The 70,673-nt window shown below is 57.5% G+C and overlaps 1 protein-coding gene across 2 annotated transcripts; it reads left to right on the top strand.

Annotated features, from left to right (window-relative positions):
- The first annotated feature begins 15,086 nt into the window (after positions 1-15,086).
- LOC119096306 (rho guanine nucleotide exchange factor 10) lies at positions 15,087-59,776 on the top strand. Of its 2 annotated transcripts, XM_037219143.1 has the most exons (13): positions 15,087-15,586; positions 21,133-21,246; positions 37,465-37,657; positions 50,940-51,183; positions 51,944-52,117; positions 52,519-52,908; positions 53,193-53,315; positions 53,812-54,285; positions 54,543-54,756; positions 55,031-55,278; positions 55,757-55,887; positions 57,407-57,701; positions 58,273-59,776. In XM_037219143.1, the coding sequence occupies exons 1-13, from the start codon at positions 15,544-15,546 to the stop codon at positions 59,365-59,367; spliced, it is 3,738 nt and encodes a 1,245-aa protein (XP_037075038.1). In that variant the 5' UTR covers positions 15,087-15,543; the 3' UTR covers positions 59,368-59,776. The 2 variants fall into 2 exon arrangements, with proteins under 2 accessions (XP_037075038.1, XP_037075039.1); XM_037219144.1 differs by lacking the exons at positions 15,087-15,586; positions 21,133-21,246 and adding an exon at positions 32,535-32,718.
- Positions 59,777-70,673: the final 10,897 nt, after the last annotated feature.

The raw sequence follows: 70,673 nt of genomic DNA, 5'->3' as shown, positions 1-70,673 counted from the left end.
AGGATGGGGAGGGGCCGCCGGAAGGGAACAATCCGAGCTAATCAGAGGCCCCCTGCTGAACTCGAGCCCCGGCGCGGGTCCGAACCGGAAGAGGGGGAGGGGCCGAAAAGGACGGGGTGTTACACATCGATAGCTTGCCAGCGCGTCGTGTTTTCTTCGACGGGGGTGTGCGTAGGCAGGTCACCCGCCTGTTCTGTGGAGCAAGTCACACAATGATCATACCAGGGCGGCTAATACGATCAAACATTTGCTGCCTAGTTCCAATGGGATAGCAGGCCATGCGCTGCTGCTGTCAAGTTGAGATCTTTATGACAGTGAGCAGACTAACTCATCTGCACCATCGACGGTGAACACACGTAACCAATGGTCATATTTTGTTATGCTATCTTTCATGTTTTGAGTGACACCAGTATTTTCGTTGCCAGTGACCATAGGGTGCGCTTCGTGCGGGCACTGCGACCTTATTGATAATGCTATATTGGTCCTCGACCCTGAACAGAGTCTTTGGTTCGAGCATGGTCACTGGGTCTCTGATTAAAGGCACACCTCATGTACACAATACTTGCTCCTTTCTGGCCACTTTGCAGCCCCTCTCCCGCTGGTTACGCACCGATTACGACGGGAGAAAGCCCCTCCCCCACTCCCACCTTGTTACGCTATTTTGAGGGTAGTGTCCCGAAAAGATAATGTATCCGGTTGGCACATACTTGAGTCAAAAATGCAAAAAGAGAACGGGCGTGCTACACGTCAGAAGAAGCCAGGAGCATTCCAGAAGGGAAAAAGCCAGAAGCAAGTGAGAAGCCAAAAGCACAAGCCAAGAAACATTCGGTTAAAAGGAGTTGACAGGCTTGTTAGAGATTTTATCATGTTTGGAAACCACACCTCAGCATAACTGTTCAAGCCCCACAGCACGCTCCCCTTCTAACGATTTGTTTACGCGCCATCACTCCCTCTGGCCCTCTATTTGCAACGTAATTTATGGGCGGTTTCTATGACACGACGAAAGTAGCATGTATTAGTCGTCATCACCTGGCTCTGCTGACAGATTTGCCGCTTACGTGCTCAGATTGTTCCGGGTTATCAATAAAGTAGTTCATATTGTACTGGCGGCTCGTTTTTGGGTAGACCTGCAGGGAGCTTAAGGTACGATCTTGTACACTTTAAGCTGTCATAATTTTGCGATAGCATGGCATCATTTTCCCCGATTTTGCAAATGCCTCGCTCCGAAGCCTCTGTTTCGTTCCATAGCCTGTCTGTACCTGCTTCACTACGCCCCATGTGGCCAAACACTGGTCCATTGGTCCAAACACTGGCCCCACCGCGATGCAAGTCGGTGTACGCAACACTTGCAGCAGTTGTCAAAGGGAGCCCCATGCGAGGTCAAACCGGTTCACAATCGTGACGCTGGATTCCTGTTATTAACATGTTTTTGGTGAGCCTATGCTCTGTAGCAAAAAAAAAAAAACGCCACTGCGGCTCCTTCCTGCTGCAGACAGAGAAACGAGGCCTGAGCTGGAAAACACGAGCCGGCGGTCACACTTGCGAGCGAACGTGTCTCCGCGGTCTGCACGCAGCTGGTGGCCTCGGCGGCTCAGCTGCTGCAGCGGCCCGTTGGCATTTCCGCCTGGCCGTTCGGCAGGCTCGGCCCCATGTCTGCATGCGGTGCTCCTGAAGTCAGAGGATGTCATGCCGTCAGGGCTGAGCGTATCTGACCTTCGGCGAGGTCATGCCCCACATTTGAGAGGCGATCTGACGAACTGTGCGTCTTCAGATGTCGATGGGCGGCCAGAGGTGTTCCTGGGCGTCCGATCAGCAGGCTAGAAAGTTTGTAGTCCGGTACTTGACAAGTGAACGAAGAGCGTTTGGCAAAGGTCTGACCGCTAATGCGATGTACATCTGTTTCCGGTCCACCAGCGGCCCGTTTCCATCGACAAAATCTTCATTCTGTCAGCGAAACGCCACGTCACAGAAGCTATGTCACGCCTCAACGACCGTGAGTCCTACGCGCAGAACCTGCTGTGATGTAGATACCGGTGCCATCAGAAGCGATGCACTCAAGAGGGCATCGTGGAGAGCTGGTCTCAGACGCAGTACGCTTCGGAGAATGCCGCCCCATCGGACGTCGCGGAGCGTGTGGTCCGCGTGGCGAGTCCTGTGATAGAGGATCCTACCGGCTTGGTCGCTCCTGAGCTCTCACTTTGTGACGCACGACCGGTCTGCCTGTGCAGGCGAGGGTCAAGGCAGCCTCCGCGTGCGGTACCGGCGATGATTGCTGCCGCTCCAATTACTGGTCACCAAATAATGGCGCCGGAATTAATGGAGGCGGGGGCGCTGCGGGGCGCCACTGGCAATCCGTCACATTTTCCCGCTCCACAAGTTGCGGGAGCCCACAACAGGCTTGGAACAAAGCCTACCATTCTGTTCAGTGGTGCGCTCTCTCTCCCTTCCTTACTCTATCCCCTCTCTCTCCCTTCCACCCTCTCTCTCTCTCTCTCTCTCTCTCCCTCTCTCTCTCCCTCTTTCTCTCTCTCCCTCTCCCTCTCTTTCTCTCTCTTTCTTTATTTATTTATCTCTCGCACTCTCTCTCTCTCTCTCACTCTCTCTTTCCCTCGTACATTTATTCCTTCTCTGTCAATGGCATCCTCCTCTTTCGGTTATTATCGCCTGCACCGCCTATCTACGACTCTGTATATGTCGTATCTGATGCGATTAGATTGCGTATTAGTACAACGAATAAGCACACAATTATTTTACTTTTTGTCAGCCTGTCGTCTCTCCAGTCCCAGCGCACATCGGCCAGAAGATGAATGGAATCGAAGACGGCTGAGCAAGTCAGCTCCCTTCATTCTTCGGCATTGTGTCGGCTCTTTCCAATGATCTGCTGTCGCAGACCGCAATCAAAGTTATTAGAATGCCCGATCGTCCAGGGAGACATACATCAAAATATGACGGCAAGATTTCCACGCGCAGCGTTCCCACGCATACGAGTAACACTTGTGCACTGATGGTTGATATCTTTCTAATGTTTCGAGACCGTCGGGAACGCGTAATGCTAGGCTAGGGACCTTTGATGGCACCGACAGCAAATTACGCCCGACGGCGCTTGCGTCCGAGTTAATTGCACCCTGAGCTCCGGGCTTAATAGCCCAAGCATCCGGTGATCTGGGCAGGGATGACCTACGACCTTATGTCATTGTCTGGAGACCCGAGAGGTTACTATATGGCGGTGGATTGCCCATCTCTCAGCACCAAGACTGGGTCAATCTCGCTATCTTGGGCGCGCCGTCCTCAACACATCCGCTTCGATAGGCGGCTTCGATTTCCGAGCAGAATAATGATGGCCGTGAGCGGGTAATAGGGGTCCTTTAGGGAGGCTGCGAACATGAAGCAATGCAACAGCCCAGATACAGCATGAGAAAACACAACTGCAGTGTGAAGGACGGGAAGGCAGGTGCTGTGCGAGGACGTATGCCGACTGATGTACATGAGGGACACATGAAAGGCAACTGTTGCTTAGAAGACGGACAGGACAAAAGTCGTTGGGGTGCAGCCGGGACTGCTGTTGCTCCAACGGCAAAGGAGGCCCTGTGTAAGGGAGGGTAGTGGACCGTTGCCGCGCCGCCGCCGCCGCCGCCGCCGCCCGTCAAGTGGCCGGTCGGCCTGCCGGGGCCGTTGTCCGCTCTCCGCAGCCGTGTAACCCGGCGGTGTCGCCGCTCCCCGGACCCTCCATGGCGAGGGGCTGTTTTTGTTTGATGTAATCCCCTGTTTATTGACTGAGTCTGTTGGCTCTGGCGGGCCGGGCCCTCTCGGTTCGCCTAGTCAAACCGTGCACCGGTGCAGGCAGGCACCGTCCCGTCACAAAGGGAGGGCGCCCACACAGTGACCCTCTCCCAGCGCGTGTGGAGCCACGTGGTGCAGCAAAACCATCGACTGTTCTCCACTGGGTACATCAATTACTGCAGTATGGATGGTACACCAGTCACCGCAATGTGGTACATCACCACAGCATGGTACATCAATTACCGCAATGTGGTGCACCCGTTATCCCAATGTGACGCCCTGGGAGGGGCGTCAACATTTCACTTGCGCATCTTTACGGTGAGGCATCTGAAAGACGGCAGCGTGGTGCGAAGCGCGGTAGGCCGGGGCACACCAGCTGGCACCGACTTCGCATTCACAGAAGCCTTTTGGAGCTCTCTCCCCCATTACAACCGTCAACGCTCGGCAGCCTGCTCACTTTCTCACGTGAAACTGCGGCGGACAGACCGATGTCGCGGGTAGTGACTCTGAAACTGCGGCGGACAGACCGATGTCGCGGGTAGTGACTCTGAAACTGCGGCGGACAGACCGATGGCGCGGGTAGTGACTCTGAAACTTCGGCGGACAGACCGATGGCGCGGGTAGTGACTCTGAAGCTGCGGCGGACAGACCGATGGCGCGGGGTAGTGACTCTGAAACTGCGGCGGACAGACCGATGGCGCGGGTAGTGACTCTGAAGCTGCGGCGGACAGACCGATGGCGCGGTAGTGACTCTGAAACAGCGGCGGACAGACCGATGGCGCGGGTAGTGACTCTGAAGCTGCGGCGGACAGACCGATGGCGCGGGTAGTGACTCTGAAGCTGCGGCGGACAGACCGATGGCGCGGGTAGTGACTCTGAAACTGCGGCGGACAAACCGATGGCGCGGGTAGTGACTCTGAAACTGCGGCGGACAAACCGATGGCGCGGGTAGTGACTCTGAAACAGCGGCGGACAGACCGATGGCGCGGGTAGTGACTCTGAAGCTGCGGCGGACAGCAGACCGATGGCGCGGTAGTGACTCTGAAAACTGCGGCGGACAGACCGATGGCGCGGGTAGTGACTCTGAAACTGCGGCGGACAGACCGATGGCGCGGGTAGTGACTCTGAAGCCAAGTCACGTGACTCCCTGCCTGGAGGCTGCAGTCCATCGGTAAACCAAATTGTGCGCAATGAATTTATGACGGAAAGGCCCGTGACGGGGTCAAAGGTCAAGCGCAAGGTCATGCCAGCACGAGACAGATGACAGTCGCCCGAGCACCTGCCGGCCCAAACACGCCCGAACGACAGCCATGTTATGCACGGCGCCATTAGCGTAATTAGACACGATTACCTGTACCTAAACACTAAAAGTCAAACATTTTGGTGACGACAGTCTTGCGATTAGGGGAGGGGGAGGAGAGGGGTCAAGGACGGTGTGCATGTGTGTCGCGTTGTAGGAAACCGAGCACAGGCTCCCAAGCCACCGACTGACGGTTTGAATTGGAATAGCTTGGTAGCTCATGCCAGAACTGATGGTTATATGGGAACGGTTAGCTAGGATTCACCATTTCCATCATGCTCCACTTACACCAGCAGGTTTAAGAATATATCAATATTAATGCATTCGAATTGCATGCCTTTTGGAATAGCATTGCCCCATGCGTCATTGACTACCTAAGGAGAGTGTTCGACATTTATATGGGTTTTTTTAAGTGAAGTAATCAATTTGAAGACTTGCTATGCTGTTTACAACCCTGCCCTCCTTAAGACCTAAGCACCTTTAGCTTCTGAGCTACACACCCGCGAAAATGGGGATGTGATTTTCGAGAGAGTATTTCAAAGTCATCTTGGCGTGCATGACGTCATAATAATGTTATTCAAATCCTGCCATTCCATAAGTCATGCGTCAGTCAAGCCCAAGAAAACTATAGTTGTCAAGGCGTTTATATCTGGCGTTCGTGAGCACGATTTCCAGCTATAACGGCCGTCAATTGGCTCTCAATCAACGTTGTGCAGCGTACCATGACGCAATCAAGCCATCACACATTGAGGAGCATATTTGCTAAACAGAGAATTTGTGCTGTCTAAAGCAGTCTTTCCACGTACAAAGTGTAGCAGCAGTTAAAAAGTGAGTTTGTTTCATCATATATAATGCTTACTCCGATATCCTCAAAAGTGCAACATTCCATTTAACTGAACACAAACAAGTTTCAACCCATCATTACTCGGTCAAAATCCCCAACAACGGGCTTGAGCGGCGACTGTTGCCTGCGCGACCGAGCATTGCTGGCAGACCCTGCCGCGGGCGGGCTGCGGGCTGCCAGCCAGGCGACAGTCCTGTCGGCACAGCGGGGGCACGCACGCGGCACATCACATGCATGGCCCGGGCGGGCGGTGGTTTCGGCCAGCCAGACTCGCCTCAGCAGCAGGGGCGGCCTCTGTAAGCGGGCGGATTGATCACCACCCAGACCTCGACCGTTTCGTGCCGACGGCGGGCCAGGCTCGCGGCAGCAGCAGGAGCGGCCTCTGTAAGCGGGCGGATTGATCACTGCCCAGACCTCGACCGGCCTGTGCCGACGGCGGGCCAGACCCGCGGCAGCAGCGGGAGCGGCCTCTGTAAGCGGGCGGATTGATCACCGCCCAGACCTCAACCGTCTCGTGCCGACGGCGGGCCAGACTCGCGGCAGCAGCGGGAGCGGCCTCTGTAAGCGGGCGGATTGATCACCGCCCAGACCTCGACCGTCTCGTGCCGATGGCGGGCCAGACTCGCGGCAGCAGCGGGAGCGGCCTCTGTAAGCGGGCGGATTGATCACCGCCCAGACCTCGACCGTCTCGTGCCGATGGCGGGCCAGACTCGCGGCAGCAGCGGGAGCGGCCTCTGTAAGTGGGCGGATTGATCACGCCCAGACCTCGACCGTCTCGTGCCGATGGCGGGCCAGACTCGCGGCAGCAGCGGGGAGCGGCCTCTGTAAGCGGGCGATTGACTGCCCCCCAGACCTCGACCGTCTCGTGCCGATGGCGGGCCAGACTCGCGGCAGCAGCGGGAGCGGCCTCTGTAAGTGGGCGGATTGATCACCGCCCAGACCTCAACCGTCTCGTGCCGATGGCGGGGCCTTAGCAGGGCTGAGCTCCTGACGGACGCCGCCGCTGTCCGGATGATCATCCGTGGCTGAGGAGGAGCTGTGGAGGTGCGGGAGCGCGTCCTGCCCGTCCGCAGCGGGTGCGACGTCTGCGCTCCGCGACGGCGCGCCGAGGCGTGCTAATGCCGTCCGCTGGGAGGGAGGGGCGCCGAGGCTTGCTCATGCCGTTCGCGGGGGGGGGGGGGAGGGGGCGCCGAAGTGTGCTCATGCCGTTCGCTGGGAGGGGGACGGGCGCCGAGGCGTGCGCATGCCGCCTGCTGAGAGGGGGAGAGGCGCCGAGGCGTGCTCATGCCATCTGCTAGGTATTCGGGTCGAGAGCCAGCTGGCAGGGCCGTGAATCTCGGTTCAACGAGAACTAAATTCCGAGCCAGTTTGGAGCTGATCAGTGGGAGCCAGCCGCCAGATGAAAGGAAATAATAGTAAGGAGCGCAAGACCACCTACCCATGGATACCTGATGGTGAAAAACTTCATTGGACGCATCACGCTCTACTTGGTCACGCAACCCGAAGCTCACCGCAAGTACGGAATTTCGATCGAGCGTCGATGCATTTGAAATGCAGCCATGAAAGGCACAAGTAATTGCAATAATTGCTTGCTTTGCGTCCAAGTCCCAAGTCCAAATCAGAAGGACCACGAATAGGGTTTCAGCAGCAAGGTGCACGCGTCATACGTACGTCCGCCGACCTAGTTGCTCATCGTGCGGAAAATATAACGGCGATGGATCGATGCTTCCATGGTGACTAGGAGAGGCAGGGAATATTCTGATAAGAACGGTTTCATACATTAGGTGCCTTACTGACTTGATGGAAGAGCCGAGCGCAGGTAGGTTTGATCAGTGCATGATATCAACTGACCCCGAACGCCCTGATATTTCCCACAGCTTTATGCACTCGCTGGAAGTACTTGATGTTCCGCGGCCCGATAATCTTGTATAATGATCCGCAAGGCTTTGAACAGAAAATTTCAGTTCTTCTGGTATTCACCGTATGCCGTTTTTATCATCTTAGACAAAAAACAACGCCTTTGGCACATGCTGTACCTTTCAGTGAATGACGTGGCATGTTGCATCTTATGGGGCAACTTAATCTAGTGCAGAAAACGAAAGTGATATGTGCGGCATGTGTTTTCGGCCTGCACTGGCCGTATAATCTGTGTGTGGCATGCCTGTATCTTGCTAAAACAATTTCCTTCAGAGAAGTTTGTGCCAGTTTTTGCTTCCTTAGATGATTACCATTTTCCTGCAGCGCAAAGTACCCATCGTCCATTTCATCCATGAAAGTATTCTTGATTTGAAATCAACGCGATGGATTTAACAGCGACAACCATGGATTTATTGGAAGAATTTTCGTAGTTTTCATGTCGACGATTCTCTTTGGGTCAGTAGACGGAACTTCCGGATAAATTACTTGGTCTTGGTCTACCGAAGGAATATGTCGTTGCCATTTTTCTAACTTCAGGGATGTCTGTGTAAAACCGCTTTCACGACACTCATGCAGCAACATTTTAAGCATTTCTCACAATATTCTGCCTCGGAAATACTCGGCCGGGTGATTCGTCGCTCGCAGCACGGCATCTCCGACCAGCATCGGTGTCCAATGTCACATCGAACAGGTGGCATGGCAGTGACTCATATGCAGTTTACAGAAAGCATCTTCCCGTTGCATGCAATTGTATCGAACATGGCCTTGGTCACCACATTGGGCGCGTGGTTCCGTTAACACAACAGCAGCGGTCAAAAGCCTCATGACCCCACACCTAACGAGGAGCCTGCCTTCGGATGACAGGTTGGGTTGGCCAATTGTTTTCGCATCATGCGCCGGCATGGAAAGACCGCCGAGCATGTCAGGCACGCGGCACAACAGGCCAGAGAGCCTTGTTTTTCCGGCGCTAAAACGGCTCACCTTGAGTTCCCAGCTCCGAACGGACGTCTGCAGCCGGCCTGGTCCGTCTGACGGGCCCGCGCGGCGGTAGGCTGAGATGCGGGAGGGCGGGCGCTGCCGGCCGCCGTCGCGCGCCGCGCGCCGCGCAGTACGGCGCCCCGCGCTCGCCGGCCGACAGCGGCTGTTAGCGCCAGCGAGCCAACCCGTCCAGCCGGCTGACGCCAGTGCATGCAGTGGTTGTGAAGTGCGCAGTGAGAGAACCGCGAGTGCACCCGGCGGGTGAGCGTACAGGCGTACGTCGAGGGGTGGCGCGGTGAGACGATCCGGGCGACCAGGCGGCCCTCCTCCCAGGGCGGGGCGCGGGGCCGGCCGGTCCCTGGGTGACCCTCCTCCCAGGGTGAAGCGCGGGACGGCGGGTCCCTGCCCCCCCCCCCCCACCCGCCCTCCCAGGGCGGGGCGCGGGGCCGGCGGGCCCCTGGACGGCCCTCCTCCCAGGGTGGGGTGCGGGGCCGGCCCGGCCGCGACTCGGACGGACGCGGCCGGCGGCATCGCCAGGAGCACCATCGATCGCCAGCCGGGAGCGGCGGAGGTGACCGACCGGTGGTGACCCCGACACTTTGCGGCGCGGGCCGTTCCCGCCTCCGCCGAAACACTGACGGCGACACTCCGCGGGGTGTTCAGGCTGCTTGGACAGAGCTGTTGCCGAGTAGGCCGCGTTGTTTTTCCACTTCGTTTGCTCAGCTCGCTGTTGAACTCACTGGAACCGTGATGACTAAGCAATTGTGCGCGAGGCAATTTGCTGTCATGGTCCGGTCCCGCAACACGGGAATGTTGGCGTCTGGCAGCCTGGCACATCGATCATATCGCGCATCGTTTGTCTTCATAGTCAGTAGGCGTGAACGAGTATGATCACTACCACTACAAACTCATTTCCGGATTTTGTTTTATTTCTACGATGTCAAGCGCGACATCAAGCGAGTAAGCTCGGGAAGAAGCTTAGCGAACTCAAAACAACCGTCGTGTGCTCAGAAGACAGTGGCCACTGCTTTACTGAAAGTCAGTTAAAGTCAAGGATGTTTCCATCGTGGCGTGGCGTGCGCGGCCGCTCTGCGAGGTCGCGCTGCACTTCCGCGGCGTACTGCTGGCGGCGCGCTGCATCGCTAATTTCGGACACTCGACGTCGTTGAGCCAATGGCCGGCCAAGCGTCGGAAATGGTTCCACAGCCGTTCGGGCGCCTCAGCGGAGGCAAGCCATCGTCTGGTGCCGCTCAGTTGTCCTGCTGGGCCCCAGTCCGCTGCTCAGCCGTCCTGCTGGGCCCCAGTCCGCTGCCCAGTCCTCCCGCTGGGCCCCAGCCCGCTGCTCAGTCGTCCTGCTGGGTCCCAGCCCGCTGCTCAGTTGTCCCGCTGGGCCCCAATCGACTGCTCAGTCTTCCCGCTGGGCCTGTTTGGCAGCCTTCCACAGGGCTTGGCTGACAGTCCTCCGCGTGACCAGGCCCCCCGCAGGGCCTGGCTGGCAGTCCTCCGCTGGGCTTGGCTGACAGCCGTCGAGCCTGTCTCAGCTTCGGCACACCATGGCCGCGTGCGGCCGGGAGGAAAGTGGGCCGCGTGCACGCCGTCTGGCCACCGGAGCCGCTGCTGTGGCCGGCTCTGGGCCGCGGGCGGCCCTACACGCCACCGCTGCGTGCTTCTGCGTGTGTGGCCAAGCTGCCCGACGCGTCACGCTCAGAGCGTGACGTCACGCTCTGAGCATGACGTCACGCGCAGAGCGCCCGCGTCAGAGAGACGCTCGCCTGCACCTGCGTCTCCCCCGTCCCTGACGGTGGTCAAACGCACGAGGTGGAAATTTATGTGGGATGCTGGTGGAGTGGCAGAGTTGTCGGAGGATACAAGCTAAGGAGCATTTCGCTTCAACATGACGAACTGTGACACCTCCAGCATCGGCACTCGCTGCTGACTGGCCGCCGAAGGTCGGCAATACGTGACTCTCAGCAGGAAAGAGCGGTCAAAGTCGTGGTCGCAAGCATAAGAGAGCAGTCAAAGCTGTCATCCTCAGCAGAAGGCAGCTGTCACAGCCACGCTCGCTGCTGGAGGCGGCCGGGCGGTGATGCGCGGCATCAGCGAGCTGCTCCGTGTTGGCTTCGATCGTTATGGGATCGTGTTCAGAGGTCACCGACACGCCCAACTGGCGCGCCCTGATTGGCCTAATCGAGTTCAGAACATCCAGCATCCAACACCATCCGGGGGCAGACGGGAGCCAGCCAGGCGCGGACAGGTTACCGTTAATGGCGCGAGTGCGCAGGATACTTCCGGAAGAGAGCGGTCACACGAGTTCGTATTTGTAGTTCTCAGTAGATGACGTTTTCAAGTGCGCTGTGTTCGAGTTTGCAGCGCGGCTAGCGCGGTCGTGCCCTCTAATGTTACCGTTTGTCACGCTGAAGCGATCTGCGCGTGGGCAGGTGGCGCCGGCCTGGCAGGCGGAGCCGGCAGGCGCGCCGGGTCTCGCCGGGGCGCGACTGACGGCCAGCCGGCGCCTGGCGATGCAGCCGCGCTGCACCAGATGATTGGCTCCGAGGCGGCCAGATCGACCCAGTCCCTCCCTCCCGCGCCGCCGGCTCTCTCCCCACGGCGGCGTAACCGGGCGTGCGACCCGCTCATGGGAGTAGCACACCTGACAGAGCAGGGCAGGGCTCAGAGCGGCACACCTGGCAGAGCAAGGCAGGGCTCAGAGCGGCACACCTGACAGAGCAGGGCAGAGCTCAGAGCGGCACACCTGACAGAGCAGGGCAGGGCTCAGAGCGGCACACCTGAAACAGCAGGATAGGGCTCAGAGCAGCACACCTGACAGAGCAGGGCAGAGCTCAGAGCAGCACACCTGACAGATCAGAGCAGAGCTCAGAGCAGCACGTCTGAAAGAGCAGAGCAGAGCTCAGAGCAGCACACCTGACAGAGCAGAGCAGAGCTCAGAGCAGCACGCCTGACAGATCCCGTGCGCGACAGCTTACTGGTGCGGGTGAACGGCAGATGCTCATTCATGGCGCTATCTAGCTGATCACGGCTGCGTGCAGCCGAGGAGCGGCGCGCACAGGCACGCGGCAGCTGCGCCGCGACGGCCACAAAAACGGCGCGGCTCGCTTTTTACGGAGAGCCAGAGCTGGATCGCGAGCGGGGCCATCCGTTCGTTAGCGCTCGGTTCGGTGGTGGCCAGCCAGGCGTCGGCCGGCCGGGGTGCCGAGTAGTTCCCCTCGACGGCCGCTGTCAGGACTGCCACGCGCCATTTGCCACCTTTGTGCGGCGGCGGCTGCCTGTTTGCGCAGCCGCGCCCCGCCGCCGCCCCCGAGAGGTGCGCCCCGCCCCGCGCGCGCGGCGGCGGCGGCGGCGTTTGTTGGATCACCGCATTCCGTGACTTCCGTGCCAGGAGGACCTGCTGTCAGCCCCGTTAGCCAGGCGTGCCGTGCCGTTCGCATCCAGGCCCGTCCCACTGCCCATCAAGTCCGCCTGTCGACCGCCCGAAAGCCGGCGGCGCGCTCTCTATTTTTACCAGACGCGGTCGTCGGTCTGGCGTGGCGGCCCTCATCGCGCGGCCTGAGCGCCGCCACAAAACGCGCCCGGTGAATGGACGCCGCGGCGGCGAGGCCCCGGGTCGGAGGCGGACGACCCCTGGCGCGAGGGTCGGGCCGCGTCGTCCCGTCCGCCAGGCGGCGCCCAGCCTGCGCCCCGCCAGCCGGCCCCGCGCGCTCCGCACGCCACCGACCAATGGAAGGCGGGTGAGCAAGGCCGGCTTGTTACGGATGGGGTGAGCGAGGGCACTGCAGACCGCCAGTCCTGTAGCGCTGATAACCAGCCCAGTTAGAAGCTTTGGGACATTCTTCATGATCAGCGGCGTTGCGTGTCATAAAACCGGCTCTGCGAGAAGTGCTTAAATTTGGCGCAACGTCCTGGTTCCCGGCGGTCGGTGCTCCTCGTTGCGTTGGACTTGAATCCGCAAGGTTTGAAGCTGAAAGCAGCGTTCAGCAGTCAGATCCTCATGTGGTCACACGGCTGCAGCAAGAGCTGTAAATCTCTCACTGCAGTACACTTGTGGATCAGATGCAAGCATTTGGGCTACGCGTTTAAATCGGCCGTCACCCCCCGTGGTTTGGTACAAAGCCAATCACCCGGATGCGAGTCTGGTTCAGGCCGCCGTGTTAAGCCGCTGCGCAGACCACACATCGCCGCTACCACAAGCCTTTGTCCTGCACCCTTCCCCTCCCCTCCGGCGGTTCCATCAGCCCCTCCCCACCGCCGGCTGCTGCGCCGACCGCGCGCGACTCGTCGACTCGCCGGCCGCGGCTGGCGCTGTTTGGGCAGTGAGTCAGAGCCTTCTAGGAGGGCGCGGCGCCCTGACCTGATGGTCCCGCCCCTCCACGGGTGCGGGGTGCCGCCCGGGGTGCGGCCGGTGCGTCACGGCCAGGGGCCGGCCGCACCCCCCGCACTGAGGGTGCGCTGACCGCCAGCGATCCCGGCGCGGCTTGCCGCTCTCTGCCGCACCTGATTCCACACCCGCACCGAGCCGATGACTCCATTTCGTGGCAGCTGGCTCCGCCGCCCCCGGCGCGCTCGCCACCCCGTGCAGGCGGGCGCGTTCCCAGGCATCACATGACTCGGCACGAGCCGGGCCGGCGGCCCCGGCCGGCTCGAGGTCACGGCCCCCGTGACCCGTGACCCGGCCGGTGTCGTGTGTGTTTGCTGACGGCGCCACATTGCGCCGTGGCGCGCCTGGTATGCCGGTGCTGACTGGCCGAGGTCATCCCTTGATCATTAGAAGCAATGCAGTAGCTTCGGTCTCGCAGTCAGCCGGCTGCAGGGTGGATCCCGCACCAAAGTCAGTGGCGATTCCCAGGGGACGCAACCCCACCGCAGGTTGAGGCTTTGACCAGAGATTGCTTCGGCGAACAGGAGCTGGGTCGGTACAAACGTCACGGACGGAAGAGCAACAACAGTGCCGGTTGCTTGCTGGTAGACAACCTTGGTCTGTTCGATGTCGAGTGCACGCAAGCTGAGAGAGAGAAAGAGAGGGAGACAGAGAGAGAGGGAGAGAGAGAGGGAGAGAGAGAGAGAGAGAGAGAGAGAGAGAGAGAGAGAGAGAGAGAGAGAGAGAGAGAGAGAGAGAGAGAGAGAGAGAGAGAGAGAGAGAGAGAGAGAGACATCGGCTTCCGCGCGTCCATAGCTAGGCTATGGCTAGGCTAGATATCATCCGTAGTCAGCTAGCTTCAGAAGGCTAGGCTCTCGGAAATGCGCATGCTTGCACCCCGGGTGTACATTCGCCACGTGCATCTCAGTGTTCGAGGCGTGACAAGCACGAAACCAGTTGTTCAGCTCCATGAACTATGAGAATAGCAAGGCATTGTAAAACAAACCACAACATGATATGCGCCCAATATTTACGGTGTACCTGCGGCGGATAAAAGCGTCTAACGCCAATCGAAGCAGAGCACCAGCCCACCTTGTCACGGCTCCGCAGCTTGTTCAGCTTCTTTTTATAGCGGTCAAGTCCCCTGCAATTTCCATTTACAATACATGGGGTGCAGGTGTGCACGACGTACCCGTCCGGGCAGCGATCACCACAGGAGGCCAGAACCAACATCGGCTGGGGCAAATGGCACGTGGCCACACACGTGCCCCGAGCCTCTTCATTCCTCGTGCCGCATGGCCGGCCCCACGGAGCGGGTGGCGGGGAGGGGAGGGGGGGGGGGGGCGCCTCCCGGCTCGAGGTCCATCTCTATGGGCCGCCTGGTCGCTCATGGTCTCAGTGGGGTGTCCCCAACAGCAGCGGCACGTCTACACGGACCACACGCCATCAGACCGGCAGCGGTCGCACCACAGCACAGCCAGCGAGGGCCGGCCCGGGCGTTACACGGCCTGTCGGAGCGTCTCACCGCCCGCCGTCACAACAACAGCCGCCACCGACTTGGCCAGCGCTTGCCCGCAGCGTGAGCAGCCAGCACTGCTGCGTGCCGCCGCCGTCTCGAGCCGGCGCCAACCGCCAGCGGGCTGCGTGCCGCCACCCGGGCAGCGTCACGGCCGTGCCGGCGGCTCCCAGCGCGTCCGGCGTCGGCGGGCCGCGGTGCGTGGCGGCGCCAGGTGTGTGGGAACGGCGCGGCGGCGCGCGGCGGTGTCAGTGCCCGCCCGCCGCTGCCGCCGCCGCCGCCCGCCGTCCGCCGCCCGCCGCCGCCAGCCCGGCCCGCCAGCGGCACACGTGCGGCGCTCGCGGCCTGGTGCGGACGCGGCAGCGACGCTGCGGACGGCGCGTGGCGCGCGCTGGTGAACGGCGCCGGCGACTGGTGTGAGCGGTGGCTGAGGAGCGGCGACCTGACGCGCGAGTGACGTGTCGAGGGCAGCCCCATACGGATCTGTGACGTGACCTCTGCAGCGTGGCAGCGACGTACGAACGAGACCGTGCCTGTGCAGGGGACGTGGGCCTGCGAGTGTGACCACTGGGGTCAGAAGACAAATTGTGGGAGTGAGTGCGGATTGCCCCGCTGAAGTGAGACGGCATCGACAGGGTTCTTCCCCGTGTGAGAGGGTCCTCCGGGAGCGCCGCCTCGACTCGCATCGGTGACTCGCGCGTGTGAGCGTCGAAGTGGGACAGCGCCGCGGTGGTCCCGTCTGTCACCTCAGCGAGCGAACAACCAGCGCCAAACTGGGGAAGCTGCGCGCTGCCACGTTTGACCTGGTGGCCGGGAGTCATGGTGATGCTGGCGGCATGGACAAGAGCAAGCGGAACGACGACGTCGTCCTGTTGCTCTGTGAGTATGGACCACCTGGCGGAAGTCATAAGTACTTCGCCGGCAGGCAGAAGGCATTCAAACGTCATGATTGCAGACGGCAGTATTTACCACAGCGTTCGTCAGGAGGCGAACAGCTAACTGGTGTCGTCTTCGAGACAAATGTACGTGCATTGTCGCGCACAATGCCATAGCAACGCAGAGCAAGCAAACGATGTTATGGTTCAATGTTTGAACCTTGGATCAAATCGCATGACCTTCGGCTCGGCTTTAGCGTAGTGTATATTTTTCCAAACCCTCGGGGCCAGTCAACAGGGAGATGTTGGGGTTGTGATTATCAACGTTCCTGCTATAGTCTTACTTGGTAGCCATTGCTAATCAAACGTCGAACACACAGGGTGGCCGTTGCAGGCATACTCTGACTACGGATGACGATGTGCCGGTGGGAAGGGATCAGGGCGGGCGGTGGTGACGTGTTCCGACCGGGGACAAGCCGACCGCCGGCTTCCCCGCACCTCCCCTTCTCTCCCCTCCCTGGTGGTGGGCAGGGCCGGCTGTGCCCGCGTCATCGGCTTATCACCGGTCGACCCGTGCACATCCGGCGGCAGTGGAGAGGGGAGGGGCATCCGGGGCACACCGCGGGGATGGATCCTGTCCCAGCGCAGCGGAGGGACGTACGAGGGGCTGCCGTGCGGCGGTGATGGGTCCTGTCCCAGCGCAGCGGAGGGACGTACGAGGGGGCTGCCGTGCGGGGGTGACGGGTCCTGTCCCAGGGCAGCGGAGGGACGTACGAGGAGGCTGCCGTGCGGGGGTGACGGGTCCTGTCCCAGTGCAGCGGAGGGACGTACGAGGGGGCTGCCGTGCGGGGGTGACGGGTCCTGTTGGGCGGAGGGGCGTACGAGGGGGCTGCCGTGCGGAGGTGACGGGTCCTGTCCCAGTGCAGCAGAGGGGCGTACGAGGGGGCTGCCGTGCGGAGGTGACGGGTCCTGTCCCAGTGCAGCGGAGGGGCGTACGAGGGGGCTGCCGTGCGGGGGTGGCGGGTCCTGTCCCAGTGCAGCGGAGGGGCGTACGAGGGGCTGCCGTGCGGAGGTGATGGGTCCTGTCCCAGTGCAGCGGAGGGGCGCACGAGGGGCTGCCGTGCGGAGGTGACGGGTCCTGTCCCAGCGCAGAGGAGGGACGTACGAGGGGGCTGCCGTGCGGGGTGACGGGTCCTGTCCCAGTGCAGCGGAGGGGCGTACGAGGGGCTGCCGTGCGGAGGTGACGGGTCCTGTCCCAGTGCAGCGGAGGGGCGTACGAGGGTCTGCCGTGCGGAGGTGACGGGTCCTGCCCAAGTGCAGCGGAGGGGCGTACGAGGGGGCTGCCGTGCGGGAGTGACGGGGGCCTGCCCCTGTACCGGAGTGACGGAGACCTGCCCCCGTGCAGGGGTGACGGGGGCCTGCCTCTGCGCAAGGGCGACAGGGGGCTTTGTGCGGAAGTGACGGGTCCTGTCCCAGTGCAGCGGAGGGGCGCACGAGGGGCTGCCGTGCGGAGGTGACGGGTCCTGTCCCAGTGCAGCGGAGGGGCGCACGAGGAGCTGCCGTGCGGAGGTGACGGGTCCTGTCCCAGTGCAGCGGAGGGGCGCACGAGGGGGCTGCTGTGCGGGGTGACGGGTCCTGTCCCAGTGCAGCAGAGGGGCGTACGAGGGGGCTGCCGTGCGGGAGTGACGGGTCCTGTTGGGCGGAGGGGCGTGCGAGGGGCCTGCCGTGCGGGGTGACGGGGACCTGACGGCAGCGAGAGCCAGCCTGAGAGCCTGACGGTGCCAGCCCGCCCGGCGCCAGTGGTTCCGTCCGATGAAAACACGCGGTATGTAAACACAGGACTGCGGTCGGATGGATCGGTGGCCGTGCTGTGACAGCCAGACGACACGTCATCGGCATTAGTGGATCTGGGGTGCGGATCTGGACCAGCGGCGGGAATGTTAACCGTCGGCCAGACAACCGTCGGCGCAACAGCAAGAACGCTGTTAGCTTTGGTCCGTTCGGACAGGCGATGATAGACAGTTGGCCGTTGTAGCCTCCGTTGAAACGGTCGTTCTGAAACTCCTTGCGTGATGCCCAAGGCGCCTTAACGAACAGGAAAAAATACTTCGGCTCCAGTGACGTGAGCTCCCCGTAAAGACCAGCTCACGGCGTTCAGTTGCAGGTCCGTGGTAAAGCAGCATTATGGCGAGAGCTGCAAAAGCAGGCAGACCGTATTAAGCGTCTGCACGGCCGTGACACAACGTGGATGTGGAGACGCTACTTGTTCCTTACCGACGCGGCGTAGTTGGCGCGGAAGTTCTGACTCACGTTACCGTCTGTGGTGCTACCACTCCCGCAGGATGTGCTGTGTTCACGGTATCTGTTGTCCATCGCCGTGGCGTGCTGAGGCCGAGTGGCGTGCACAGACTGCTGTGCTTCGTCGAAATGGAAAAGAAAACAATAAGAAGGAGCGTTTCAAAATGCATTTCATTAAAGCAAGTCGTGGATGTATTGCTGCAACATGACTTTTCTGACCTGGATTAAAAGACGACCTCCCGATTCACTTGAAGCAATAGCCTTCCGTAAAAAGCTAGTTGTATTGCAACACAGCCGTCTTTGGGCTTGAGCACCACTGGCAACCGCTTCGGAGAACGCCACAGACAAGCCACGTCCTTGCCTAATCAAAACACGCACCCGCAGCATCGCGAAACGCTGCTGCGTACAAGTTACCCAACTCGCGAAATGAAAGCTTCAGAAAACGCCACAACCCAGCGACGTCCTCACGTACTGCACGTGCCGTCGACGGCAGGCGGCGGTGCCGTGCGCCGGTGGGGCCGCAGCGCGCCCGGCTTCTCACGTCGCCTGCCTCTCGCTGTGAAACCGGCGCTAGCCGCTCGACCCGGGCGCCGGGTCACAGCGACTCGCCTCTGTCGCAAGCGCGGGTCAGAGGTGTTACAACCCGCCGTCTCTGCGCAATGCTCTCAGCCCGTACGGAGCGCCCTGGCGCACGGCACGTCGGGGCGCGGGGCGCGTGTGATCAGTGACTGGAAACGGGTGGCGCTGGCACAGATCTGTCGGAACGCATCATAGTACGTGCGCGATTCGCTGCCGGCTGCGGCCCGCTGCGGGGCCGCCGTCGGCTTCGACCACCCGTCTACCCGAGCGCATACCTCGCAGCAGCTGGTGCGGGGCCCGACAATAAACAGCCGGCCGTGGGCCGTGGGAAGGTCAGGGGTCGGCGTGGGGTGCCGCCCGGTGACCGCCCCCGGCCGACGCCGAGCCGATCCCAGCTGGCCGGCTGACCGCGGTGTCCGCAGCTGACGGCACCCCGGACGCCCGACGCAGGGCACCGGGCCGGTTCGCACGCTCCAGCCGCGGCGGCCCGTCTGGTACAACTCTGATGCGTGGCTGTGATGCGCACTTATTACGGCCTGTCTTTCGCGGCCTAAGCTGCATGGCTTCTTTAACGAGTGTTCCCGGTGCGTCCTTTCATCGTTACATATCTTCCGTGATGCGACTGTTCTCCCATACGCCATTTGTTCCAACGCGTCCGATGTCTCTCTCCTATGCATTGGTCCACGTGACTACTGGCCAGTGGGGCTCGTGGTCGCGCTGAGGTCGAGCGAACAACGCGTCCAAGTGCCGCTCCCCCGTTCGCCCAGCAATGCTCCTGGTGAATGCCTTTGGTCACACTGTCACCAGTGAGCATTAAACGTGCCACGTGTCAGCTCTGATTATTTTTATAGCGGGAAGCGAGTCACCACTGAGTCGTTTGCTCGCGCTGCCGCGGACGTGCCACGAAACAAATCTTCTTACACTGACTGACGTGCCACGTGACAGTCGCTTGCAGTGGACCACGTGAATGGCGATAAGCCTGGTGCGGTCTCAGGTCCTCGGCGCGGCGCGATGCAGCTGCGGTGGCGATGGGCCACGTGACACGTGACGGCCTCGGTCACGCGGCGGCAGAAGTGCCGAGTGCAGCCTGCCCGCCCTGTCCCGACGGGCGGCATGAGTGACATATGTGGGTCTCGGCGCTGCAGCCCGGGTCACGTGACCGCCGTCCAGCTCAGGCCGGTGACGTCAGCAGTGTAAACGGACTCGGCTGTCCTGTGGTGCGCCATGGACGGCGCATGGCTGCCTGTCCGCGCTTTCTCCGCAGCTGTCCGCCGCTGTCAGGCCGCCACGTCCCGCCTCTAATGCCAAGTTATTTTACACGGCCCGATGCGGCTGACTGGCACGCTTCACACGGCCTTCCGGAGGGCGCCGACAAGTAGGTGCCTCCGACGGCGGCCGGAGACAGCCCAAACACCGCAGCAAAGCCGACAGGACCAGCCGGCGCGGCTATAGCCGCCGTTAGTCGGCCAGCGCTGTCGACCGAGGACGGACCGTTCGTCGGCCAGTGCCACGCTGACCAGCGCCGACACGGAGCGTGTCCGGAGCCAGCCTGCCGCCGCCGGCGACATCGGAACAATGGGCGGCCGCGCGCCGGGCGCGGAGCGGTCCGCCGGCGGCGCCCGGCCGTGTGAGCGGGCTGACCTCATCGCTGACCTCTGACACGCTCCCCTCGCATCGTGTCAGTCGCAGACCCCTCGTAACGGTGATCACGACGTGGGCTCACACTGGGCTCACACTCACCGGAGGAGGGCGTGACTCGCCAAACAAATTGCTCTGGATGTTACCGGGATCATATTTAGAGCCAGCTGGCGTGTACTATGGATTGCGCGATACTGTCTCGTTGACGGGTGCTTCGACCTATCCTTGAACCCATCTAGTGCAACGCATGTGTAATGAGGAATTCCCTTCCCACATTATCATAGCTAATGGCAGGCTTGTTGCGAGCTTCTATAAATGACTTTGATGCAGCTAAATTGCGCAGCAGAAAGTCGGTTGGAACAAGGCGAAGGCTGTTTTTTATACTAGATGACTCTGTCGCTCCCAATTGGTTAAAGTTCGGTGGATCGCACCTTAAAACAGCCATTCACGATTTTAAATTATCCCATATGACGCGGATTCACTCATGACCAACAAATATTCATGACTTCGTGTAAAAACATTGATGTTGTTGAAAGCTAAACTCGGTTCAGAACGTTCGGCGTTATCAGCAAACACGCCAAGGCATGCACATCACGAGTAAGACAAATCCTGCGCCGCACCCATCCGGTGTAGGCCCTATAGCTGCCCATCATGCGATGAGTGCGGCTGCAGCGGGCGTGTCACTAATCTGCGCTGGAACGACGCCTGAGGGCGCCCGGCGGACCACTGCAGCTACAGGACCAGCGTCTTGCAACGGTCCATGCGTGCGCGGTCCTGCCGCCCACGGGATGAGGCTGGCTGGACACGGGTGGCTTCAGGCTCGGGGTCGGGGAGGCGGTACGGTGTGACAAATACTGAGAAGAAGCTTATGTAACTCTGCATGCCGTGACTGCAGGCCCGGCTGTCGCATGCTCCCGGTCGCGGACTGGCGTCTGATGGCGGCGGCGTGACATGCCCAGTCCGACCGCCGGCGGGCGCCCGGACGCCCCTGCGCCGGCCGCCACATCTGACGTCGGTGGTTTGTCTCTGCTGCAGATAAGAAGTCGCCGAGTGAGCCGAGCCAGCCGGCCGCCAGCTCCCCAGCCGCCAGGCCCGTCTACATGGTGTACGACGGCGCTGACCGGCAGCCGGACGGCCCGGCACCACCAGGTGAGCACCCGCGGCCCGACAGCCCTCCCCCCAGTGGGAGGTGGACGGTCCAGCACCAGCGCTGCCAGATTTTTTTATTTTAAAAGCCTGCGCCCGCCCCGCAGGAGCATTTTGAAGCCCGCCCCGCCCCGCAGGGCTATTTTTGAGAAAGAGCCCAAACAGGCCCACACTTACTGTTTTTTCTCAGTTTTACCACAATATAAGACCCACAACTAAGAGTTGTAACAATTATATAAGGCTGTTTATTGTGTTTGTTCTGTATTTCCAATACTAGCATTAATAAATCTCAGTTTTCATTCCCGGCACACAAGCTTGCAAATTACCTCAGCATTTTATTTGACCTAAAAGAAGGAACTGTAAGAAGTATATACCGATATTTATGGCTTTAGCACTTGTTTTCAAAGCAACAGTTAATGATGTGGTTATCACGCTTCATTTACTTCAAGGTCTAAAAGTTTGGCTCATTGCAAGGAAACCTCAGGTTCTCAGAAGGGCCAAAAGACACAGTTGTCTTGTTCAAGGATATCAAATATGTTTTGTCCAGAATAACATCCTCATGACTGTTCAGAGGGCACTTCAAAGTTAGGTAAAGGCTCATACCTTGAAAGTAAGAAAGTGTGACAACAGTGTTAGTGTGGAAAACATAACTTACCTTGTAGGTACTAAAGTTACTTATTTGCTTGATTCTCATTTTTGCACTTGTTCATGTGCGTCCCCTTATGCCCTGCACGATATGCATATCCATGTATTTTGTAAAGACAGAATCGGACATCCACAGCTCCAAGGTGACTGGTATTTGAAATCATACAAGTGTCATTTTCACCAAGAAAAAATTTCGTATGCACTGCAAAACGAACACCTTTACAAATTCAGACGTATTACCGACATTATAGGACTAAAACACTGCCGAAGTGCAAAAACGCACTTCAATAACAACCTGCCCCATTCTTCATTGCATAGACATTAGTGCCTGGTGACTGGCTAAGCTTGCTCACGTACAGTAGCGAGGCTTTAAATCTTACTGAGAAGCTGTATCCAAAGCTGGATTCATTTCATACTCGAAATCAATTTCTCGCGAGTCAACTGTAATGCCATCAAATCCCAAAGGCTGTAACGCTCCAAGCCTCATTACTAGTGAAACGCGATCCGGTGCGCCATAAATGACTTCACGCTTAACGTTTGATCTGTGAATGGCTACTTAAACACGATAATTGGCTAGCAAATGTGACCTCGTTTGTAAGCCGCGTAAACGTCGTTGTTAAATGGCACCGAGTCGCAAGTAACGGAGTCTTTTGCAGTTGGAGAGTTTAAACAACTTACGCACCTTACGCGTGCTAATACAGTGAAGGCGTATTTTAACTTCAGCCAAGTTAGAGGATGCTTTCACTTAACCTGAGCTAATCATGACGTCCGGGCCATCCATTGCTTCGTTGCGCCGGTCACCCATGATTACGTCAAAAGATCTATCACCAAAACAGCCGATTTCACAGTGCTATCGTTTTACGTGCCAACCATGTCCAAATTTGCTTGGTTCTCAACTCAGAACGTACCTGACGTTAATAAAATACTGCAATTTCGCATGCAGAAGTGTTTCCATGCAGCTGTTTCACGAGGACAATGCACGATAAAATTTCACCTATGCCTTGCGTCGATGTAGGTTACATTGAAGATAAAACACGTGTCAATGTCCGCCAAATAAAAGAACCTGATCACCAAACCAGTCTTTTGTCCAGCGGAACCAAACCAGTTTGACCAAACTTGAGCATCGATGCATCGGTGCTTGAACATTTGAACACATCGATGCAGTGTCCAAACTTCGTAAACGGCGAAAAATGTCGATCAGCCTTGGTCGTGCTCTTGGCTGTGCCGAGGCCGCGCGATGTGCGCCGTAATCGTCTTTCGATGCCGCGGCATGGTGGCTGTTGTTCTGGTGGCTAAACAAACCGCGGGCGGAACTCCAAGACTTGGCATGAATTCGGCAGACATTGTTGCTTTATCCACGTTACAAAGTCTGCAGATCAGTTCTGGGTTACGAAACACTGGTTTGTTGGCAGGGTGTTCGGGATTTGGCGGGCAATGGTATGCGCTTTACTTCCAATGCCAGGCCCTTGCTTCCATTTCATCCAAGCAGGGGCTGTTGGGTACCGTTTGTTGTTTGAACATGACGTGAACATTTGAACCTTTCAGCTTTGCCAGGTATTCTGTTCTCATGATGCGTTTTTATTTTCATGGATGGTATTGAGTCTAACGGTTCCTGCTCTGTCGTTATCTGTGGGGATTTCAACCACTCACTTTTTTGCATAGCTAAATCTTATGCAATAGTAGTGCTGAAACCATGCTCTTCTACTGATAAAGATATTTAATGTGCCTTGGCAGATTTGTTTATGAAGTAGCATGCTTGGCATCTGGAAAACCTCAACACTAGATATGCTGCTTTGTTATTGTCACGCATTTTGCAAATATTCTCTTTTCACGAGAGGTTATTGTGCATAACAAATAAGTAATTTATTGTGTGTATGTGTTACAAACACACAATCTAAAATAATTTGTTTTTTGAAAGCCCACCCTTACCCGCAACTTTGTCGGAAGTACCCGCCAAATCGTCGCGGCCTTTTAAAGTCCGATTGTTACGGACCTATGCTTTAAAGTGGCAGCTCCGTCCAGTACCCACAGGTGAGCATCCGTGGCCGTGCACCCCTCCTCCGACCGGCAAGCGGATGGGTTAGTTCCTGGCAGGTGGGCTGTATGACCGCTCCTCTGCCCCAGCGGGAGACAGCAGGCCGACATCCCACAGAGCCCCCGTGACCCCCCCCCCCCTCCCCCTTCTCGGCCAGCGGGAGGCGGGGACCGGCCGGACACTCTCTTGAGTGCCCCCTCCCCCCCCCCCGACCCGGGCGTCCGGCTTGCTGCCCGCCCTGACTCCCACGCCGGGGCGGAAACCAGCTGTCGGCTCGTGGGCGTCGGAATGGAGAGCGGCACAGTCGCAGAGGGACGCGCGTGCCTGTAGGGACTGTCCCCGGCAGTGAGCTACACACCTGAGCATAGCAGGTCACAGCCTGAGCAGCCTGAGCATAGCAGGTCACAGCCTGAGCAGCCTGAGCATAGCAGGTCACAGCCTGAGCAGCCTGAGCATGGCAGGTCACAGCCTGAGCAGCCTGAGCATGGCAGGTCACAGCCTGAGCAGCCTGAGCATAGCAGGTCACATCGAAACGAGACCAAAAGGCCTGAAAGCAGGCTGAGAAGCGCGCGACTTGAACTGGGAAATTAAAAACGGTTATTTTGCCTTGATTAGAAGATGTCTACCGCTGGTGTTTTTAGGGCGGGCCCTCCGCTGTTGTCATTTTGCAGGCATAAAACCCTGGAGTGGGCTTGAAAAACTAAATACGGACATCTTCAGCACCTTCACGTTTACCAAAAGAAGTCACGCAGCGAAAACGTTAGGATGACTTTAAAAATGACCAAAGCACTTCAAGGCCACAAGAGATGGAAGCAGAAAAGGGGCAGGAGTTGACTTGGCTCCGAGAACGCAAAAAAGTCGTAAATATGCATTCAATCGCACAAGATGACTGGACTAAAATGTTTGTGAATTCATGAGCCCAATGTGTCAGCAGACACGAATAATGCGTTTTTAGCTGAGATGACAGAGCCGTTATAATACGTTGAATGAATACGTTTTGTGACGGCATTTTCCGAGTCTTGGTTGAAACGTCCGTCTTGAGAAAGGGTAACAACTCAACAAATATTTTCCGTTTAGAACCATTTTCAGTTATTGCGCAAACAATCTGTAAATTGCAGTGCACGTGAGGTGGCCACCTTGATTCATGGCTTGTTCTAGTTTCATTAACATTTGTGATCCGGAAAACTGCCACTTACGGCGGTCAGCTGTAGTGTGAGATCCGCGTTACCATTGATGGAGCGATATGGCTCTTATCCCGGATACTGCAATGTGAGAAACCGCAGCAGCTGATCGGAATTACTGATTGTCGGCAGCTCAAGGCAGCTTGGCCAGCTGGGCGTTTTGGCGCTAAGTGACCTGCCTTTCACCGAGCCGGCAGCCATTACACGCGACGGCTGCCGGCCGGCGTCATTGAGCCGGGGTCTGACCTGACCTAAGGTCGGCACGGACCCAGCAGTTAACCCCTGCCCCATCCAGCCCCTTCTCCCTTCGGGCGTGAGCAGATCTTGGCATGGCTGACGAGGGGCGTATAGCGCCCGCCGGAGCGTCACTGCTGATTCTAAAGGTCATCCCCAGATGGCAGTGGCGTCGATGCGTTACGCTCAGACCCACTGGAGACTCCGTCCCCGCCAGAGTAAGTGGTATTTCGCGACTGGTGGCGCTTGGTTACTGGTGACTTCGGCGAGCCATTTATTGCAACTTGCACCAGAAAGGTCAGTTCCTGCCCGTTAATCAACTTCACCAGCTATTTGTATATGTAGGTTTCGTAGAATGCGAGGATCCGCTGTAACGGACTGAGCGAGTTCGCGGAACGGCGGCTCATCTGTTCAATTACAGCATGTTTTGCTGAGTATGTAGCCTCCACCACTGGTTTTCCATTACATTCCAAGTAATCAGAAATGAAACTTCATGCGTCAAACTCTCCTTGCTGTTAAGCTCAGAAGTCCCTTCAGTGCCCGTCTGAGGGCGGTCCGGCGCCGAAGGTCGGCGACAGGCCGCGCCACCGTCGCCGCCGCTAGTGGCCGACCTCTGGCCGGCTTTCCCTGCGAACACGTGGCCAGACAGGCCGGCGGCCCTCTCTCTCCTTCTCCCGCCCTCGGTGGCGCCGCGTCTGGCTCGCCTAGCGGCTCCCCATCCGCGCGAGGATCATTGTGCAACTGTTGGTGGGGCAGGCGCGATCGGAGACGCTTTTCGCCATTGTACGCTGTCGTTAGCCGGTGGAGGCGGCACAATTGGCGGATCACGGCGAAACATACGGTACGCGCCGTAGAGCTGGGGCGCCCGGGGCCACCCGGCTTGGCGGAGTTTAATCTTTGCGTGCGTTGCCAGGGGGCGTGTGCCGGCCCGCGGTGGTCGGGGCGCCCGTGGCGTCCGGCGCACGCGCACTGCGTGCAACGGCCGCGTCGATCACGTGACTTCCGGCCACACCAGGCGGAGCCGGCGCGAAAACAAAACCGGGGGCCGCCCGTCGCCGGTAGAGCCGGTTTTCGGGCGGCGGCGGCCGGTGCGCTAGCCCTTAGCGGCCGACTGGGCGTGCGCTGGCCAGGTACGGCGATACGAACCGGGCGCGCTCGGCGACAGGCGAGGCGCGGTGGCGCTGGCGCCGCGCTCCAGTCGCTCGCAGGCCCGGCCGCCGGTGGAGCGGCTGCGTTTCTACCGAGCCTCAGCCAGTGCAGCGCCGCGCCGTGCCGTGTCATAATGAGTGCTGCCAGATGGGGCCCGACGGCGGCCACGGTCGGGTAGTGCCGCGTGTCCCGCGGTGAGGTGAGGGGCGCCGCGTCGCCTCCGGCGTGAATCGACGGGTGTCTGCGCCGACGCCGACGCCAGCCACGTCGCCGCAGCGCCGGACGTCGCGGCGCCGATGACGTCATCATGGCGAACAACGACGTCATCCTGCGGCAGGGCGGCGCGGCACGCAACAGGTGTGATCGGCGCTCGCTGGCCGGTGCCGAGAATAAGTTCGTGTGGGTGGCGGTCGAGGCGCTGCCTTGCTCCGAGAGCGTGCAGGTGCTCCGCGGCGACTCCTGCCCGCCCGAAGCCCGCGGGTCACCGCTGCTCGCCGACGCAGCCGGGGGACCGCCCGCCGCCGACAGGTCGGTCGGTGGGCCCGGTCAGTCGGCCCAGCCGGTTCAGCCGGACGCCCCAGCGGCGGTCGTCGCCAGCGACGCCGCCACCTACGCCAGCCCGCGGTCCGCCCCGGTCTCGGACGCGGTCTACGCCGTGCCGGCGGCGGCGCCGGACACGGAGGGGTGCGAGGGCCGGGTCACGTCGGACGCGCCACGTGCCGAGCCGCTAGAGAGCGGCGGCGGCCGACCGGCGGCGGCGGCGGCGGCGGCGGGCGGCGCCAGCTGTGGCGAGGTCAGCCGGCCGTCTCTGGACCGCCCCGCGCCCCTCCCCGCCGCCGGCGCCGCCAGCTCGGACGACGAGGACGAGGCAGCGGACGCCGCGTCGCCGTTGCCCGGCCCCTGCCGCCAGGCGGTCGACCGCTATTCCAACTGTTTCGAGGAACACCTGGCGCTGCTGGACGCGGCTGGCTACGACTCGCTGGACGGACTGCAGCTGCAGGCCGGCACCGAGCCCGAGTACGCGGTACCACATCGGGGTACGCCGCGCCGCCGTGACCCGACCCAGGGTCAGGCCGGATCGGACGGCGGGCAGACGCCACCACCGCCGCCGCCACCGCCACCTGCTTCACCCCCGCCGCCGACGCCGCCCCCACCGCCACCGCCTCCTCCTTCGATCTCGCCGCCCCCTCCTTCGTCTGCACCACCGCCACCGCCGCCACCGCCGCCACCGCCGCCGCCACCGCCGCCGCCAGCGCTGCCGCAAGGTCCGGCAAGGCATCCTATCTATGAGGATATCGAGCCAACTCCCGCGGAACGGGTGCGCTCTCTCGGAGAAGAAATATATGATGCCATTAGCGGTGAGTGGCCTGCTGTCATGTGAATGACAGGCCTGCTTCTCCACTCGGTTGGGTGCGATTCTGTACCCGTCTCTGTTCAGAAACCAATGCAGTGACTGACTTGGCTGAGGCATTGTTTAGAGGGGCTTTGTGGCGTCTTACCTCACACACGTCTGGACCAATCAGGGAAGGGTAGCATCAGTGTCTCCACCCGACCGGACTACTGACGTCGGTGGTGCGTGATGACCGCAGTGGTCATATCTGAGACAGGCCCGACGGAAGGACCAATCGTGTTCGGATGCTGGACGTTTCTAAACGTTAAGGATCTCCGCGGATAGGCCCATGTCTGGTTCCGTGCTGCCACCTATCGGTGTTTTCGGGGTCATATTTGCTAGAATATGACCCCGCAAATAGACGGCTTAAGACACGTCCAGTTAACTCCGGAAGCGAATTTTGCCTTATCCCACTTTGTCGTAACCGAACGACGTATTTCTGGAGGCCCCGCCGCTCCCTCCTCACTAGGGTTTGTCTAGGGAGGCTGGGCTCATTTGTTCGGGAGGATGCCGAGACAGGTGTGGCGGGGCAGCGCATGCCGGACGCTCCACACATACCCGGGGCGTAGCACCGACTCATCGACGTGCCTGCCCCGCAAACAACGGCGGCCCCCATCGTCCGGCCCCACGTGGGCGTCACCGGCAGTTGGGCTGCTCTAGACAGTCAAGACGGGGCAGACTGCCCCTGTGTACGTGCCGAAGGGTCATTTGTCTTTCAAAACCGTCAGCGAAGCGAGGATGCTGTTTGCCGTGTTCTTCGTCCAGTGCCAACGGAGGGCTGACGAGGCTGATGCGCGGGGCTGAGTGAGTGCCTCAACAATGAACGCGCGCGGATGATGACGAGACGGGCCTTGGTGAGACCGCGACACGCTTCAGAGCAAGTGAGAGTGGAGCCGTGGAAGAAGGTTTCGGACCACCTGACCGCGCTGGTTGGGATGTTGTGGAGACTGGGATCCCAGACTGAAAACGGGGACCGTGGCGGCAAGCTTTCAGACCACCCCCGTTGCCGTGACCGTTACGTCTGGTTGTGGTTTCCAGGCGGTTTTTTTTTGGGGGGGACAAGGGGGCCACCAGCCCTTAAGCCTTGAGAAGGAAGTGAGACAAGTTCAGGTAAAACGCGCTTGCGTATTTGGTGGGTAGGTATATTAATTTTCCCTTGTTCAGCTCTCCCCTAACTTATTTTGACACACTACACTCCTGTTGGACACATCAAACGAGGGAATGGCGTTGTACGGAGCGGAATGAGGAGAATGGGGGAAGTGCTCTCTCCAGTGTGTCTGTGGACCCCGGGCGGACACCCTGTCTGGGACGGCCGACCAGGCCCAGCTCTGGGCAGACTGCCAGCTGGTGGCAGTCTACTGGAGACGGCTGTGGACTCCTGGCGGACTGGACTCTGTCAGGGACTCCGACCAGGCCCAGCTCTGGGCAGACTGCCAGCTGGTGGCAGTCTGCTGGAGACGGCTGTGGACTCCTGGCGGACTGGACTCTGTCAGGGACTCCGACCAGGCCCAGCTCTGGGTAGACTGCCGGCTGGTGGCAGTCTACTGGAGACGGCTGTGGACTCCTGGCGGACTGGACTCTGTCAGGGACTCCGACCAGGCCCAGCTCTGGGCAGACTGCCGGCTGGCGGTAGTCAGCTGAAGACGGCTGTGGTGCGGTGCGGTAACCCCCATATGCAGCTGAAGATGGTGTGTGCGGACCTGCAGTGCTATTGGGAGAAAGTGATTGGATGACGAACTCGGATAGGAAAAAACTGTAGAGAGCTTGGCTACAAACGTCTGTGCTGTAGACCGATGACGAGTTAATTACGTGACGCAGGCAATGTGACGCAACACGATGGGCAACAAGACAATTGACATTGGCATTCCACTGAAATGGTGCTGTCACGTCTGTGTATCTTGGAAGGCGTGGACAAATGACATAGATGGGCAGTAAGTTTCATTAGCACTCTTGTCCGATCTTCGGCGCGCACAACGCTAACGTCCACGGCATCCAGTGTGGGAGGCCTGTCAGTAACCCCCATATGCTAGATGTGCCGATAGACCGTTTGACCATTTCGTGATAACCGTAAGGAAAATGTGAAAGACATTATGCTTGCGGAGTTTCCTACGCGTCGATGATATACATTTAGACACATGGACATACACATAAACATTATTACATTATTAATTATTACATATATTAAACACATAGACATTATCAGACGCATGATGAAGTCGATGATAGACATTTCCGAGCTTTGAAGTTGGCGATCCGGATCTCTGCGATGCGATTTCTTGCCGGGTCTTCCGTGAATCAGCTGGAGGCGGGAAACGCCTCATGCACTGCCAACATCACAGGACGCCCCAGGCGTGGCGGTTCTCCTTACTTATTAAATGCCTGACATGCGACGCCAATACCATTAGAGGCTAGTCAATATCACGAGCCAGTATCATCAATGCCACTAGCCAATATCATGGCGCAATCTTCGCGTTGCCGGCAGCTGCGGTATTCATAAGGCCTTATTGTCGTGCCGGCACGCGTGATATGTGCAGCCCGGCAATGGCTGCCTGACTTGCGTCGGACGCGCTAGATACGCGTCCAGGGGATTTCCGCGGTGCCCGACGAGCGGGGTGTGCCAGTTCTGAAGGGAACTGGCCGGCCGGCGTGTGACGTCATAGGACCCGTTGCTTTCCGAGCGCGCCGCTCCGTCCATACGTGCCGGCAGCGGGGTGCGGTGGTGAAAGCGGGCGGCCGGCTCTGCTTACATGCGCGCTGGGTCCGCGGGCGCGGGGCGTCAATAATCATGCCAGCGGTGGCGGGCTCAACTGACTCAATGCAGGCATTTTCGTGACGGCGCGGGTCACCCAAAAATCGCTGTGTTTGGAGGCGCAGCAGAAGCGCGATATCTTGGGGATATGACGGGCAGGACCTCTCCATGCAGTTTGCTCTAGCAGGCTCCGAAAAGCTGTCCTAACCGTGGGCGGGACGTTTGCAAAGCTTTGGACCGTCTTGTACTGTAAGTAGCGTGTGTGTTGAGATGATAATTAAGGTGAGAGTTTTTCAATTATTGGGAGAGGCACCAAGCTCCCCACAAGCCCCCCGGTTCCCACAGACATGCCTGTCCTGTTCTCAGGGCGCAGTAAATAATCAGTGAGATCATAAACAATGCGTATCATAATGACCCAATTTTCCCAGCACCGCTCAATACACCATTGAGACTGCCGTTTTCCGTATTGTCGGCCAACTTCAGCCACTCGGCGGCTGGCACCTCGTTCAGCAGGGCTCGGCGCCAGGCCGTCAGTGTTTGGTGAGTGATACGAACTGGAGACTGGTGCTTCAACAACGTGATGGATGGCAAAGGGCCAGTGACAGTCGGAAAGCTTGGAGGCACAGCAGTGGACTCTGGCACCCGTGGCTCGGCGGTGAACTCGGACGACCGGGCGAGTGGTAAACATGTAAGGCCTAAGGCATCTCGGGAACTACTGGGGCCATTCTGAAAAACCGAACGGCGTTCGACTTCTCTGGACGAGATCAACATCCCTGAAAAACATAATACAAAAATTGACGTTGGGGCAACATGGACGACCCCAGTGTAGGAGCAGTTATTTACTATTAGAGACAAAGTATGTAAGGCATTTTTGGTCTTTCACAGTTGTGACGTTAATGAACAGATTTCGATATGGCCAACAATGATGGATAGCTTATGATTTCAAAATGCGTATGCTGTGGCGGCCATCGTAATGAAGCGTAATGCAACCTTTCGCGTAACCCGCATGACCCTGCACGAGAGCCTGATAGAATGCAGCAACGCATTTATGCAACGGATTTTCCATCTCTTCAAGAAATTCATGCATATTCGAGGCAGAAAGGGACTTGATAATGGCGAGCACCGCCACCTTAAAGGTCAAGGGTTAGTTTCAGATGATCCTTGACTTCTCTTCACGGAAGCGTGCTGTGGCTGATTTCACATAGGCGAGCCTTTGGCTGCCCTCCAAGGCACGGGAACTCGCTCCACTGATACTCGATTTCCTCGGATCGCGGATGTAACGGTGCTACGAAATTGAGGCGTTCGATGCCAACCAATGTTTCCAGACAAGTCAAGCTCCATTGGTAGCCAAAAGCGCGCTCAACGAGTGGCTTGGCATCGACTAAAACGCATGAAAGAAGGACGTCTCATTTCGTGATGGTCAGTATCACACATTTAAATGTAGCGCTGGGAGACACCGGGAAATATTTGTGGGCTGTCTTGGGTGACGCTCCTGCTGGTTCCTAAACGGGTCGCTGGGGAGGGCGTCTATCAAGCTCACGAGACCTGGCCCCTTTCTCCTTAGGGCCGTGCGCGCGCGCCTGCTTGCAGTTCGGTGCTGTCCCGTGGCTCGGCGGGAGGCGTCACGTTCCACACACGGCACGTGCCACACGTCTCACACCCGCCCCTCCGCTCTCCGCATGGTCGCCGGCCCCAGCTCGATGTCAGCCGTCGTCCCCGGAGCCCGTTCTTCGCAGCCGGGGCGAGTCACATCTGGGCTCGCTCGCTGCGGCCGGCTGGGCAGCGGGTACCTTGAGCCGGTCGCTGGGGCGGGCGGGCGGCTGCCGGGAGCAGGCGGCGCGCCGGCGCCGACCGGCCGCCGCCGCCGCTGCCTCCGCCGCCGCAGCCGGCTCAGTCCGCGACCGGCCGACCGCGCGGCAGGTCCGCCGTGTCCGCGCGCTGTGTCCGCCGTGTCCGCTGTGTCCGCCGTGTCCGCTGTGTCCGCGGCCGATGCGCTCCCACCTGCCCGTGCGGCGAACGCTGAGCGCGCCAGAGGGCGTCCACCGCGCCTACCTGTCTCTGAGAGGGCGGCACGCGATGAAGCAGACCGCAGGTACGGGCGGTCCTCTGCGGCCGACGATGTCCACCGTTTTGTCCACATGTGTCTGGATGTGTCCACATGTGCTCGTATGTGTCCAGCTGTGTTCATATGTAACCCTCGGTATCCGTCTGTCCTGTCCTGTGTTGTCCTGTTTTTGCATCTCACTGCATTCACATGTGCCGATGTTGATCATCCTATGTATCCCAACGTGCTCGTCAGTATCCGCCGATGTCCAACCGTATCCAGTCGCATCCCACTGCGCCCATATGGATCCGCCTGCGTCCGCTTGTGTCCTCCCGTGTTCAGCCGTATCCTTAGTGTGCGTCTCGGTCCACCTGTACCCGAACGCATTTCTCTGTTCGCCTTCGTCTTTATACCACGTTGCTTGCATGTACCCGCCATCGCTGTAAATGTTCCGCTGCTTCAACAGCGTCTCAATGTATGTCGTCTGTGTTCTCCTGTGTCCACTTGCATCCGGTTGTACCTGGCGCGTCCGTCGGTGTACGTCGTTGTCCGCATGTGTCCTCCCGTATCTGTGTGTGGTCAGCCATGTTCGTCTGTGTCCTGTCGCTCTCGTCGTTATTCCGCTGCATTCGTCCGTGTCACCCCGTAATCTTCCCTGTCAGCCTGTGTGACGGCGTCAAACCGGGGCTTGTCGTATGTATCCTCCTGTGTCCGTGTGGGTGACGTCTGTGTCCGCCTGCATCCAACTGTGTCTCGCTATGTCCTGTCGGTGCACGGCTGTATAACGCTCTCTGCCTGTGTCCGCCCGTATGCATGCTTGGCTGTCTGAGTCCGCGTGTGTCCGTCTGTATCACACCGTGTCTGTCTGTGTCCATCTATCTCTCGTTGTTCATGCGGCTCGCACTTTGCCCGCTTGCACCCTGCTGTGCCGCTACGGTCTCAGATCTGGTCAATACCCGAGTAGTGGCTGAGATTTCCGGCCATGGCAGCACTGCAGCTCCTGCAGTCCGGGTGAACTCGCGTCGCCCTGTCTGCCCCGCTGAGCCCTCGCCCCGCTTCCCCATCGGCCAGGGAGTCCCCAGCTAATGCGCACTCCCCGCACGCCAACATTGCTTCGGTTAACTGCTTAGGCGTAAACTGCCGACCAGCGAGCGGCGCCGAACCACGAGATTGGTGGAGCGCCGCGTTACGTGCGCAGTACATTTTAGTCCGCACTGGGGTGTGGCGTGACCCAGTGGTGAGTGTCGAAAGGCCGTGTGTTCCGTATGTTCAGCATGGGTTAACATAGTCACGCTTATGGTAAGCACAGCCATCAACACGAAGGACATGACCTTTCGTTCTCAGTAAGTAATTAAGATACCAAAAAGCAGCTACAGTCGGTATGCGGGTGCCTACGTTGTTTCTTTGGTGACCTTCCAGTTGCATCATGCTACGGTTTATCCATCCTGACTGGGCAGAGACCGGTTATATGTGCGTTCTCGCTGTTCGTACTCTGTGTATCTCCGGACATTATGCATGATATGCTCATTGGGTATGCTGGGAATGGCTTGGCTGTGACGGTGGCTCGGCGGCAGCTGACGCACCGGGCGACGGCCGTGGCGTCGGGGCCCGCCCCGCCGGCGCCGGTCCAGCTTTGTGGAGGCGTCCCGGACCGGAGCCGGAGCCGGAGCCGCAGCCGTCGGCCTGTCCGACCGGTCGCCGCCACCGTTATCTCTCGCCGTCTGTGGGCGCAACAGAGATGCCCAAAGGCCAGCTGGCGTCACCCCGGGCCGGGGACCAGCCTCGAGGTGGAGATCGTGGGTGGCGCGACTCCCGGGGAGCGCGCGAACTCGCGGCACGTGGCTTTGATCCACGGTATCGGGGGGTGTATCACAGCGCGGTCCGTGGCCCCCTGACAGCGGGGCTGTTCCCGAACCACGTGGCGTAGGGCATCCCGGCGCGAATGCATCCCCGGCACTTGTCACCCGGTCCTCCCCGGCTGAGTCAATTCACGACTTGTCCGCGTGACTCCGAGCAGAGTCTATGTGACTGTCAGCACTGACAGCAGCGCGGCTGACTCAGGCGCTGCGGGGCCCTCCTGGCCTCAGGCGGGCCTCCCTCGCGCGCTGTGACCCCTCAAAATCCGCTGCGCATCGCCACGTGCTCGCCGACGTGCCGCAGCGGCGGCAGCGGCGGCACGTGTTGTGACGGCCGGCGCCCATATCGACCAGCTGGCTCTGACGTCAGGCGTCTCCGGTCGCGTCTGTGGCGCTCGGCGTCTGTGGCGCTCGGCGCGGCCGAGCCGCTCAATTGGTGTGCGACACACAAGGGCGGCGTGGCCGACGCCGTTGCGTCACGGCCCGTCAGCGGGCCGCCTGCAGCCCCGGTCCCCCACGCTCGCGCGCCGCCGCCACCTGCAACACGAGCCGGCCGCCGCTGCGCCAATTTGGCGGCCAGCTGCCGGCCGGCGGCGCCCCGACTGGCCGCCAGCGAGCGCTGGCTGCTCGGACGGGGTCACTGGAGTGCCACTGGCCTCTCGGACGGGGTTCACTGGAGTGCCGCTGGCTGCTCGGCAGGCCCCTGGAGTGCCTCTGGCCGTTTGCTTAGGCAACTGGAGTGCCGCTGGCTGCTCGGGCAAGTCACTGGAGTACCGCTTGCTGCTCGGGCAAGTCAATGGAGTACCGATGGCTGCTCAGGCAGGTCGCTGGAGTACAGCTGGCCGCTCTGTCAAGGAGTGGCTGTGGTCGCTTTGTCAGGTTACCGGAGTGGCTCGGTTCGCTGTCAGGCCGCTGAAGGGTCGCTGTCCTGTGCCTGGGGTGACGCCGTCTGCCATCCCTATGGACACTGTTTGACTGATGTCAGGACTGTACCCAGCTCTCCCGGCTAGGTCGGGGACCCGAAGCCGGACCGGAGCCGGACCGGAGCCGGACCGGAGCCGGACCGGAGCCGGACCAGAGCTGGCCGAATCGATTTGTGAATCCGGCGCCGAGCGGACGCTGTATAACTGATAGCATAACTAATATAACTAATATAGCATAGTATAACTAATGCCCCTGGCGTGCGGGAGGTCAGATCAGCGCACCGGTATTGGCGCCTCCTGTACTTTGAGAGGGATGGGGGCGGTGCCGAACTCTACTCAGAACACTTCAGCACCGACGGGTTACCCTAGTCATGACGCCGGTACCACTGGTTCTTACTCGCCCAGGGGACCGCGGCGCTAAAGCGCCGCACAATTTTTCGCGATGCGGTGCAACTGTGACTGGCCCAGTCTCAGACGAAGATGTTGTCCGAATTTGCGCGTGAAGCGAACTTTTTCTAAGCATGAGGGCCCCCCGTCGTTGAAAGCACGCGTGTTGCTGACGGAGATTTCTCGAGGGCTGTGTGTGCATGGTTGTGAAGGCTTCACTGCGGGCAATACGTTGAGCCCGAGGGCTGCGCGCTATGTTTGTGGATGACAAACACAGAAACCTTCACGAGTCACTGCGCGATGGAACATTTGTATGGGTGTTTCTTTGTGTGCCAATCACCTCGAGCCAGGTCGTAGATGCTCTTGGAGTGATGGGTGCGCTAGGGCCCACTGTTTTTTTCTGTTGGGTGGGAGTGCGGACAAACCCTTCAGTCCCAGTCTGGTAAGGTCGCAAAGTGCGCCATCCCGCAGCCCCACTGGTATTTCTCTCGTGGCGTTTTTTAACGTGTTGTTGTGCCAGCTGTGTGGCTGGATTAATGTTCAGTTTGGCTGATGTTGATGAATGGGCCCACGGACTTTGACCACAGCCGCACATGGGTGAGTGGCAACCGCACAAGAGGCTGAGCCTGCTTTGCGGCGGGCATGCAGACGGGCGTGGGGGACGGGGGCGTACTGTTGTCCACCCCAGACCAGACCAGGCCTCCGTTTCGTGACAAGACCATTCGCCTGGACTTTTATGCGGAGAACACCCCCAAAAAGGCCAGTTTTGTGGAAGGTTTGGCTGTTTGCCTTTCGTGCAGGTCCCTCGGTTGATTTAGCGCAATGATAACACAGCGGTTCCCGGCCGGCCATGCAGGAGCCAGCCATCTTTTCAAAGTTCACTGGCTTTGATCTGCTAGCTTCACCAACAACACTGAATTTGGGTTTCATTTTTTTCTGTATTAAGTATAAGGCCTGTTGTGTAAAACCACATATGACTTTGTCGGGCGTGTTTGCTGCCAGAATTTTATTTGACTTCTGTGCGCTTCCCTAGTGCGGTATGCTTGCATGTCATGTACCCACTCAAACGTTGAATGCACATGCCTTTGTCACTTCACTCCCTCCTTAAGATTTCGTCTGTTTCGTGTGAAAAAGATAGTGATAACAGGTGCGATGCTGTGCCACTTCACATGATTCCAAAATAGACCTGGTTATCCGGGTCAAGGAACAGCAATGTTTAGACGATCTCGAGACATTAAAACTCTTGTCTTTGTGTGACTCATCGTTCAGCACCGAATTACCTCATATTTAGGAACGAAGCAGCCCGGCAGGATCAGTGCCCGTCTCGCCAAGAGCTGGCAGGCACGTCGGCCTCCGATCTGGAGATCGCCTCCAGGAGTGCATGAGTGCTTCGAACCACTACACTGCAGCTTCTCACAAGGAATGCCACACTTGCCAAACTCCAAGGCCCGCTTGCAGGAAATTTGCCACGATGCCCACACGGCGGATGCTCCCACACTTGTTCGCGATCCAGTGCCGCGCCGCCGAGCGTCAACCGGCAGCGGCCCCTGACCTGACCTGACCTGATCTGATCTGACCTGACCTGACCTGATCCGACCCGATCTGACCCGTCTCGCCGGCTCTTGCAGACGCGGTGCGCCCCGTCCCCGGCGCGTGGGACGACGCCACCATCTACGAGGACATAGACGAGGTGGGCGACGACGGCACGCCATTCAGCTCCGACCGGCTGGAAGTGCGCCGCCAGCTCAGCTCCGACAGCTCATGGAGCGAGGAGTTCGAGTCGATGTCGGAGCCGGATGAGCCGCCGGCGCCCGCCGACAAGTGAGTACCCCAGCCTGTCGGCGCGCCCGCCGGCAAGTGAGCACCCCAGCCTGTCGGCGCGCCCGTTGGACGCTTCGCAACACGCCGCCGGGATTTTTGGTGGCTTCGTAGAGCTCACGAGGATATATCGGTGGCTAATAAGCTCACGCCTTACGCTGTTTCTTCTAAGCCTCATTGTTGGCGAGCCGGACGGCGGTCAGCTGGTAACAGCACCCGGCCGGTGGTTCGCTGTGGTGCTGACGTCACCCGGTGGTCAGGCCGACACTCCAACGGCGCCCGTCCCAGGGCACCGCTCAGGGCATCTTGCTCCGCCGGAATTGGACGGAGCGCTCGGAATGTGAATTGAATGCTATAGCGACCAAATGTGACATTGACACATCGCCAAGCCGCGCTCAAATCCTCCTGCGGGCTTATGACGTCACCTGTGATGTCAGAAGTACTTAAGCTCGTAAAGCTCTTAAGTCGACATGCTCCGTGCGCCTTCGTGTTATCGGTACCTGTTACTGGCGGAGGAGAATTTCTAGGAAAACCACACAGCATAGCCCGATATGGATGAACCCGTGCTGATTTGGCTCTTGGGGCATGTCAGCACTGAGGATCTGTGGGTCGCTTAGTTGTTCTCGTTGCTGCAGTCTCGGTTTAATGTAATATCAAGTATGTTAATGCCCAACCATTTGCACAAAGTGTGAATGTAATCCCCCATTTACACTCATGGCTTCGCCTTACGGCATTCGGGCTCCGTCATGGAGCACAATAGAGCTAAAATACAGTCATGGGGCAGCCGTGACCTTTCCCCGCGGTGTTGACAAGTCGTCCTAGCAGAAGGTAGGCCTTTAAGAAAACGGGTCACGTCTAGATGGCTGCTTTCAGGTATATCAGTATATCATGAATTGCCGGGAGATAAAGCTGTCAGCTGGTGCGCGTCGCTGCTGGGAACTCGTACAGCATTTATTTGGCGCACTTTCGTGGCCACATACTTGCCCAGAGGGCCCTGCTGCCCCCCCCCCCCCCCCCCCCCCCCCAGTGTGCAGTACGACGCTCGTTAGGATTCGTTCGTCCTTGCTTGGTTTCGCTGCTGATATGAAGCATATGGTTTGGTGTTTTCCTGAATTAAAAGACAAAGCGCAAAGAAAACGCAACATCTGCCTGACATTTCCGCGCAGCGAAACTACCATATAGGTCTAGGAAAATCACACGGGGATTTTTGTCTGCATAAGTTGCATGGATTGGATGCTTCCTAAGCCTGGATGACATCCTTAGACTTTGTGTGATTGTTTGCATCGTCAGCGAATCAACAGAATCAAGTTGTGCTTTCCTCGCAAACCAGATCCTTTCCATGCTTGACGGATGTATTGCAGGCCGACAAGGTCTCTATTAAAAAGTTTGATTCACGCACAGGTGCTCCTCGGAAGCTGTGTTCCAAATCCATGGCATGCTTTGCACACAACATTCGGTGTGTTCAGTCCTTGTTTCCTCATTAAAGGGAATTATAAAACTAGCCGGCAAACATGGAATAATTATGACAAACTAGCCGTACAGAATGGCCAGCGCGGCGGACGGGCTGCGGACGGGACCCACTTGTAGTATTCCAACTTGTCGATAGGTGTGCTTATGGGTACGTTGTTTGCATAACCTAATGCTCTCGTGGTTGTGCCCTTTCTCGTGGTATTTTTGCATATTTGTCCGTGATTTTGCGTTGTTTACTTGCATTCACATATTTCGTCGTCCTAATGCGTACCACTGTCTAAATTCCTGTATTATGCAGCACAAAACGTGATTCGTGTTCGAAACACGCGCTGAACGCATTGTAGTGGTCAACAGCCTACTGAGGTACGTTGGCGCCAGCAGTTGTGCAAACGCACGCCAAACACAAAGAACTGGATGGTCATATTTTTCTTGGCCTTGGGCTTCACATGGCCAATGGGGTGACAGTGTTTGTGTGACACTTCTGTCACGTCATGCACGCCTGGCTGATCTTGAAATAGGTGGCGCGAAACAGCTTATAAGTTCGCGGGCGTTAAGCTCAGAAACCAGAAAGTTTTATCTCTTAGAAATGACAGGGCTGTGAACTGCACTGATTCTCCAAAATGGGTATATCATTTGAAAACCTCATACAAATATGAAATACTGCCATCAATACCCAATACTATGTCAGCAGGAAAGCACTTTCTGAGGACGATATTACTGTTTGTAGCAGGAAATCGTCTGGGTGCTTTGCCTGAATGCATGGTGGTGACACCATACCGGGAAAAGCGCGTGTAGCTGTTATTGCCCGCGTTCTGTAACAAACACTCGAGCGCTGGGTTATTTTGGCGCCCTCTATGCCCACCGGAGGCGGCAGGACGCACGGAGACACTCTCTCGAGGTGGTGATGAAAAGACGAAGGTATGCAGATGAAGGACAAAGAAAGGCGTGATTGGAATAAAAATGGACCTCCCTATTCTTGGAGCCATCTAGACCATGTGTATCACAGACTATGTGAACGTGCGCACTTAGTGATGGTAGAGGGGTCGCCGCCTCCCCAACAACTATCTCAAAGATCTGCCCTCTTCAGCCAAGTGATTCCAAGGAGGCATACGCTGTCATACCCCTTTAAGGTGCGCCTTTGATAAAAGCTGCCGCCAGTGGTGGGTGGATATATTTTGCATGCAAAATGTCCTTCAGAAGGAGTCGCATGACCTGACGGCCAATAAATCGATGCTGCTCCGCTGCCAGAGCCCAGCCCATCCAGGTGAAAACCTCTGAAAGGTCACGGGCTGCGCCTCGTTGCGTCCCGACGCGCCGAGTTTGAATGTTCGAGTCGCCTCTCGCGCCGAGGCTGGATTCCGTTCTGCGCGCCGCGGAGTGCGGCTTCCGCTGAGCCGGCGCTACGTCTCTCTTTCCCTCCTCTGACATCACCGGCGCAGGCATGCACATACCTACATCGCGGACGGGGCATGCAGGACTGTGACGGACGCCGGTCGGCCTTGGGGCATGGTTTTGCTCGTGGCGTGGCACGGCAGCGCTGCGGTCGCCGCCAGGTCCGCGGGGTGGACGCGCTCCGCACACTGGCGCCGGCTGCAGACCTCCGACGGTTTACAGCCCCCACAATGGCGTGGCCCGCCAGCGGATCGTCTTGCTGGTTTTTGCCCCGTGTTTTCAGCGTGGGTTCGGAATGTGCCTTCACTTAACTTGCAAACGCAAACTGGAAAGAGAGGCTTTGATTGAAAACCATTCGGCAAGCTGACGCCTACGCGTCTGACCTGTATCGCCGTACAAGTGCGGCGTCGTGTCAAGCGTGCGTCCGTTTTCCAGATGGTGAGCAGCGTTACGTGAGTGAGCGGTGCACGTTCAAAACCCATTCAGTTGCTTCTGCGGTAGCCACGGTGCATCTACGGAGAAGCCGAGCGAGTTCCAAGTTGCCACCGGTTTCCGCAAAGGCCTGTTTTCACAGTTGAGATCTTGAAAACCCACCGTCCGTTGCAGTACTGAGAGCATGACATCCGTTTTGCCGTTGTGGTTTGAGAGGCGCTCTCACGTGGGCGTGTAGTGAGGCTCATAACGAGGCGCACAACGGGAGCCCCTCCCACTGGGGCGCAAAAGCAACGAAGCCGTTGGCGGTGCGGGGTAAAATTTCTGCCCAGCAGGCGTCCGCTTATTATTTTTGTACTGCCCGGGCGTGGCGAGAGGCGGCAGTGGAGTGGAGGACCAGAGAACACTACCATCTAAGCGGTCACCGGGGCAGACTGCCGCCCAGCCGGACCAGAGCGGCTGGCTGAGCAGACCACCGCTTGAGCCCGTCCGCCTGACCAGAGCGACTGGCAGAGCAGACCACCGTCTGAGCGGTTACCTGCGCAGACTGCCGTCCAGCCTGACCAGAGCAGCTGGCTGAGCAGACCACCGCTTGAGCCCGTCCGCCTGACCAGAGCAGCTGACTGAGCAGACCACCGTCTTAGCGGTTACCTGGGCAGACTGCCGCCCGCCTAACCAGAGCGGCTGGCAGAGCAGACCACCGCCTGAGCGGTTACCGGGGCAGACTGCCGTCCGCCCGACCAGAGCGGCTGGCAGAGCAGACCACCGCCTGGTTGGTATCGACCGACCGGCAGCTCGCAGCTGCTGCAGCGTCAGCCGCTGTGACCGACCGGACTGTGGGTCGGGGAGAGGGGGGCGGGGGCGGCTGTGGTCCGCGCTGGAACGTCGCGTCCGGGTGCTGTCGGGATGCTCGTGCTCCCACTCCCTTGACACGGTGGGCCGACGTGCGCTGGTGACCGGGGTGCGCCGGTGATGGCGGAAGACGAGCCGTGCCGGACGTGTCGGCGGGACGGCGACCGTGCGGTGTGCGGTGCGCGGTGTGCGGTGTGCGGGGTGCGGGGTGCGGGGGCCTGCAGGTGACGGGCGAGCGCCGCCCGCCGCGCGGCCCTGACCGGCGCGGCTGTCCGCCCGGATCGGTCGGTCCAGACGCAGGGCGCCGGCGCGACGGACCGGCTCATCGGCCGTAAGACCGGGCCGTGGCCTCCGCCCGTCGCAGCTGGGATTGCAGGACGTTTGACAGCTGCCCTTGTCGGGATTCTAATTTGAAGACGCCTTGTATGCCGTGAAAAATGGTCGAGTCCGTCATGTTTGGAATGGTTGTCGTACTGTGTGCGTGTTAAGACGCCGGAAGAACACTGCTACTTGTTTTGGAGAGATGTACCATTTGTCTCCCCAGCTTTGAAATTATTGGTCGGCTTAGAAGAAATGCATCACATTGAATCGTCTTTATTCATTACGGTACAGGCTTTCTCAGCAACTTGGTTCTCGAAATATACGGTGTTTATCAACATTGCCTCCCGTTAATCCAAGTCTGATGCCGTATTATCTGTTTCGGAGTGCGCTTTTAGAACCGTGGTTGTATTCAGGCGCTGCTACATACGCATTCTGCGTACTGCCTCCCCTGTCGCTTCAAGGTATCACACGTCAGTGAAATCGAATGTCGTGGAAGCTACAAGTTTACTTACAACTTCCTTGAACACCTGGAGCCACCCACTGCTCGCCGCTGGAATCCTGATTTCTTCCCGTTATGTCGAGTGGTGATGATGCAAGTTGGGTAAATATCTCCATCGTCAGCCATTGTAGAGCATATTAGCAACGATTATTCATCAGCAGCTTGGAATGTATCACGCTACACATAATCTGTCATGACGGCGGGCTCAGACAGCCATGATCCCCCTCCTCCCCCCCCCCCCCTCCCGCCTCATTCACCCTCCTCCTACGGCACGGCCAATAAGTCACTCTGCACGGCCGGTCCCCTGCCAGCGCCGCCTGAAGTACAATACCGTTCCAGGTACGCAGCGCCGCCCGGCCGGCCCGCCGCGTCGGTGTCCCGAAGCCCGTAAATGTGGGCCTGGCCGCCGGGCGGCGCTGCGGGCGGCCCGCCGAGCCGGCCCGGGCCAGCCTACGTCAGAGGGCCTCGAGCCGGAGCCGGCCGTACCGGGAACCTCCCACACGGCGACCGCAGAGGGCGGCGCGCCAGGTGACGCGGCGGCCGCCCGCTCAGCGCCGGGTGCTCGGGAGCGCACGCTGCCCACAGCTGTGACCCGCGGCGCGGTCACCAGCGGCCCGGCGGCGCGGTCACGTCCAGTGACCCGCGGCGTGGTCACCTCCTGTGACCCGCGGCACGGTCACCTTGCGTGACCCGCAGCACGGTCGCCTGATGTGGCCCGCGGCTCGGTCACCTCTTGTGACCTGCGGCGCGGTTACCTCCTGTGACCCGCGGCGCGGTCACTTCCAGTGACCTACGGCACGGTCACATATGGCCCGGCGGTGCGGTCACCGGGAGCCCTGGAAGGACAAGCAGCGGCAGTGCAGTTTTTGTAAACACCAGTTTTGGACGTTGGGATTCAGGGGGGTGTTTCCGCGCGTGTGTGTTGGGTCCTGCTGAAGCTCACTGCTGTCTCAACGTTGCCTAGTTTGGATTTCCCCAAAAAGCATCGACGTTCATGCGTGTATATGACGCGTGCCTACGGCCTAACACGAGCACCGCCCGCGCCATGTGAGATCCAGAGCTCAGACAGGTGTCGTCACCTGGCCTCCTATCAAGTGTTGGACATATACACATTCGGTGGATACACTGGCGCTTATGCATACGTGAGGTGTTGATAATAAACATTTAAAATCACATTTCGCTCATCCATCTCACACTAGTCTACCAGCGGCGATGTACAAAGTCAGCCTCTTGCTTGTAAACGGCGACAAAGTGGCGCAATCCTGTTTACCTTGGGTGGTGCAGTGGGGCGGGGAGGGGAGACAGGACCACGTCGAGCGCGTCAGCTGAGCGAGCGCCCAGCTGGAAAGGACTCGCAGCGGTGTGGGACGACCGGGAGGGTGCAGGCTCCCCTCGCCCACTCCACACCCGCCCAGTCGGCGCCGCCGCTGGTCTGCGTCGGTGGCGACGGGGCTCGTGTCCCCCCCCCCCCCACACGCACACACGCACCGCCGCCGCCGCCGCCGAGACCCTGACCCGGTTCCGCGGGGACCCTGACCGTAACGCCCCGGCGTGCCGCGGCGGCGCAGCCGGGCGCCGGCTGGCGTCCGCCCGCTCGACAATCGCCACTGGCTTCTCCGAACTGGTCCCTGACGGACGTCTGAATGAAAGAGAGCTTTCTCCGCATCTGTCGCCGCCCCGCGCGGCCACGGGACGTTAGCTCTCCGCTCACGCATGGGCCCGCCGTCCGTGGCATGTCCGCGGAATGTTGCCGAGCGTGCCGGCCGTGACAGCCGTATGTAAGTCCGGCCCCGCCTGCCGGCCGGTAGCGGTCCCTCATGAGGGACGCCGCGCGACGTCCAGGCGGCCCGCCGGCGCTGCGTGCCGCCGCGGCGCCTGGTGCGGCGAGCTTTGACCCTGCGGTCGGCGCCGCCCGAAGCCGTCAGCGTGCTGGACGTTTGGCTGACGGGCTTTTTCAGGTCACGGCTAGCTCTGACAGCATCGGGCGCGGAAGCCTGCCGGGGAAGCCACGTCCCTTCTGCCCCTGTCAGGCCTGATGACAAACGTCATGCGCCGCCGCCGGTGCCATATATGGCGTGCTGCAAGCGTTGAGGACTACAGACCACCTGCGACAGATATGCCGGCTCATTTCCGTTACTTTCCTTCCCGGTTTTATGTAGATACAACAGTCTGAGCTTCAGTTTCATGGCCATGAAATGCAATTAAATTTTGTCATTTGTAATGCGAATACGAAACGTTTTTCCTTGTCAACTATTTTTTATGAGCAGTAGCATATCTACGAGCTTCAGCATCGACAGTATGAGCATGCTTGGCCCAGTAGATCTTTTGAAAACATCGGTCTTGTGGTGGCCGCGGAACATCCCTCTCGCGGCCCACGCCAGCGTATGTCGTCTGACCTGACCTCGTGACAGCCCCCCCCCCCCCCCCGGCACACTCCGCCACTGCCGCGTCTTTGCGAGCGTCCTGCGACACCATTGCTGGCCGTCCGTGCGTTGCGGCACACCCCTCTGTCAGAGCCTAGCGGTGGTGAGCGGCGCCCGGGACAGGCAGGCCGATCTGAGGGGACCGCAGCGCTGCCGTGGTCCTAGTTCAGTGTTCTCCCCGGCGCGGGTGGTCTCTGAGGGAGACCGCAGCGCTGCCGTGGTCCTAGTTCGGTGCTCTCCCCGGCGCGGGCGGCCTCTGAGGGGGACCACAGCGCTGCCGTGGTCCTAGTTCGGTGTTCTCCCCGGCACGGGCGGTCTCTGAGGGGGACCACAGCGCTGCCGTGGTCCTAGTTCGGTGTTCTCCCCGGCACGGGCGGTCTCTGAGGTGGACCACAGCGCTGCCGTGGTCCCAGTTCGGTGCTCTCCCCGGCGCGGGCGGCCTCTGAGGTGGACCACAGTGCTGCCGTGGTCCCAGCTCAGTGCTCTCCCCGGCGCGGGCGGCCTCTGAGGGAGACCACAGCGCTGCCGTGGTCCCAGTTCGATGCTCTCCCCGGCGCGGGCGGCCTCTGAGGTGGACCACAGTGCTGCCGTGGTCCCAGCTCAGTGCTCTCCCCGGCGCGGGCGGCCTCTGAGGGGGACCGCAGCGCTGCCGTGGTCCCAGTTCGATGCTCTCCCCGGCGCGAGCGGCCACCGGCACCCGGACTTGGTCGCCTGTGTGGCGCCATGGCATCGATCCATGCGCAATGAGCACCCGTGCTGTGCCCGCAAGAGAGGCCTCCGCCGGCGGCCGCCGACTGAAGCCGGTCAAGCTCGTACCGGGGCACGGGTCCGAATGAGAATTGGATCCATGGGGAAGACTCTTGGTCTCAATGAATGGGACCCGGCCGCGGCGGAACTGCGCTGCTTATTGGATTACGCTGGCAGTGGATGTCCTGTAACTGATGGAAAGGCTGCATATTGCAACATTGGGGTTTTAACCTTTTGCGTCGGAGTCCGGTTTTACCGTAGGCTTATATGCTTGCATAGCGAATCACAAGTTGAAGAAGGAAGTTTCGAAGCGAAAGACTATTTAATTCACTGCTTTTTCGAATGATATGTAACAATCAGCATGCATCGGAATCTCTGCGTTTGGCCGTCGTTTGTTTGGCCGTGCTTTCCGTTGAGATGAACCATCAAGAAAACAGTTGCCAAACAAACTATGCGAACGAATCTTTCATCACGATGCGTGCGCACCATTTATACCAGTTCTTTCAGGGCTCCCTTGATAAGCATGTTAGATGTCACTGTCTGTTAAGGAGCACAGATACATCTTTCCTTCTTCCCCGGAGGCCGTCGTCCTGACTACTTGCACGTCTGTGTTGTACCACCGCCACCAGCGCTGACAGCCCAGGCATCTCGGTGACCGAGCGAACAACGGCAACATCTATCATCCTTGCATGTGCTCGCTCCGAGCTCAGGAAGCGGCCCCAATCCATCTTCCCCCGCTGGTGACTGCCACTGATGCCGTCTTCCGAGCCGGCGATATATGTGGCCGCAGCCTCTCCCCAGCGACCCCGTAAGTCCGTTTCTTGAAACACACGGTGCGGACTAACCGCGCTTGCCATGGGGAGGGAGAGCCGTGGCATTCCTGTCCTCACGGCCGTGCAGTGCGGCAGCTGCTTCTGCTGATCGGAGCGGGTGTTCCACTGAGTAGCCGCCGGCGCCGCTGGCAGCCGTGGGACGCTGGCACCGGCGCCTGTTTGCTCTGGCTGCCGGCTGTGACCTGCGGGCATGCCGCGGACGAAACGCTCGCGTGTCGCCGCCCAGGACGTGGGACGGCCGGCCAAACTTGGACCGATCTGGCAGACGTGGACGGCGCCGAGTCGCGCTCCGGAACCGTGGGACTGGCGCCGGGGCGTCGGACGGCCGCGGCCGCGCCCTGTGTGGGGCACGTGTGGGGATGGGGGAGGAGCCGGGCTGGCGGCGGCGGCAGCACGCGGCGTGGGGCCACCGACGGGGCAGCCGCGGTGTCAACTGGCGTCAGTTGACGTCAGCTGTCACGCTTCGCTCTGGACGTACCGACTGGTAACTGGTGTTAAGGCCGACCCCGAGCTTTGTCCTGGCTTCCCGTCGGCCCGCTGCTGGGCCGGCCACCTGAGCTAGCAGCTGGGCTGGGCCCTCGCCCGTCAGCTGGGCTGGCCTTCGGCCCTCGCTACGGGGCTGCTGTGCCGGCCCTCGGCCTTCAGGTGGGCCGATCCTCAGCCCTCGCTGCTGGGCTGGCCTCCGGCCGCCAGCTGGGCCGGCCCTGAGCTGTCAGTTGTGCCGAAGCGGTGCCGACCGCGAGGTCTCGGCCCGAGTGGAGGGCAGCCAGGGCTCTGTCAGCCGGGGCCGACGCTGCGGTGTCTTTGAACTGGGGCTGGCAGCGCGCCGCCGCTCTGGGGACCGCCCACTGACCAGTCGCGTGTCGCCAGCACTCGGCACACGCACAGCCAGCCGCGGAGCGCTGTCAGCCGGGTCAGCCAGCGCACGCGCGAGACAGGCCAGACGCACACGCCGATAAGGTAGTCGCTAAGCACAGACGGCACGCTGCAGCTGATCTGTCAGCACCAGGAATGTTCAGCATTCCTCGTGTTTTGCTGGTGGGAAAGCAGTCCTAAGCGTGGACTGGCACCACAATGACACCACAATGCAGTGCTGTTATGTTATTGAGAACGGAACTTGAACGACAGCGTGACCCTCCAACGTTTATGTTGAGTTCCTCCATGGACTCAGCCATAGAAAGGAGAGTCGGAGGGACAAGTCCGCCTTACTTTTCCAAATTGAGTGTTATGCCTTTGACATTGAATGGAACGGAACGGCCTAAACGGTATGTTAGAAAGTGGTGTTAGCGACTTTGTGACGGAGCCACGTAGGTGTTTGCTCCCTTTGCAGAAGGGTAATGTCGACACGTGATTTTAGCTCATTTTTGACAGAGTTCCGGGATGCCCTCAGCCTCGCTTCAACCCCTTCTCCTTTTCGACGCGATGTAGCTTCAGTCCGATTATATAGCTCAGCTTCAGTCCTCCCCAGCCCATACCAAGCCTGGCTCCAGCTGAACCACAATGCGACTTAAGCTCGGCTTTAGCACAATTCCAGCTCAGTTACAACCTAGCTCCAGCCCAGCTCCAGCCCAGTTCCAGCCCATCTCTAGCCAGGATCCATCCCAGCCCAACTCAGTCCCAACACAGCTCCAGCCCAGCTCCAACTCAGTTCCAGCCCAGCTTCAACCCAGCTCCGACTCAGCTCCATCCCAGCTCCAACTCCAGTGCCTGACTCCAGTGCCTGCCCTGACTCCAGACTGCCCTGATTCCAGCCTGCCCGAACTGCAGCTGTTCTGAGCCGCCCTGCATGTTCCAGCCTGGCATACCCCTGCTCAGTATGTATGGAGCCACGGTACAGGCAGCGGCCGCGCCTGCCCTTCTCCGCTTTAGTTCCTTGCCGTCGGCCGCCGTGGCGGGGTCGGGGCCCCACCGTCCTCCGCTTTAGTGCCCTGTCGGCCGCTGCGCCGGGCTCGGAGCCAGCCGGTGGACCAGCTGGTCGGTGACGATTGGGCCACATCGGGCAGACGGGAGCGGATTTTGGAAAGCAGCCGACATGTCTGAAGCTGTAATTCTCATAGCTGTGTTTGAGCCACGCATTGCCTCCTTAGCCACCAATGATCTTCCCACTCATTTCCGCGCATGGTTCTTCGTGATAGATCTATTCTTAATCCGCCTTTTGAACTGAACGTGTTCCTCACCAGAGCTTGAACTCGTTCGCTAAGCGGATGTCATGTTTACGTTTCCCGTCATCGTGGCCCGTCTGAGGTGGTCAAGTGCCATCAGCAGGCCCTTCAAAGTCTCGATGTTTCACCGCGTCACTGTCTCAACGCGTGCCTATCCGGCTTCTGATCGATGCACACCGTTGAGAGCCAAACGCGCCGCGCGCCATTCATCGGGCGGATCTAATAAGGGCGCCACAAACGCCCACCTGGCGCAGTCTGACGTCATGCCCTGACGTCAGCGGTAGAATGGCTGGCTGGCCGCGCCTCGGTGATTCCGGAGGTGTCCGGGTCTGGACGGTTGCTGCTGCACGGTCTTCAGGATCTCGGAGCTTGAAGCACGCCGGACTGAACCCGCCGCGATACGGACTAGGCTACAGACTAGTCTGTATAGACTAGACATAGACATCTGCATAGACTAGACATAGAAATCTGCATAGACTAGACAGACTAGTCTGTTGACGTTATGGGGTTCGGGCGTGGGCGAATGGTGCTAGGGTTGGTTTCATTCGTCGTCAAGCATGTCATGCGGTATATGCATACAAGAGATGATGGCTAGACGTAGAGCCTTATCGGTGAATCTATCAATCTAAAGTTCGGTTTTCATCGTGACGGTCGCCTAGAGCCTATGATATATGCCGCCGCGGTATGACCAATTCTTAGGAATTGCTGACCATGAGTGCAATGCGAAGCCTGGCGGTATTTTACGCCGCATTGAACTCTTAAGCTCATTAGCGGCAAGCAAATCAGAGGGACAAATAAGTCGGCAGGAAAGGCATCTGAGCCCCGGAATGTGAAATGCTTCGTAAACGGCATGCTTGCCTCACTGAAACAGGTGTGGCCCTAGGTCGGCCGCTGTACACACAGGGGTAACGTATGTTCTCCCGAGTTGAGGGAGGAGCCATGTTTAAGTATTTCTTTTCAGTCAAAATGGTCTTTGATTAATTGTTTAAGACCATGGTACGAGTTTTTAGATCAGACCGATATGTGGGATCAGCTCCCACGTGGAGCAGTGATGTTGGCGTGAGCCGTGACTGCGCCATCCGATGGTGGAAAGTCGGGCCAGCGGCAGAAGTTTGCGGCGAAAGCGCCGCAATGTTTGGTGCGAATCGTCCTGCCGTCTTGCCCTCTTGCGTCATCAAACATTTTAGCGATAAAATTGGGGGCGGTCAGTCCGCCCCCCCCCCCCCCCACTCCACTCCGCGTTACCGCAGCTTCTAGGCTCAGGAAGCACGAGGTCAGAGAACAGCAGTTTTCTTAGCTGCGTAATGAACAGCGCAGAGACGCGCCCGGTGCGCAAATTTGCGCTCCTGGCCAGTGCTTTAGTAAGGCGCTACGCGGTGATTTCGCCGCGTTGAATAACCGCGATTGCCGACGTTGAATAAGGGAAATCTTGCAAAAACGTCCTCGACAGGGCCCAATTGAACATCTCTCTAATGTACAGCGGGGGCAGGACATATCGTCTCTGGCACATGACATCACAGCCATTGTTGAAAGTTTCTGCATTTTGGGGTTGCAGATGGCGCCCGGCCTGGTGCCTCCATTTCAGGATTGGATACATTGTATGGTGCCTATAAATAGCAGCAATATGTCGAAGCTTAACTCTGAACCTCAAATCTTAATGTGCCGTGGCAGTTTCAGGAAGTTCATGTCAGGTGAAATTGCGATTTGACGGTAGTAATAGTCTTTCTCGGAGAAACTCCCCGGAGAAATTCCTCGGAGTCAAAGCAGAATGGAAATATAGTTGGGTTGGGTATAACTTCTACCACTGTTTCGACAGACATGTTCCCGAAATGTCAACCTAACCACATCTCCATTCTCTTGTCTTTTTTGGGGAATAAGGCTATTACTACTGTGATAGCTGTAATAGCTGTAATCTAGGTGAATAACGTTCCTCGCTAATGCACTGAACAACCTACGAAAATACGATTTAGATGGCCGGCACATCCAGTTGACCTTGATCCTGCAAAGCCTGACCCTGGCGTTTGTCAGCTTCTGAGCGCGATCAACGAGAGGCCGAACCCTTATCATTCAGTCCAATTTCCCCTCTGATCTCTGTGCCTAGCGAAGGGCGGCTGCCGCTCGACCTGCTGACGCGGTGCCGCCATCTTGTTTCAGCTTCGGCGCAATCAAACACCTTCTGCGGCGGAAGCGGAGTTCGCAGAAGCCGAAGAAGAATGGGACGGCCCACTCGGAGCCGGCGGCGGCGGCCGTCGAGCGCAAGAGCTCGCTGGAGAAGCGCCCCTCCTCGCGGCGCGACTCGGACGAGGGCGAAGGACGCCTGAGCCGCTGGTTCTCGCTCAGGAAGTCTAGCCACTACGACATCTCAGAGAGGACGCGCTCACTCACCAAAATGTCCTCGGTGAGCGCCTCCCAGCTGATCCTTGTGAGCTTGTTCTGATGTCCTTACGCTGACATCGGAGGGAGATCGCGCGGGCAGTGCCTTTGCAACTGCACATCTGGGATGCGCATATTGGATCTGAGCTACAGCCCCGGCACCAGATATATCAAACGTGTTTGGTCGCACCCACATCAAACAGTCACAGCCAGCCATCCGATATGTTCACTATGTTTTGACGCAACCTTATCCCGCAAAATTTTGAACACGATACCTGTCGGTGTCTGTGTATGTGGCATGATGCAGGCGGACCCGTGCGGACGGACCCAGTGTAATGCACCACGGTTCGGTAGAATGTAATAACGTACACAGTTATTTCTGCACAGAACGGATATCAGGATGCAAGGACGTGAACTCGCGCGGTTTTCACGCGCCGTACGAGTATTGCTTTGTGGCGAGCCCTAGGCATCGTTGACTGCTGCCCTATCCCTCCTTGCAATGTCACGGGGTGAAGGCTCTAACAAGGGGTTTTAATCATAGCAATATTTCCATCACTGCGAGGGCCACGCAAGAAGCTACCGCTCAGTGATGCGTTATTAACAGACCAGCAAACAAGCCAATTTGTCTCTTTTCCACACGGACGACAGAGCCCCATGCCTAGCAAGCGCATGCTTTTACGTCCTTGGGCACGAACTGTTAATAATTGAATCATGTGGCCGGTCCGGTGCGCTGGATCATCAGTGGGGCAGCAAAATACCACGCTGACACGCTGACTTGACCTCAGGTCAACGAGGACGTCGAAGCTGCTGAGCTGCTGTTCCACCGGCGCCACCAGCCTCCGTCGTTGCCGCCAGCGCCCGCGGGGCTGACCTCCGAGCAGGTCAAGCGGCGCCACATCGTGCAGAGCGTCGTACACAGCGAGAACAACTATGTCGCCTCATTGCAAAGTCTAGTCAATGTGAGTGCTCTCAGGTGACGTGGGAAGGGCTTATATGGTGATAATGTAGTGAAATATAGTGAAATAGGGACTGGTTAATGAAAGGAGGTGGCTGCTGTCACTGACGTAAGTCGCACATCCGGCTAGGCTGGCTCCAGTGTAATGCACCATGGTTCGGTAGATTTGCGAGCTGCTTCGTAATTATGTTACGGGAATGTAATAACACTCCGTCGCGTACACTCAATAGCGCCAGAGCTGAGCGACGCACGAGCAGGCGGCTGGAGCTCCCTGTATTTTTAGCCAACTTTAGACCTCCCCTGCCTCGGAGAGACGATTGCAGAGCGCGTCTCGTTTACGAAACACCCCACATTCCGGAGCACGGCTGCCCTTCCCCTCTGACTCAGCCACACCGCCGTTGCCAGGATTACAAGAAGGTGATGGAGGAGGCGCACCCGCCGGTGCTGAACTCTGCCAAGATATCTGTCATCTTCAAACGCGTGCCCGAGATCCTGCAGTGTCACACGCTGTTCCGGATCGCTCTGGCCGAGGCTGTCCGCCAGTGGGACGCCGAAGAGCGCATCGGCGACGTGTTTGTCGCGTCCTTCTCCAAGGCCATCGTGCTGGACATCTACTCCGATTTCATCAACAACTTCTCCGTCTCCATGGAGACCATCAAGCACGAAGCGAAACGGAAGAGCGCGTTCGCCGACTTCTTGAAGATGCGGCAGATCAGCTCACTGGACCGGCTGTCGCTGTTCGGCCTGATGGTGAAGCCGGTGCAGAGGTTTCCGCAGTTCATTCTGCTTCTGCAGGTAAGCGCCGTCCAGGAGCTGTCCTGTCAGTCTGCCTTGTCTTGGAAGCGTCGTGCCCTCGTGGTCGTGGTGGCGTTCATTTCAACATTTTTTATTTCTCGGCGGCATTATTTTCGTTCGAACGCACCACCTGCGTCTGACGCTTGAGGTCAGACGCCGGGTGCGAACAGCAGCTGCTCACCGACCACCTGGCCTGTGCTCATCCGGAAAGACGCGGCGATCCCACGCGCCACCTCAGCTCGGCGCGTGTGTTGACTAACGCGGTGCCTGTTTGTTCTGCTCAGGATCTGCTGAAGCACACTCCTCAGGGTCACCACGACAGGATGTCGCTGCAGCTGGCGCTGACGCAGCTTGAGTCGCTGGCAGAGATGCTCAACGAGAGGAAGCGCGAATCGGAACAGTTCAAGGTGTGTCCGCGAGACTGATGCGCGCTGTTTGCTTATGTGTGAGGTGTGTTCATCTCATGGGTCTCACCTTTGGCTCTCACTCTTTTACGCCCTTTGTAGTTGTGTTGTCCCTTGCATGGACGGTGCAATCCCTGGCTGATGGCCAGGGATTTGATCTGATGGCCAGGCCAGGCCAGGCCAGGGATGGACAGGGATTCTGGTGATAGTAAATGGCGACGAGGTTTTTGCGTAAGTATTTGTGGGCTTTGTTTTCAGACCCTGTCATTCAACACATCTCATTCAGGTGTGTCGTGTGTGCGTCCCTGATGTGCAACACCAAGTATTGAGATATTCAACGGTTTTCTCTTCCGTTATCCATTAGGTTTTCGTATTTCACCCTGACCCGAGAGATGCTAAATGAGATTTCATTATGAGTATTAGGGGACGTGGCTTCCAAACGTGATTTTTACGTAGAGGACAAGGCATGTGATCGGCGCCCCCCCCCCCCCCCTGGCAGGCCTTCCGCGAGACGCTTCGACGTCTGAACGGCAAGTTCTCGATGCGCTCTCTGGCCGACACGAACCGCTACCTGCTGCGCGAGGACAACGCCACGCGGCTCGAGTTCGGCACCAACGGCTCCATCAGCAAGTCCAAGAGCCGGCGCCTCTTCCTGCTCAACGACCTGGTGGTGTGCGTCAGCGTGGCGGGAAAGCCGGCCGACGAGACGGCCGCCGCCGAGCGACTCACGCTCAAGTGGTCGGTGCCGGTGACGGACGTCGAGATCCAGGAGGCCAGCACCTCGCTGACGCTGAGCCACGTGATCACGGCTACGACGCGGCCACCGGGCGGCGCGCGCCCCGCCGACGAGGCTGCTGCCGGCGCGCTCACCAACGTCGGCCAGCTCTGCCACAAGATGAGCAACCTGATGCACGACTACGAAGTGGTGTCGCGCATCGGCTCGCTTGTCGACACGCTCAAGGGCGAGTACCCGGTGAGCAGCGCGGAGTGGGCGAGGATCTGGTGAATAAGCCGCCGTTTCACCGATCGGCACTCCAAGGCCGAGTTTTCGCCGAGTACCGTTACCGGCTCACTCGCTCTCACGTTGTCACATTGTCTCTCAGCTGTTGGTCGTGCCGTGCTGCCGCTGCGCCTCGGCGCCGGGCCGTTACCCTGCGCCCCCGCCGTCGAGGCGCGCTGCCTCTGACGCCGGTGCGTCTGAACGTCGGTGACGCTCACCTCTGGCGGCAGGGCCTGACGACGGCGCTGACGGCGCAGATAGCCGCCTCCATCCAGCGCTCGATCCGGCAGAAGGACGAGGAGATCGCCTGGCTGGACGCCTGCTGTCTGCAGCTGGCGGTGCGGCGGGCCGGCCGCGAGGAGCACTTCACCTTCCAGCTCGAGTCGCCCGCCAAGAAGCGCGAGTGGACCACCGACTTCCGGCTGGCCCAGCTCGCTCTCGACGGTGGGTGCCGGGTCACTGACAGCCACCGTGGCTGTCTGGTTGCTGGCTGCGGGCTGCAGCCGCCCGTCCCTTGTGTCTCAAGTCGTTATGGTAAACAGGTTTGTGGTTTCCCGTTTGCGGTTTTTCTTCAGGAAGTTTTCGTCAAGTGTGTTCCGGCTGTTGCTCCACTGCTACGCATCTCACGATCTCGGCCAGAGTGTCGTGCCGGGACACTGCTCGGCGCGGAGTGACCACTTGACCTCTGACCTCGTCCCTCGCCCTCGCGACCCTTCAGAGAACAACTCTCGGGCCTGGGACGTGCCGGAGCGGGAGCAGCGGCCCATCACCAGGGTGCCACTCTTCGTCAAGACGATGCCGGTGGTTTCGCCAGTGCCCGCTGGCACCGACACTGAGGTACAGTGCGGCTGCTTCTACAGCGTCACCATCGTCAAGCCCACCCAGCGCACGCGCGAGCAGAGCTACCTCTGGATCTGCACCACCGATGGTGTCAACAGCTTCGTCATCATCTACGCCATGCAGCAGGTGGGTTGAAGGCCAGTTTACGCTGCCGGCGGCGGCGAGAAAGATTGCTGTTTGAAAGCACGGAGTTTTGTTTTGACCGTCGGGCGTAAATATTCGGTGCGGCTGGAATCTGCAGGAATTCCGACAGTTCAAGCCGTCTGCCGTGCAGGGTGGCCCATTTCCTGATCACCTGCTGTTAGCCGCGTTTATTCAGGAGTATACAAACAAGACTGTATGTTTGCGCAAAAGCCCGTCGAAGGTCACAATATTTTCGCCTGGCGTAGTCAAGCTCGCTCGCCCACTGGCGCTGTGTACGCCGGCCGATGCCCCTGCCACACCCGCTACAGCTCCCTGTCTCCCGCCGAGCGTGCCGCTGCCCCGTTCCCGATCACGCGCCTAACACCTGCTCCTCCGGCCGCTCTTCCGCCCGGCCTGTCGTTCGGCCGCGGCCTGGCCACCCGCGCCGACCGCTGACGGTGTTTCGCCTCCTCGCCGCCAGGTGGGCTTCCGAGATGTGCTGCGGTTCGAGCTGCCGGCCGAGCGGGTCACGGCCATGCAGTTTGTGCCGGGGGAGCCGACCGAGGCCGGCTGCCGCTCGGGTGCCGTCTGGCTCAGCACGACCGCCGGCAGGTACGTCCCGACCTGTAGTCGGTCGAGCCGGGCAGCCGCCGCGGCTGTGGACAGTGGGCAACACTCTTCGTCATTCGCTTAGATGTTTTTTCCTTACCGGGGTTGGGAAGCCTCCTTTTTGCAGGCATGGTCCCATCGTTCAACAAGATAATTAAGTTGAAAACCTGTTGGGAGGCTCAATCCGTTTAGCCCAGTCATTCACGCCAGTCCGCCCCGTAGCTCGATCCGTCAAAGAGTGCCTGCGGCCCGCCCTCCCCATAGGTGGGTATAGGTGGTGGGATAGGTGTGTTCAGGCCGCCTCGACGCTCTCTGTTTGACCCTGGCTGTGCTGGCCGGCGGTGGGTGACAGCGTACACTCAAGGTCGGATGAGATCAGAGGGCGCGGTGCACCGTGCTAAGCATTGCGGCACGCTAATCTTTCGCCATAAGTTTTGCTGTTGGACTGGCATTTTACGATCAGATGGTGGGGTCGGGGCTTACTCAGCAAGCACTGCTTAGCGTAAACTCAGGGACCAGAAAGCCATGCGATCAAAATGCTAGGACTAGTTTTATTTAAAACAGCACTCATGAACATCGGGGTAGGGCCTCGTCACTGCCGACTGATGGGCTGCGGTGCATGATGAAGTGTTCACTGTGACATCAAAAATATTGTGGTACTACTGGACCAAAGCTAGTTGTTATGTAATAACAGAGGCTCCACTGCGGTGATGTAATGATGCACAAATATGGTAGCTATGGGACATCGTTACATGTTTTAGCAACACTGACACGCTTATTCCGTCAGAAACCTGACGTGGGACAGTTTGTCAGTTTTAGTTGGGATACGTCGCCATGTTCTCGAACGCAGAATCACATCACACGCCAGGCCAGCCATACTCACGTTCTTATGTTCTTGCAAATCTCGTACGTGCTGCTCGTATAACCAAAGCCACAAAGACATTTGTCTTATTGCAGTTTTTGCAGTAAGACTAGGATGATCTCTAACGACTTGCAGCGAAGTTAAACACGCTCCCGTGAGTTATGTCTGCGGTCCAAATATTAAGCCGATCTCAACCAAAAACTGAAAAACAAATCACTGATTCGTTCGTAGTCACAGCGTGTTTTCTTCGCATGATTTATGTGGTCCGCGTTCTGATCCCCTGGTGACCTTCATGGGGCCTCTAAAGCCCCTGGTTTTGTGGCCGCCGGACGCTGGCGTCCAGAATACCCGGCCATCTGTCGAACTATTGATCGCCCGTGCTGCGGCGGGCCCGTTCACCCCGTTACCTCCGTCGCATGCTAACTACGCCTGCCACGCACTTCGCCACATGGGCTTTCGTCGGCGGGACGGTCACTGCTGCGGGACTGCACTGCCCCGGCAGTCTGCTGATGTGTCCGATGTCTCGTCATTTGGGCAGTCACTGACGGTCACTGCTCCGACAGTCTGCTGACGTGTTTGATGTCTCTTCATTTAGGCGGTCTCTGACGGTCACTGCCCCGACAGTGTGCTGACGTGTTCAATGCCTCTTTATTCCTGCAGGGTGCTGCTGTACTCGGCGCAGGAGCCGGAGCGGTGTCAGCAGACGGGCGCCGCGCCGCTACCGTCGCCGGCGCGCCGGCTGGTGGCGCTCGGCGGCGCCGTGTTCGCCGCGCTCGAGAACGGCGCCGTGGCCGTGTTGGAGCACGGTGCGGACGGCGGCTGGCAGCCTGGGCCGCCAGCCCTGCTGCCGCTCGGCGAACGGCCCGTCTCCTGCCTGCTGCCCATCGGCGGCGCCGTGTACGCCGGCTGCGGCCGCCGCGTGTCCGTCATCGACGCCGTCACGCGTGACGTCACGGTACGTCACCGGCCGAGGCGCCAGAGCCGTCCGACCGACGAAAAGAGGCGGGACTAGAAGGGGGACGATGCCCGGGTAGGGGCTGCGTGATGTCTGACGCCTGGTGCTGACAGCGTCTCTGTCTGTTTCCCGGTTATAGGGTTGATCTTTCGGTTGCGTGTATTTTGCCCATTCCGTCAGAGAGTGCTGCAAATGGGAGCGATCTGTTCTCAAGCTGTGCTTAAATTATTGGGCATCACCGAAAGTATTTGGTTTTTCCTAACGGTGTTGTCTTTATCCACCTACCCTTATTTGAAGAGTATTAATTCGTTTGCTTTTCCTCCCACGCAACGGGTAAAGTTATCAGCACCACACCCCGCCGCGGTGATGTTTTCAAGGAAAAGCAACTGGTAATGGGTTTCGAACCCGTGACCCCGACGGTCATGTATTATGCACACCTTAGCTGCATGCTCACTGAGACGGTCACGTATCCCTGTGCACCTGAGCCGCGCTCGAGCGTGTGCGCGTCCAGTGTTAGGGTGCCACTCATTAACGCGACGTTGATTTGCGACGTAATGTCTCTGTCCGGCAGAAGAGCTTCACGGTGCAGGAGCACGAGTCGTCCGGCGACGTGCACCTGCTGGCCCACAGCGGCATCGGCCTGTGGATCTCGCTGGCGCACAGCTCCACCATCTGTCTCTACCACACGGAGACCTTCCGCCACCTGCAGGACATCAACGTGGCGTCCAACATCTCGCGCGTCATGGGCGACGGCGTGCGCGGCTCTGTGGCCGTCACGGCGCTGGTGGCCGGCCGCGGCCTGCTCTGGGTCGGCACCAGCGTCGGCGTCACGCTTACCATCCCGCTGCCGCGGCTGGAGGGCGTGCCCATCATCTCGGGCCGCGGCAACATCTCGTACCACGCGCACTGCGGCGCCGTCACCTACCTGCAGGTGCTGAGCGCGCCGGCGGCGCGCGCGCTGGCGCCGGCCGCGCCGCGCGAGAGTGTCATCCACGAGGAGGCGCCCGCTGAGGCGGCTGGCCGCCTGGCCAAGCGGCGCTCCGACACCAGCCTGAGCGACTCCAAGAAGAGCGTGCGCATCCAGCCGCGTTTCAGCAGTCCGTCGCTGCTGCGCAAGCGCTCGCGCGACCGCGACAACATGACGCGTCGGCTTTCCAAGACGCTGCCGCGCGGCATGAGTCTCCTCTCGGCCAGCGGCAGCGTGTGCGACGACGTGTACGGCCTGTACGGCAACCTGCTGAACCTGCACGGCTTTGACGAGTCGCGCGAGCTGGGCGAGCTCAGCGAGCATGTGCGCCGCAGCGACCCGGAGCTGGCCGGCCTGCCGCACAAGATGGCCACGCTGGACCGGCGGCTGCAGCTGCGCGCCGGCCGGCCGCGCTCTCTGGACCTCTCCAGCTGGTCGGTGGACTCTCGCTCGTCGGTGCACACGACGAGCTCCTCGTCCGAGGGCGACCGCGCCCACTCGGCGCCGGCCTCGCGCGTGCACTCGTTCCGCAGCCCGGAGCCGACCGGCCGGCGCAAGGAGGAGCCGGCGCGCAGCGTGCTCACGGTCATGGCCGGCCGTGGCTACGTCAACTGGGGGCGGGCCGACCGCCGGAGCCCGGGCAGCCGGGCGGCCAACTCACACGACGCCCACCTGGTGCTGTGGGAGATGAAGTTATAGTGCGCCGGGCCGCCACTAGGCGGAGGCCGCGTCTGGGACGGTGCCGAGGGCGGGGCGCTACCCAGGGGGCGGCCACGTGATGCGGCCCGGTAACCGTCCCGTGATGATCTGATAGTCACGTGTCGCTCGAATCTGTGTTGCGTGAAGCCGGCTCATATTCATGTGTGAGTTGGTCACCATTGCAAACGCAGATGTGTGCACGTGGCGCGCAACTTAACAGTGATCGTCAAGTATTCTTGAATTCTCGAGTCGCATTTGGGCGTTTGTGCGTGACATTGGTATCAGTGAGGGTGCTACGTTGCATCTCTTGCATGTCAATGCAATCATGTGATGACTATGTATCAAAATACGGTAAAACGTATGCTATTGTATCGTATAGATGACAATATACGCATCCCTGTGCTACGTGTCCAATATTTCCACACAAATCTCCAGACTTGCAGATCGCAGATGGGACATTCAAGCCAACGTCTGCTGTTCGATGCCAGGTCTTTTCGGCTGGCACTACGATTCAGCGGTTTCCACGTGCTACGTCGTCATGGAAACGCCTCTTGATGGCATGCCATGTGGCTAAACTCGGTATATGCGCATGGATTTCAATGTCGGTGTACGCCTGGAACGGAGCAAGTTCATGTTGCAGTTTAACCAGCATTGTTGGCACTTGGTTGACAGTGTCAGGAAAGCGCCCATGCCTGTAGGGAAGGAGCAAGAAGCAGTGTCCCAGCAACTACCCGCCACGCGCGCGGAACGACCATCGGATTGCCAGATTACGAGATCTAACAACATGACAACCCCGTCACGTCCATAATATGACGCATGGTGTGATACCGCAATGGAGTGCATGCGTGGATAACTGGCGGGAGTGTTATCATCGACAGCTTAAGGTGCCGCGTCTTGCCGGTGAAGCGGTGTAAGGATAATCACCGGTGGACATCTCAAGCAGACATCTCCGGGTAACGGAACGAGACGGACGCCCCGGAGAATGTGCGAATGACCGCCAATGAGTATGTGCGAATGACTGCCGGAGGAAAACGGTGGGGCCAATTCAGACACAGCATACCCGCGCACCGAAGCCTTGGCAGACAAGTGACGAGGTACAGAAACGACGCAATGCTGGAAGTGGTTCCGAAGCCGATGCGTTCGACCATATATTGTTCCCGGAAGCAAAACGACGGAAGCCTGATAATGTACACTCGGCCGTGACTACTGGGTCGCTCGGCATGCTCTTAGAGCAAGACACATTTAGGCAAAACTTGCTCGTTGCAGTTTCGCACATCCGTGAGATAGCATACACTGTGCGTTGCCAAGCCACCAATAACGCAAAACCAGACAGGAACCATCGGAGCATGCACATGACACATCAGGTCAACGAAACCTAACGACGAGTGGCTCCGCTGGGCTAAAGGCGCGTGCATTCCGGTGCCAACACTGACATTCCCAACTTTACTTTTTCAGACGAATCTCTATCTAATTTCTTACATAAAAAGCAAGAGTGCTTTCGCTGAGTTCTCGAGCAGGAGGAAGCGTCTTTGAGGACTCCGTCCTGCCCAACAGAAAAGTGGTTGTCACCTTTTCACTCGCAATATGCTTCGAACCACATCTATTTGTGCTCCAAAATACTTTATTCAGCTGTCTACGAGTGATCAGCTACACAAAATTGGATTCGGTCGGCTAGAATTCGTTCGCAGTTTTCGAGCGTCCTGTGCACCATCGTGCATCGGGTGCAATTTGAGGCTCCGCGGAGGCACTTGGCAGCTGAAGCATACTTGAAGCCATCGACTGCTTTAATCTGGCGCTCAGACAGGTCCTGTCACCGGGCTCAGCGAGAAGCCATCACCCTCAGCAGAGTCTGGGCGCTAGGTCACCAGCACTCAATCGTTACCATGACAATGACAACAGACGTCGACCCCGTGCAGACTGCCGGCTCTGTGAGCAGGTGGCAGGAGCATCGTCATCACGCTATCAAAGGAGCCTCAGCAGGGGCTTCTGTGTGGTCCAGCTCGCCCAAAACCGGCTCCACTATTGGCTGCTGACTCTGGGAGTAGCCCATCTCCAGCAGCGTCTTGCGTTGATTGTCACTGAAACAGATCAAAGTGTGTCTCACGCCGTGCAGGCGGTCGCGCACGACCCTTGGAGCCTTTAACCCGCTGCGAAGGTGTCGGTGGTGCGGAGAGTGGAGGTGTCTTATTCATCCAGCACATCAGGTGGACGTCATCCAGCTACATGTTTACAGCCAGTTTACATGAGTCGGTGAACGACAAGTGTAAACGATTCGAATCGTTCGCGAAAGCGACGATAATCCGACATGTTTACATCAGCCAGTCACAAAACTGAGCGTAAAGTTACGGTTAGCGCCCAGCGCGTTAGCCTGAAAACGCGCGATTTTTGCGTTATGTTTGCATTTCTAGCGCAAGTGCGACGAAAACGGCGTACTGAACCACAATTGAAAGCGAACACGCGCTCAGGCAGCAGATAGCAGGCAGTAGCAGATACGAAGATGAATGGAGCGGCGGCATTGTAAGTGACTAAAGTCGCTCTTTAGATATGGTTGCGTGCCAAACATTTGTTGCAATATCAAAATGCTGTTTATCCCATCAAGGGCGGATGCAGGATTTTGTCAAGGGGGGAGGGCACGCAACAATGTGGAGCCCCTGGTTTTGGGGCCTCTCCAAAAAATTGTTGCATTTCGTTCTTTACATTTTAAGACAGGTATGTAATATTATGGATATGTATATATATATATATATACACATATGCATATATGCATATGTATGCAAATATGTATATAAATATATATATATATATATATATATATATATATATATATATATATGCATATGCATATGCATGCATGTATGCATTTACTTCTTTTCTTTAAAAAATATATTTAAAACCATGTCACTGTGCACAGCCCTATAAAGCATAGGCGTGCCACGCATGTATACACAAAAAGCTCACTAATTTTCTACAGATCATTTTAAAGGCTGTGATTTTGAGGATATGCGTTTCGGAACAACAGGCAAAATAGACTTGAGTTGGCTGCAAACAACATCAAAACCAAGCATGGGCTTGATTGCTAGCTTTTGTATTTACGGCTTGACGGCTGGGCGATGTAATCAGCTGATGGCTAATGACTAATGCATAATTGTTCCTTTGTTATAAACAAGTACAGCATATCCTAGCGTTCAAAACATCTTAAGAACATGATGCATGTGTATAACAAGTGTCGCACACTGAATAGTCAATCGAAAGGACCTATACGACGTCGGCGGCATGTAAATTACGTTCGGCAATCGCGCGTAAAAATTCATCGACGCATATTCAACTGCTGCTCTAAGGCGAAGGCACCGAGGCCAATAGGGACCGAAACTGAACGATCATAGGTGCCGCAGGAGGACAACAAAGTGGCTCTCGTCAACAAGTATAGGGTCCTCAGAGCATGCAAAAAGAAGCCAGGGCCAACGTGGCGTGCCCCTAAACGACCGGTGGTGCCCCGGCAGGCTGACATATAAGGCCCCGGCCATAATACAGGACCCTCCGAGCAAAGGGGAATTATCTAAGGCCATAAATTAATACCCATGTGTGATCAAGAGTCCAGGGGCAGGTTAACGACACGAGCCTCGATAGGAGTGAAGTCTTCCGCTAATGAGACCAAAGGGAAAGAGCCCTCAATCAAATTGATTAAAGTAAGCGGCCCCTGCGCCTTCCATGTCTCCATGCACTACCTTATAAGAGCCCTAGCAACAGCACAAGGTCCTCCAAGCAAATTGAAATAACCCGAAACTTATATGGAGGGCCTCTGAGCAGCTGAGTGTACCCAGGTATATGGGGCCCCGGAAAAAATTGTGTAGAGGCTTTCAAGCAGATGAGAAAAATCCGTAGAGGAAAACCTGACCGATTAACAGTGCTCAGGCATGGAGGTAAATAGCGTCCCAACAGCACACTGGGCCCTACGAAAAAAATGCAGAGATCAAGGGCAACGTGAAAAGCTCCTTAGCGATCAGATTGACCCGGCAAGTGAGGATACAGGGTCAGGCAATCAATACGCGCCCGGGTGACCGGCTAGATACCCTTCGCTCGGGTAGGGGTCAGTTTGATCCCCCCCCGAGATCTCGGGAACTAAGAAAGCTAGAGACACCAAATTTGCACGATGTGTTAACCTGTACGTGAACTCACTTCGATCAAGTTTAAGGTTCCTAGATCAGGATCTTCAGGTCGAATAAGGTCAAACAAGGTCAATTCCAGGTTGGTCTCCAAAGTGCCCCCAGAATCTAGATAACTGGTTCTAAGAAAAAGGTCACAAGCTCATTTAAGGCCAGTGACGTTTTCAACCTTTTGAAGGTCATGGTGACCAAAATAATACGAGACTGCTCCGGGTTTTGCATCTGAATAAGCGACAAAGATTATAGTAGGCAGTATATTCCTAAAAACAAAATGTCGACCTGGGTCATTTTAGGTCGACGACCCATTCTGACCCCTGACAAGTCATTGGAAGATGTATAATGCGGTTCCTGCTATCAATAAATTCGAAATGAGCATCAGAAGCCATCCCATACAGAAATCCCTAGAGTAAAAAAACAGGTTGGTTTTGACCTTGGTCTGACCCTCATACCTGGGCTTTGGTCAACGTATTTGCTCATTCGATATTTGTGTTGCCTAAGAAAGCATCTCATAGATGTAAAGCTGCGTCAAACACTCCGTTGTTCCGCCAGATTGAACGATTCCCTAGAAATTGTCTTCGCTGAAAACATGGTCCGACTTTGACCTGCCATAGGTGAGCGACCTTACAAGGTGCATCTAAATTTCGTATATGAAACGATCCGCTATTCAATTGTGTACAGGTATGCAAAATATGGCACGGCTATGCCACGCCGTTTGGGAACTGTTCTGGAAAAACCTTCCAAGGAGTCAATTTGACCCCCACCGGAGCGCGTGTTTTTTCCTTATGTTTATTTCCCCTTATATATATATATATATATATATATATATATATATAAAGGAAAATAAACTAAGTGTAAGGAAATAAACCAAATATATATATATATATATATATATATATATATATATATATATATATATATATATATATGTAAGGGGAAATGCGCTCAATAACAAATTTGCCATATGTAGCGTTTTTGGGGGGCCTTTTGTCAACCCTGTGCCCCCTTCCCCTTGTCAGGGCCCTGGCTGCTCCCATGAAACGGGGTAATTGACTACATACATTGAAACATGCAAGCCGATTGCGGTCATCGTTGGAGCTTTTTCAAGCTTCAAGCAAAATAAATGTGGTGCCCCGCCCCTGCAGCGCTACGATCTTAACAAGGAGGTTTCGACATTTTGCATGAACGAAAACCAAGTATCAAAAGTTACTGAGGGGCTGGCCAACGTTTCAATCTTCTTATGGTATTGAAAATGACGTTTGAAAGAACATAATCTGCGAATATCTCGAACTGGCAACAGCATATCTTAACGCTTCAATTATTTAAGTTGCCCAATCGTTTAGCTTCAACATTGGAGCAGGAGCCCAATCACACCATGTATTCCAAACACGTCATTATATTAATGCCACAGACATTTTAAACCAGAATCACGCAAAACGGATTTGATGGCAACGTAGGAATTATCCCAACAGACAGCCGCCGGTCGAGGCACTGCAGCCCACCCATATGGCTTCGTGGCCGCCATTCGGGGCTCCGCAGCGCCGCCAATGGCGTTCACCTGAAATGTTTGTGCGTCTTCTTGCCGCAGCAGCGGACGGCGCCACCGCAGGTCGCGACTCGCCGCCCGCAGCGAGCGAACAAGCTGCGCATGTCGTAACACCGGCAGCAGCAGTACAGCGCCTGTGCACACGACAACGGTCAGTGACATGTCGTAACACCGGCAACAGCAGTACAGCGCCTGCGCACACGACAACGGTCAGTGACATGTCGTAACGCCGGCAGCAGCAGTACAGCGCCTGTGCATACGACAACGGCCAGTGACATGTCGTAACAACGGCAGCAGCAGTACAGTGCCTGCGCACACGACAACGGCCAGTGACATGTCGTAACACAGGCAGCAGCAGTACAGTGCCTGCGCACACGACAACGGTCAGTGACATGTCGTAACACCGGCAGCAGCAGTACAGTGCCTGCGCACACGACAACGGTCAGTGACATGTCGTAACACCGGCAGCAGCAGTACAGCGCCTGTGCATACGACAACGGCCAGTGACATGTCGTAACACCGGCAGCAGCAGTACAGTGCCTGCGCACACGACAACGGTCAGTGACATGTCGTAACACCGGCAGCAGCAGTACAGTGCCTGCGCACACGACAACGGTCAGTGACATGTCTAACACCGGCAGCAGCAGTACAGCGCCTGCGCACACGACAACGGTCAGTGACATGTCGTAACACAGGCAGCAGCAGTACAGTGCCTGCGCACACGACACTGGTCAGTGACATGTCGTAACACCGGCAGCAGCAGTACAGCGCCTGCGCACACGACAACGGCCAGCGACACGCGGGCGACTCGCAGTGGCGGTTCGGGAAATGTGAGCTGGGCCTGTATTGCAACTTCAGAGTCTCAGTTTGCTGTTGATTATTCGAGCTATCACATGCGCGTGTGAGGGGGGTGGGGCGGGGGGCATGCTGCTGAGAGAGACGGATATAAATGTGCAACGGGTCATTCTCCTTCCCACTACGTTATTTTTGCTCTCTGATACTCTCGTTTCTTCCAAGACGAGATACACACGCTGATTGGCCGCCACGCACATGGGTGAGCGCACTTCAGCAACAACCGGTACCACCGCCTCGCCTGCAGGCTTATTACCACAGAGAGGATGATGAGAGTACCGCCGAAGACGAACAGGTAGATGGGTGCTCCGGAAGTAATTCCTACGCCATAGTGGCCCACCAGTCTCACCGGCACTGTAAACAGCGCGGATGAACGTCAGTCGTCGACACCAGGAAGGACGACACACTACCAACGAGCATCGCACGAGGAGTCATCGATCAACGTCAATAAATCAGACAGCTCGCCATTATCTTCTGCCAATCGAGGCGAAGGTTACGGAATTTGTGTGGATGTCGGGCAAACGCCATTTCGACCTCATTTCGATGCACGGACGTAGGTACAATACTGAATTTTGTCCGGGGCTTGGGGCAGCCGCCTCCTTGATCCCAGCCCGTAATCCGCCCCACCTGGCTCCAAGACGTTACCATTGCAATGTGTCCCGGTGAAGTGGTCTCGGCAGGAGCAGTGGTAGGAGGAGCCATCGTCCCAGCAGGTGCCGCCGTGGGCGCACGGCTGTGCCGCACAGAGAGGCAGAACCTGATGACAGAACGCACGCTTATTATATATATAACTTATTATATATATATATATATATATATATATATATATATATATATATATAATATAACACCGTATGCACACGGTCAGCAGAACGTCATCATACCATGGATCACGGGATCACCACACAGAAAGACCACGCTGTAAAGCACGGCAGGTAACAAAATGGTTGATGAATATCCCCAACAGGGAGAAGCAAACCGACAGTTAGCATGTCTAGATACGGGAGCAGCGAACGCGCCAGGAGGAGGATCGGTACACGGGATCGTCACAGGGTAATCGGATCTTCTCCTAACTCTTAACAGATCCCTCAGACGCCGCGGATCTGTCGGACTCACGGTCTGAGTGACCTCAGTGACCTCAGTGACCTCAGTCACGACCTAGCGGGCTGACGCACCGCCGGTGACCGTAACCGGTGGCCATTACGGCTAAGGTGAATACAAACTTCCCTTCAGCCGCGTACCATCGGTGACAATCATCATCATTTTCGCCAGGAATGTGGTGAGACAATCCAAAAATGGAGGCCAAGTACATTGCGAAGCACAGGCGATCCAGACCAGGCTTTGCTGGCAGCCATGGTATGCCTAAATTCAAGGTTTCCCGTTTTGCTCCTGTCGCCTTATTAGTGACCGATCGTGGGCCGCGCCCAGCACCCGTCATTGGCGTGTTGGGGGTAGCTATGTCAGAATGCCTCGACCCTTGTGAGGACAGGAGCGACAGTGCAGCGTATTGCGAGGGAGCCTCCGTAACTGGCCGTGCGCCGAGTCGTGGGTTCGAACCTCCCTGCAGTCCCAGCTCTCATCGTCCGACGCCACAGAGGACGTAAATGACAGCCGTTCTGCACGACAAAAGGAGATACCTCACACCACTGCGGGCGCTGGAGCCTCATCAGAGACATGACTTAACTAATTCGTTCCAAACTTCCTGCTGTATGCTTGTAGGACATGGATTGCAGCGCCGCACATGGGGTGTGACGAGGACGTGGCGTGGCTGTTTGGGCTGGTTTGTGGCCATATTGTAGTCTCCGCCGTCTATATGAGATAATCAAGCGTGTTTGGATCGCACCAGGCCCTGTTTTTAGCAGACCGCGGTCGTTTTGGCTGATCGCAGGACTGTGTAAGTACCGACAGCGGCAGATTTGGCAGCGCCGCGGCCGGTTTAGTGCCGTAGCGAAACCAGACCAAATGTAAACGGCACGATGCTGCGGGCCCATCGTGAGTGCTCCTTGTGTCGCACGTGGGAGTGATGTTAGCGGAAATTGCTCCCGCAGCCTATTCAAAGACTGTCTGGCAACATGGTCATTCCACGACAAATCGACCAAAGGATCATCCTTTAAATTTAAAGAACACACGTTTATGAGGCAATGAAATGGTCACAACACAAGCCTGCAAGTTTTAAAGCCGTTAGCCGATAAGGAACTAGGGGCAGATGAGAAAAACGCGATGACGTCACGAAGCCTATTTCTCAGCTTGTTCTAGCGAGAAGTTTGAGGAGCATAATGTTTTGTAAGGCTGCAGCGAAAGGTTAGATACCTTATTTTCTGAAACATAGGTCAATGTAAAATTCAATCTCAATTAGGCGCATCTAGTGACCTAGTTTTGAACTTGACCTCCTTTACCGACAAGCGCGATCCTTCAATTTTATTTAAACCTATGTGAAATTAGGGACCAACTTATTTTCGTTGAGAAAGAAAAAAAATATCGATGTAATCTCTTCTAGATGGGTTGCCAATGGAATTTAAACATCGACGCATCACGCACAACGCCGAGCCGTGAATCCAACGGCCAGTATGCGGTGAAAGGTGTCATCTGCTCATTCTGTCGGGAATTGTGGCCGTGGCCTCGAAACTATTCACTCCAATCTTAACATTAATTACTCTGACATTCTTCTCGAACTTTAGAGCGGCGTTTGAGTGACGAGCGCGCTTTGATCGACCTTACGTACCTGTCGTTCCCCAGGAGTCGCGTAGATGGCATTGTCGTACGTTCTGAGTCCTCATAGCGCATCGATAGCCTTTATTTAAATTTGAGCTGGAGCTCAATATGCGAAAAAAGACTAACAAATGGTCTGAATTACATTAGTTTTGTCCTAATCTGCCTCGAAGCCGGAGCAAAGTTGCCTTGTATGCTAGTCCAGCGCGCCTGGAACCGGACACATGGAATTCGACACGGCACGCATCTAATTCGACGCGGGCTCCGAGTAAACCAGGCCGGGCTTAAGAGGGGTTCAGTGAGTGAACAACCTCATTGCCGGGAGCTCGGGGAAATAAGAGTGGGCAGTTTCGCTGCTTTCATCAAGTGTCTCCAAGGGATGCTCAAAAAGAAGGATGGGTTGAAGTTGGTCGAAGAACATTAAGACTATTTACGTGACGCGGCGGTTCTACTGCGAGTGCGGTGCAAACCATTTGTCATTATCAAGAACAAGATTTGCCAACTTCTTAAGTCGTCACAAATATTCAGATTACCCGTACCAAACTTTAAGCATTTGCAGAGCCATATGACCTGAAGCTCAAGCAACGAACAGGAGTTGCGAAAAATCGCCAACAGTTATCATGACAGTGACTTCTCTCTAAATGGTGCGATAAAAATCGAAGAGTAATCGCATACGACTTGCTGGAAAAAGCAGTCATACGCCGCTTCAAATACTGATGCAGTTCCTTTAACGAGTGGGTTGGTTGGCGCCATTAAATCTAGGCACGCAAGTTTCGGACAATCGGCAGGCTGGAAAAGTGTACATTGGAACAATTGCACACAATATTGTCTATGGCTGGATAAATTTACGTCAGTTTATGTGAGAACAGCTTTATTTTTGTCCATGCAAATGCCCAACCGTGGGGGGGGGGGGATGAGCGTGTTCGCTTAGCTCCGTCACATGCCTGCGTGTGTTAATGAGGCACAATGACGATAATGGTGGCATTTATGTGCAACGCTTCGCACATAAAAATTCAGCACAATTCCTTAAAATATGCTCAGTTTTTTTGCCGGGCTGTCAACGGTACCGCCCTCGTGAATGTATTGTTCGCCGTTGCAGGGGACCGTTAGAGACACAACGGCTCAAAAAGCGACGAAGGAAGTTAGGTGCTGTTTCGAAAGGCGTGACGGACCTTGGTCCATCGGCCTCTAGCTTTTCCCAAAAAATTATCAGTTATCGAACAAGACGCCGTCATTGTAAAAAACCCTTGAGTGAGTAGCGAATTCAGAGCATTCATTCATTCGCGACAGGCATCAAAACGACTAATGACCTCGTCAGTAAAATCATTCATGTAATCAGTGCCAGTTAAATCCATTAAATGCACGAAGTATACACTCGTCAGGAAAATGTGCTCCTTATGCTACAAAGTTTTAATCAAGTACAAAACAAGCTCACTGATTTAACTATTGCTGCCTGACCCAATATAAAATAAATGTAACGTCCTCAACATTCGTCACCGTACTGAGAATTTGGGCTTTAAATGTGTGTTGCACTTTCTCACGACCTCTCATGAGGAAGGTCCCTGCATCGAAGTGGGGCCACTGTTAAACATCTGATGGGATATTAAAATATGTAATGCTCAGAAAAGGATCAAATCCTGGCGGTGTCACGTGATGCATTCATCAGCTGCAGCGACCACATCGCTGTTCGTGAACACATAAATTTATCATTCTCTGGGAAAATTTGAGGCCTTGATCCACAAAGACCAGTGACCTACGTCAGGTCAAAGAGATCAGCGACTAAAAAGTCAACTTTTGCCACACATAACTTTTTGTAGGTCATTTGCGATAGTTGAACTTGCTAAGTACTAAAACATGATACTTACTACAGCTGCTTTTCAGGTTTTTCTGAATAGGCGAAGTCGGTGACGTGGAGTAAAGTCAATTTTTGCTACTTTCTGAATAATTCAAATTTGTTCGCATTTTTTGTGCACTTTTGTGTTTTCATACGAGGAAAAAGTACTTTCTTACACGCACAAACATCATATGATCACAGAACA

Source organism: Pollicipes pollicipes, unplaced genomic scaffold (assembly GCF_011947565.3).
Source record: "Pollicipes pollicipes isolate AB1234 unplaced genomic scaffold, Ppol_2.1 Scaffold_4295;HRSCAF=5057_pilon_pilon_pilon, whole genome shotgun sequence".
NCBI lineage: Eukaryota > Metazoa > Arthropoda > Thecostraca > Pollicipedomorpha > Pollicipedidae > Pollicipes > Pollicipes pollicipes.
The sequence above is the reverse complement of the archived record's forward strand: the minus strand, read 5'-3'. Positions and strand labels throughout refer to the sequence as shown.

What these genes read in the sequence shown, in the direction of transcription:
- LOC119096306 (XM_037219143.1), top strand. Translation starts at nt 15,544, where the DNA reads ATGGACAAGAGCAAGCGGAACGACGACGTCGTCCTGTTGCTCT. An exon ending in GGACGGCCCGGCACCACCAG is followed by an intron (nt 21,247 to 37,464) that starts GTGAGCACCCGC and finishes CGGCTCTTGCAG; the next exon opens with ACGCGGTGCGCCCCGTCCCC. An exon ending in CATTGCAAAGTCTAGTCAAT is followed by an intron (nt 52,118 to 52,518) that starts GTGAGTGCTCTC and finishes CGCCGTTGCCAG; the next exon opens with GATTACAAGAAGGTGATGGA.